At 36.4% G+C, this 72,089-nt stretch overlaps 1 protein-coding gene and 1 pseudogene across 1 annotated transcript; both read left to right on the top strand.

Moving 5' to 3' along the window:
- The first annotated feature begins 17,098 nt into the window (after positions 1-17,098).
- On the top strand, positions 17,099-48,709 carry LOC127681502 (vomeronasal type-2 receptor 116-like). Its single transcript, XM_052177808.1, has 6 exons — positions 17,099-17,304; positions 24,566-24,845; positions 25,235-26,038; positions 26,741-26,968; positions 27,333-27,456; positions 47,790-48,709. Exons 1-6 carry the CDS (start codon positions 17,099-17,101, stop codon positions 48,707-48,709), a joined length of 2,562 nt encoding a protein of 853 aa, XP_052033768.1.
- An 11,595-nt stretch (positions 48,710-60,304) lies between these two features.
- On the top strand, positions 60,305-68,537 carry LOC127686183 (vomeronasal type-2 receptor 116-like; annotated as a pseudogene).
- The last annotated feature ends 3,552 nt before the right edge of the window (positions 68,538-72,089 follow it).

Genomic DNA, 72,089 nt, shown 5'->3' with positions numbered 1-72,089 from the left:
TCTTCAGTTACAAAGAATAATTTTTTCATTTATATTTATTTATTCAATGTATTCTTTATTTACCTATCAAACGATTTCCCCTTTTCTGGGTCCCCACTCCCCGCAAGTCCCATAAGCCCTCTTCCCTCCCCCTGTTCCTCCATAAACTCCTTCCCACTTCCATGTTCTGGTATTCCCCTATACTGCTGCATTGAATCTTTCCAGAACCAGGAGCCACTCCTCTATTCTTTTTGGACATCATTTAATATGTGGATTATTACTTGGGTATTCCAAGTTTCTAGGTTATTGTCCACTTATCAGTGCGTGCATACCATGACTGATCTTTTGAGACTGCGTTACCTCACTTAGTATGATGTTCTCCAGCTCCATCCATTTGTCTATGAATTTCATGAATTCCTTGTTTCTAATGGCTGAATAGTACTCCAATGTGTAAATATACCACATTTTTTTGTATCCATTTCTCTGTTGAGGGACACCTGGGTTGTTTCCAGCTTCTGGCTACTACAAATAGGGCTGCTATGAACAGAGTGGAGCATGTGTCCTTATTAGATGCTGGGGAATCCTCTGGGTATATGCGCAGGAATTGTATAGCAGGTTCCTCTGGAAGTACCATGCCCAGTTTTCTGAGGAACCGCCAGACTGATTTTCAAAGTGGTTGCACCATCCTACAATCCCACCAGCAGTGGAGGAGTGTTCCTCTTTCTCCACATCCTCGCCAACACCTGCTGTCTCCTGAGTTTTTGACCTTAGCCATTCTGGTTAGTGTGAGGTGAAATCTCAGGTTGTTTTGATTTGCATTTCTCTACTGATTAATGATTTGAACATTTCTTTTTTTTTATTCGATATATTTTTTATTTGCATTTCAAATGATTTCGCCTTTTCTAGCACCCCACTCCCCAAAAGTCCCATAAGTACCCTTATCTCCCCCTGTCCTCCCACCCACCCCTTCCCACGTCACTGTTCTGGTTTTGCCAAATAATGCTTCACTGAGTCTTTCCAGAACAAGGGGCCACTCCTCCTTTCTTCTTGTACCTCACTTGATGTGTGGATTATATTTGGGTATTACAGTTTTCTAGGTTAATATCCACTTATTAGTGAGTGCATACCATGATTAACTTTTGAGTCTGGGTTACCTCACTTAGTATGATGTTCTCCAGCTCCATCCATTTGCCTAAGAATTTCATGAATTCATTGTTTCTAATGGCTGAATAGTACTCCATTGTATAGATATACCACATTTTTTGCATCCACTCTTCTGTTGAGGGATACCTGGGTTCTTTCCAGCATCTGGCAATTATAAACAGGGCTGCTATGAACATAGTAGAGCATGTATCCTTATTACATGGTGGGGAATCCTCTGGGTATATGCCCAGGAGTGGTATAGCAGGATCTTCTGGAAGTGAGGTGCCCAGTTTTCAGAGGAACCGCCAAACTGATTTCCAGAGTGGTTGTACCAATTTGCAACCCCACCAACAGTGAAGGAGTGTTCCTCTTTCTCCACATCCTCTCCAACACCTGCTGTCTCCTGAATTTTTAATCTTAGCCATTCTGACTGGTGTAAGGTGAAATCTCAGGGTTGTTTTGATTTGCATTTCCCTAATGACTAATGAAGTTGAACATTTTTTAAGATGCTTCTCCGCCATCCGAAGTTCTTCAGGTGAGAATTCTTTGGTTAACTCGGTACCCCATATTTAATACGGTTGTTTGGTTTTCTGGAGTCTAACTTCTTGAGTTCTTTATATATATTGGATATTAGCCCTCTATCTGATGCAGGATTGGTGAAGATCTTTTCCCAATTTGTTGGTTGCCGATTTGTCCTTTTGATGGTGTCCTTTGCCTTGCAGAAACTTTGTAATCTTATGAGGTCCCATTTGTCAATTCTTGATCTTAGAGCATACGCTATTGGTGTTCTGTTCAGAAACTTTCTCCCTGTACCGATGTCCTCAAGGGTCTTCCCAAGTTTCTTTTCTATTAGCTTCAGAGTGTCTGGCTTTATGTGGAGGTCCTTGATCCATTTGGATTTGAGCTTAGTACAAGGAGACAAGGATGGATCAATTCGCATTCTTCTTCATGCTGACCTCCAGTTGAACCAGCATCATTTGTTGAAAAGGCTATCTTTTTTCCATTGAAGGTTTTCACCCCCTTTGTCGAGGATCAAGTGGCCATAGGTGTGTGGGTTCATTTCTGATCTTCAATCCTGTTCCATTGATCCTCCTGCCTGTTACTGTACCAGTACCATGCAGTTTTTAACACTATTGCTCTGTAGTATTGCTTGAGGTCAGGGATACTGATTCCCTCCCAGAATTTCTTTTGTTGCTGAGAATAATTTTAGCTATCCTGGATTTTTTGTTATTCAAGTTGAATTTGTTAATTGCTCTTTCTAACTCTATGAAGAATTGAGTTGGGATTTTGATGGGTATTGCATTGAATCTGTATATTGCTTTTGGCAAAATGGCCATTTTTACTATATTGATCCTGCTGATCCATGAGCATGGGAGGTTTTCCCATTTTTTGAGGTCTTCTTCCATTTCCTTCTTCAGAGTCTTGAACTTCTTGTCATAAAGTTCGTTCACATGTTTGGTAAGAGTCACCCCAAGATACTTTATACTGTTTGTGGCTATTGTGAAGGGGGTCATTTCCCTAATTTCTTTCTCAGCATGCTTATCCTTTGAGTATAGGAAGGCCACTGATTTGCTTGAGTTGATTTTATAACCTGCCACTTTGCTGAAGTTGTTTATCAGCTGTAGGAGTTCTCTAGTTGAGTTTTTTGGGTCACTTAGGTAGACTATCATGTCATCTGCAAATGATGATAGATTGACTTCTTCCTTTCCAATTTGTATCACTTTGACCTCCTTATGTTGTCGAATTGCCCGAGCTAGTACCTCAAGTACAATATTGAAAAGATAAGGAGAGAGGGGGCAGCCCTGTCTAGTCCCTGATTTTAGTGGGATTGCTTCAAGTTTCTCTCCATTTAGTTTGATGCTGGCTACCGGTTTGCTGTACATTGCTTTTTACTATGTTTAGGTATGGGCCTTGAATTCCTGTTCTTTCCAAGACTTTAAGCATGAAAGGATGCTGAATTTTGTCAAATGCTTTTTCAGCATCCAATGAAATGACCATGTGTTTTTTTCTTTGCGTTTGTTTATGTAGTGGACTGCATTGATGGATTTCCGTATATTGAACCAACCCTGCATTCCCGGGATAAAGCCTACTTGATCATGGTGGATGATCGTTTTGATGTGTTCTTGGATTTGGTTGGCAAGAATTTTAATGAGTATTTTTGCATCGATGTTCATAAGAGAAATTGGTCTGAATTTCTCTTTCTTTGTTGGATCTTTGTGTGGTTTTGGTATCAGCGTAATTGTGGCTTCGTAGAAGGAATTGGGTAGTGTTCCTTCTGTTTCTATTTTTGTGAAATAGTTTGAAGAGTGTTGGTGTTAATTCTTCTTTGAATGTCTGATAGAATTCTGCACTGAAACCATCTGGGCCTGTGCTTTTTTTGGTTGGAAGACCTTCTATGACTCCTTCTATTTCTTTAGGTATTATGGGACTGTTTAGATGATCTATTTGGCCCTGATTTAATTTTGGTATTTGGTATCTGTCAAGGAAATTGTCCATTTTCTCTAGAGGAGGTCTGCCTTGTGTCCAATTATATGGTCGATTTTGGAGAAGGTACCATGAGGTGCTGAGAAAAAGGTATATTCTTTTGCTTTAGGGTGAAATGTTCTATAAATATCAGTCAAATCCAATTGGTCCAAAGCTTCAATTAGTTTTACTGTGTCCCTGTTTAGTTTCTGTTTTCCAGATCGGTCCATTGAGGAGAGTGGAGTGTTGAAGTCCCCCACAATTATTGTGTTAGGTGCAATGTGTGCTTTGAGCTTTCGTAAAGTTTCTTTTACGAATGAGTGTGCCCTTGCATTTGGCGCATAGATGTTCAGAATTGAAAGTTCTTCTTGGTGGATTTTTCCTTTGACCAGCAAGAAGTGTCCTTCTGTGTCTCTTTTGATGACTTTAGGTTGAAAATCAATTTTATCTGATATTAGAATGGCTACTCCTGCATGTTTCCTGTGACCATTGGCTTGTAAGATTGTCTTCCAGCCTTTTACTCGAATGTATTTTTTATCTTTGACACTGAGGTGTGTCTCCTGTATACAGCAAATTGTAGGGTCCTGTTTCCTTATCCAGTCTGTTAGTCTGTGTCTTTTTATTGGGGGAATTGAGACCATTGATGTTAAGAGATATTAGGGAATAGTGATTATTACTTCCTGTCAATTTGATGTTCTTTTTATATTTGAGTGGTTATCTTCTTTTGGGTTTGATGAAGGAAGGTAACTATCTTGCTTTTTCCAGGGTGTAGTTTCCCTCCTTGTATTGGAGTTTTCCTCCTATTATTCTTTGCAGAGCTGGGTTTGTGGAAAGATATTGTGTAAATTTGGTTTTGTCATGGAATATCTTGGTTTCTCTATCTATGGTGAATGAGAGTTTTGCTGGGCATAGTAGTCTTGGCTGACATTTGTGTTCTCTTAGAGTCTGCATTAGATCTGCCCAGGATCTTCTAGCTTTCATGGTCTCTGGTGAGAAGTCTGGTGTGATTCTGATAGGTCTTCCTTTATATGTTACTTGGCCTTTCTCTCTTACTGCCTTTAAAATTCTTTCTTTGTTTAGTGCATTTGGGGTTTTGATTATTATGTGATGGGAGGTATTTCTGCTCAGGTTCAGTCTGTTTGGAGTTCCATAGGCTTCTTGTATATTCATAGGCATCTCTCTCTTTAAGTTAGGAAAGTTTTCTTCCATAATTTTGTTGAAGATATTTGATGGTCCTTTCTGTTGTAAATCTTCACTCTCATCTATACCTATAATCCTTAGGTTTGATCTTCTCATTGTATCCTGGATTTCCTGGATGTTCTGGTATACAAGCTTTTTGCATTTTGCATTTTCTTTGACAGTTGAGTCAATGGTTTCTATGGTATCTTCGGCATCTGAGATTCTTTCTTCCATCTCTTGTATTATGTTGTTTATATTTGCATCTATGGCCCCTGATTTCTTCTCAAGGTTTTCTATCTCCATAGTTGTCTCCTTTTGTGATTTCTTATTTGTTTCTACTTCTGTTTTTAGACCCAGGATGATTTTGCTCAGTTCCATCATTTGTTTGTATTTTCCTGTAATTCTTTAAGAGATTTTTGTGTTTCCTCTTTCATGACTTCTGCATGTTGACTCAAGTTCCTCTGCATTTCTTTAAGTTGTTTTTTTTTTTTTTTTTTTTTTTTTTTTTTTTTTTTTTTTTTTTTTTTTTTTTTTTTTTTTTTGCCTTTCTTCTTTATTGGCTTCTATCTCTTGGGCCTTATTCTCCTGCATTTCTCTAAGTGATTTTTGTGTTTCCATTATATGGCTTTCTAGCTTATTCATGTTCCCCTGTATTTCTTTAATAGATTCAGTCATGTCCTTTTTGTGTTCTTCTAGCAGCATCATGAACAGTGATTTTAAATCCAAATCTTGTTTCTCTGGTGTGTTGGCATAACCAGGACTTGCTGATGTTGGAGAGTTTGGTTCAGTTGCTGCCATATTGCCTAGATTTCTTTTAGTAGCGTTCCTGCGTTTGCCCTTTGCCATCTTGTCCTCTGGAGCTAATTGGTCTTGTCTCTGGCTGGTGTTTCAGCCTGCTGAATGGCTCTAGGGCTATTTCTGCAACACTGGATGGCAGGGTTTCCCCTCTTGCAGATTGATGATGTGCTGTCCTCCTCTTGGGTGCCCATGCAGCCCTAGCGTTCTTTGCCCCAGATTGTGTCTTTGAACCAGATGGTGCCTGTTTGCTCCCTCAGGGAGTGCTGAGGCTGTATGCTGCAGGGACCTTTTCTGTGTGCTGATCACTCTGCTGGGCAGAGGAACTCCCAACCGGGTTGGTGCACACAAGGCTAGCCTAGCTGCTCAGGCCCTGAGTCTAGGCAAAAGCCTGGCAGGCCAATGTCTGAGCAAAGTTCTCCTCAGATGTGGGTGTTAATTGGGTCTGTCAGGTGGCTAGGATAGTGGCGTGCGTGTGCTCCCTGAGAGTGATGGGAGAGTCTGCTGGGCTAACAACCTCCTGGCCGGGTCAGCACACAGATGGCCCACCAAGCAGCCCAGGGCCTGGGGGCAGTCCAGGGCCTGACCCTCAGAGACCCCTGCCATGTCCGCCTCGGGCTATGCCTGTTAGCTGGTTTGGTTTTGCCTGCTAGGTCTCTCTGGCTTCCCTTAGGCAAAATGGTGGCTGCACGTGCGGCCCGGGCAAACAACCTCCTGGCCCGGTTTGCACCCCAGTGGCCCCCCGATCAGCCCAAGGCCTGGGTGCAGGCCAGCGCCCGTCGGGCTTAGACCCCCCGCGATGTTGGTCTTGGGTTATATTTGCGTACTCAGTCTGATTTCTCTGGCGACCGAGAACCAATATGGAGGCCTAGTAATTGATGGGCAGGAGGCAGAGTTCTGATGTGGCTTCTGTGTGGTGAAAGGCACCTTAAATCCGCCGCTGCTTGCAGCCTGGCTGGCCAGTGTAGGCCAGTGGTCGTGGGCGCAGGGTCTGCCTGGACCCTGTCTGCTTGGTTCTACTGCTGATGGCCCTTCCTCTGGACCAGCCGCTGCTGCTGCTGCTGCTGCCGCTGCCGGATTTGAACATTTCTTAAGGTGGTTCTCAGCCCTGCGAAGTTCTTCATGTGAAAAATCTTTGTGTAGCTCGGTACCCCACTTTTTAATGGGGTTATTTGGTTCTCTAGGTTCTACTTTCTTGAGTTCTCTGTATATATTAGATATTAGCCCTCTGTCAGATTTAGGGTTTGTGAAGATCCTTTCCCAATCTGTTGATTGACGTTTTGTCCTTTTGACAGTGTTCTTTGCCTTACAGAAACTTTGTAGTTTTATGAGGTCCCATTTGTCAATTCTTGATCTTAGAGCGTAAGCTATTGGTGTTCTATTCAGGAACTTTTCCCCTGTGCCCATGTCCTCAAGGGTCTTCCCCAGTTTCTTTTCTATTAGTTTCAGTGTGTCAGGTTTTATGTGGAGGTCTTTTATCCATTTGCAGTTGAGCTTAGTACAAGGAGATAAGAATGGATCGATTCACATTCTTCTCCATGCTGACCTCCAATTGAACCAGCACCGTTTGTTGAAAAGACTATCTTTTTTTCCACTGGATGCTTTCAGCTCCTTTGTTGAAGATCAAGTGACCATAGGTGTGTGAGTTCATTTCTGGGTTTTCAATCCTATTCCATTGATCCTCTTGCCTGATATAGTACCAATACCATGCTCTATTGTTTATCCCTATTGCTCTGTAGCAAAGTTTGAGGTCTGGGATACTGAACCCCCCTGAAGTTCTTTTACTCTTGAGAATAGTTTTAGCTATCCTTGGTTTTTTGTTATTCCAGATGAATTTGAGTATTGCTCTTTCTAGCTCTATGAAGAACTGGGTTGGGATTTTGATGGGGATTGCATTGAATCTGTAGATTGCCTTTGGCAATATGGTAATTTTAACTATATTAATCCTGCCAATGCATGAGCATGGAAGATTTTTCAATTTTCTGAGATTTTCTTCGATGTCCTCTTCTTCAGAGATCTGAAGTTCTTGTCATATAGGTCTTTCACTTGTTTGGTTAGAGTCACCCCAAGATAATTTATGCTGTTTGTGGCTATTGTGAAGGGGGTCATTTCCCTAATTTCTTTCTCAGTCTGCTTATCCTTTGAATATATAAAGGTTACTGATTTACTTGAGTTGATTTTGTAGCCAGCCACTTTGCTGAAGTTGTTTATCAGCTGTAGGAGTTCTCAAGTAGAGGTTTTTGGGTCACTTAAATATACTATCATATCATCTGCAAATAGTGATAGTTTGACTTCTTCCTTTCCAATTTGTATCCCTTTGACCTCCTTATGTTGTCTAATTTCTCAAGCTAGGACTTCAAGAACTATATTGAAAAGATTTGGAGAGAGGGGGCTGCCTTGTCTTGTCTCTGATTTTACTGGAATTGCTTCAAGTTTCTACCCATTTAGTTTGATATTGGCTATCGGTTTGCTGTATATTGCTTTTACTATGTTTAGATATGGGCCTTAAATTTCTGTCCTTTCCAAGACTTTTAGCATGAAATGATGGTGAATTTTATCAAATGCTTTTTCAGCATCCAATGAAATGATCATGTGTTTTTTTTTTCTTTGAGTTTGTTTATGTACTGGATTGCATTGATGGATTTCCTTATATTGAACCATACCTGCATCCCTGGGATGAAGCCTACTTGATCCTGGTGGATGATCATTTTGATGTGTTCTTGGATTCGGTGGGCAAGAATTTTATTGAGTAATTTCGCATCGATATTCATAAGGGAAATTGTCCTGAAATTCTCTTTCTTAGTTGGATATTTGTGTGGTTTTGGTATCAGCCTAATTGTAGCATTATAGAAGGAGTTGGGTAGTGTTCCTTCTGTTTCTATTTGATGGAATAGTTTGAAGGATATTGGTGTTAAGTCTTCTTTGAAGGTCTGATAGAATTCTTCACTGAAACCATCTGGTCCTGTGATTTTTTTTTGGTCGGAAGGCTATCTATGACCCCTTCTATTTCTTTAGGGGTTATGGGTCTGTTTAAATGATCTGTTTGATCCTGGTTTAATTTTGGTATTTGTTATCTGCTTAAGAAATTGTCCATTTCCTTTAGATTCTCCAGTTGTGTTGAGTACAGGCTTTTGTAGTAGGATCTAATGATTTTTTGAATTTCCTCAGTTTCTGTTGTAATATCTCCCTTTCATTTCTAATTTTGTTAATTTGGATACTTTCTCTGTGCCCTTTGGGTAGTCAGGCTAAGGGATTATCTATCTTGTTGATTTTTTCAAAGAACCAGCTCCTGGTTTTGTTGATTCTTTGTATGGCTCTCTTGGATTCTACTTGATTGATTTCAGCTCTGAGTTTGATGATTTCCTGTCTTCTCCTCCTCCTGGGTGAATTAGCTTCTTTTATTTTTTTTTTAATTTTTTTTAAATAAATCCCACATGCAGGCAACAGTTTTTTCTTTTTTTAATTTATTGATATATTTATTTACATTTCAAATGATTTTCCCTTTTCTGGACCCCCACTCCCCGAAAGTCCCATCAGTCCCCTTCCCTCCTCCTGTTTTCCCAACCAACCCTTCCCACTTTCCTGTACTGATTTTGCCCTATACTGCTTCACTGAGTCCAGAACAAGGGGCCACTCCACCGTTCTTCTTGTACCTCATTTGATATGATTATGTTTTGGGTATTCAAGTTTTCTAGGTTAATATCCACTTACTAGTGAGTGCATACCATGATTCATCTTTTGAGTCTGGGTTACCTTACTTAGTATGCTGTTCTCTAGCTCCATCCATTTGCCTAAGAATTTCATGAATTCATTGTTTCTAATGGCTGAATAGTACTCCATTGTGTATATATACCCCATTTTTTCATCCACTCTTCTGTTGAGGGATACCTGGGTTCTTTCCAATTTCTGGCTATTATAAATAGGGCTGCTATAAACATAGTGGAACATGTATCCTTATTACATGCTGGGGAATCTTTTGGGTATATGCCCAGGAGTGGTATAGCAGGATCTTCTGGAAGTAAGGTGCCCAGTTTTCAGAGGAACCGCCACACTGATTTCCAGAGTGGTTGTACCAATTTGCAACACCACCAGCAGTGGAGGAGTGTTCCTCTTTCTCCACATCCTCGCCAACACCGCTGTCTCCTGAATTTTTAATCTTAGCCATTCTGACTGGTGTAAGATGAAATCTCAGGGTTGTTTTGATTTGCATTTCCCTAATGACTAATGAAGGTGAGCATTTTTAAAGATGCTTCTCAGCCATCTGAAGTTCTTCAGGTGAAAATTCTGTGCTTAGCTCTGTACCCCATGGTCATTTCATTGGATGCTGAAAAAGCATTCGACAAAATTCAGTAACCTTTCATTCTTAAAGTCTTGGAAAGAACAGGAATTCAAGGCATATACCTAAACATAGTAAAAGTAATATACAGCAAACCGGTAGCCAGCATCAAATTAAATGGAGAGAAACTTGAAGCAATCCCACTAAAATCAAGGAAGTTCTTCAGGTGAGAATTCTTTGTTTAATTCTGTACCCCATTTTTTAATTAGATTGTTTGATTTTCTGGATGACATGATAGTCTACCTAAATGACCCAGAAAACTCCACTAGAGAACTCCTACAGCTGATAAACAACTACAGCAAAGTGGCAGGTTATAAAAACTCAAGCAAATCAGTGGCCTTCCTATACTCAAAGGATAAGCAGGCTGAGAAAGTAATTAGGGAAATGACCTCCTTCACAATAGCCACAAACCCTATAAAGTACCTTGGGGTAACTCTTACCAAACATGTAAAAGATCTGTATGACAAGAACTTCAAGACTCTGAAGAAAGAAATGGAAGAAGACCTGAAAATATGGGAAAACCTCCCATGCTCATGGATCGGCAGGATCAATATAGTTAAAATGGCCATTTTGCCAAAAGCAATATACAGATCCAATGCAATACCCATCAAAATCCCAACTCAATTCTTCACAGAGTTAGAAAGAGCAATTATCAAATTCATTTGGAACAACAAAAAAAAAAAAAACAAAAAAACAAAAAACAAAAAAAAAACAAGGATAGCTAAAACTATTCTCAGCAACAAAAGAAATTCAGGGGGAATCAGTATCCCTGACCTCAAGTAATACTACAGAGCAATAGTGTTAAAAACTGCATGGTATTGGTACAGTGACAGGCAGGCAGATCAATGGAACAGGATAAAAGATACAGAAATTCACCCACACACCTATGGCCACTTGATCCTCGACAAAGGGGCTGAAAACATCCAATGGAAAAAGATAGCCTTTTCAACAAATGGTGCTGGTTCAACTGGAGGTCAGCATGCAGAAGAATACGAATTGATCCATCCTTGTCTCCTTGTACTAAGCTCAAATCCAAAATGGATCAAGGACCTCCACATAAAGCCAGACACTCTGAAGCTAATAGAAAAGAAACTGGGGAAGACCCTTGAGGACATCGGTACAGGAAGAAAGTTTCTGAACAGAACACCAATAGCGTATGCTCTAAGATCAAGAATTGACAAATGGGACCTCATAAAATTACAAAGTTTCTGTAAGGCAAAGGACACCATCAAAAGGACAAATCGGCAACCAACAAATTGGGAAAAGATCTTCACCAATCCTACATCAGATAGAGGGCTAATATCCAAGATATATAAAGAACTCATGTAGCTTCTTTTTTTTTCCAGGGCTTTCAGTCTTCTAGTGTATGCTCTCTCAAATTTCTTTTTGGAGGCACTCAATGCTATGAATTTTCCTCTTAGCACTGCTTTCATTTTGTCCCATAGATTTGTGTATGTTGTGACTTCAATTTCATTCAATTCTAAAAAATCTTTGATTTCTTTCTTTATTTCTTCCTTTACCAAGGTATCATTGAGTAGAGTATTGTCCAGTTTCCATGTATATGTGGGCTTCTGTTATTTTCATTGTTATTAAATATCACTTTTACTCCATAGTGATCTGATAGGAGGGATAGGATTATTTCATTCTTCTTATATTTGTTGAGGTCTGTCTTGTGACCAACTATATGATCTATTTTGGAGAAAGTACCATGAGGTGCTGAGAAAAAGGTATATACTTTTGCTTTGGGATCAAAAGTTTTATATATATATATTAAATCCAATTGGTTCAAAGCTTCAATTAGTTTCACTGTCTCCCTGTTTAGTTTCTGTTTTCCTGATCGGTCCATTGAGGAAAGTGCAGTGTTGAAGTCACCCACAATTATTGTGTTAGTTGCAATGTGTGCTTTGAGCTTTAGTAAGGTTTCTTTTATGAATGAGGGCGCCCTTGTATTTGGAGCATTGATGTTCAGGATTGAGAGTTCTTCTTGTTGGATTTTTCCTTTGACCAGCAAGAAGTGACCTTCCATGTCTCTTTTGATGACTTTAGGTTGAAAGTCATTTTTATCTGACATTAGAATGGCAAATCCGGCTTGTTTCCTGAGACCATTTGCTTGTAGAATTATCTTCCAGCCTTTTACTCTAAGGTAGTTATTGTCTTTGACACTGAGGTGTGTTTCCTGTATGCAGCAAAATGTAGAGTCCTGTTTATGTAACCAGTCTGTTAGTCTATGTCTTTTTATTGGTGAATTGAGTCCATTGATTTTAAGAGATATTAAGGAATAGTGGTTATTGCTTCCCATCATTTTTGATGTTAGTTTTATACTTGTGTGGTTATCTTCTTTTGGGTTTCATGAAAGAAGCTTAATATCCTGCTTTTTCCAGGGTATAGTTTCCCTAGTTGTAATGGTGTTTTCCCCCTATTATCCTTTGTAGGGCTGGGTTTGTGGAAAGATATTGTGTAAATTTGGTTTTGTCATGGAATATCTTGTTTTCTTCATCTATAGTGATTGAGAGTTTTGCTGGCTATAGTAGTCTTGGCTGGCATTTGTGTTCTCTTAGAGTCTGCATGAGCTCCACCCAGGATCTTCTAGCTTTCATGGTCTCTGGTGAGAAATCTGGTGGAATTCTGATAGGTCTTCCTTTATATGCTACTTGCCCTTTTTCTCTTACTTCCCTAAGTATTCTCTCTTTGTTTAGTACATTTGGGGTTTTGATTATTATGTGACGGGAGGTATTTCTGTTCTGGTCCAGTCTGTTTGGAGTTCTGTATGCTTCTTGCATATTCATGTGCATCTCTCTCTTTAGGTTAGGGAAGTTTTCTTCAATAATTTTGTTGAAGATATTTGCTGGCCCTTTAAGTTGTAAATCTTCACTCTCATCAATGCCTATAATCCTTAGATTTGGCTTTCTCATTGTGTCCTGGATTTCCTGGATGTTTTGGGTTACAAGCTTTTTGCATTTTGCATTTTCTTTGACTTTTGAGTCCATGGTTTCTATGGTATCTTTGGCATCTGAGATGCTTTCTATCTCTTGTATTCTGTTGTTGATATTTGCATCTATGGTCCGTGATTTCTTCCCAAGGTTTTCTATCTCCAAAGTTGTCTCCCTTTGTGCTATCTTAGTTGTTTCTACTTCTGTTTTCAGATCGTGGAAGTTTTTGCTTAGTTCAGTCATTTGCTTGTTTGTGTTTTCCTCTAATACTTTGAGAGAATTTTGTGTTTCCTCTTTCATGACTTCTGCCTGTTGATCAAAGTACTCCTGTATTTTTTTAAGTGATTTTTGCATTTCCTCCTTATTGGCTACAAACTTCTGATCCATATTGTCCTGAATTTCTTTAAGTAATTTTTGTGTTTCCCTTGTAAGGGCTTCTAGCTTTTGATCATTTTTCTCCTGAATTTCTTTAAGAGATTTATTTATGTCCTTCATGTGTTCCTCTAACAGCATCCTTACCAGTGCTTTTAAATCCAACTCTTGTTTTTCTGGTGTGTTGGAGTATCCAGGACTTGCTATTGTTGGAGAATTGGGTTCAGATGCTGCCATAATGCCTTGTTTTCTGTTAGTAACTGTTCCTATGCCTGCCTTTAGCCATCTAGTTCTCACTGGTGTTAGATGGTCTTATTGTCACTGGCTGGTGCCACAACCTATTGTGACCTTTAGGGCTATTTCCGAGTTAGTGGATGACTGGGTTTCCTCTGGCACAGATTACTGATATGCTGCCTTCCTCTTTTGTGACTTTGGAGCCCTGCTTAGTCTTGCCTCAAGAAATGTTATACTTGGGTTGTCAAGGTGAACCAGGTGTTCTCAGACTGCTCTGTTATGGAGCAAAGATGGTGAGTCAGGGGGGTTCACTCCCTCTGTTGATTCGCACTTAGGATACAGGCCCCACGTCTGACTGGCTTGCAGATAAACTGCCTATGTTCTCAGGTCCTGAGCGCAGGCAGACTCCTGGATATTTGCACCCCCAGAGATCTTAAGATCAGGATAATACAGTACCTAGTGATGTTTTTCTGCCCTGGCAGGCCACAAAGATGGCCATGGGAATAGCTCCCTCTGCTGTTCTCTGCAAAGGATACAGACCCCATGACCTTCCAGCTGGGAGATCAACCACCTGTGTGCTCAGGTCCTGGGTGCAGGCAGACCTCTGGCCGTTTGCACCCCCAGAGATCTAAAGCTCGGGGTGATACAATACCTAGTGACACTCTTCTGCTCCAGCAGGCAGCGAATATGGCCGCAGGGATTCTCTCCCTGTGCTAGTCTCCAGGCAGGACACAGGCCCCATGCCTGGAAGTCTGGCAGATGAACCTCCTATGTGCTCAGTTCCTGAATGCAGGCAGACCCCTGGCAGTTTGCACCCCCAGAGATCTAAATCTCAGGGTGATACAGTACCTAGTGAAGCTCTTCTGCTCTGGCAGGCAGCGAATATGGCTGTGGGGATTCTCTCCCTGTGCTGGTCTCCATGCATGACACAGGCCCCACACCCGGAAGTCTGGCAGATGAACCACCTATGTGCTGAGTTCCTGAGCGCAGGCAGAGCCCTGGCAGTTTGCACCCCCAGAGATCTACAGCTCGGGGTGATACAGTACCTAGTGAAGCTCTTCTGCCCTGGCAGGCAGCGAATAATTTTAAACTAGAAGATTTTTCTTGGTATCTTAAATCTGTATAAGGCACATTGGTAGTCATAATAGAGATGGTACAAGCTTACATAAAACTACTCAGAACTCTTTAAGTCAATAATTTAGTATGTTTACAGAGGTGACAGTAAGAATTTATTAAGTTTTAGACACATCATAGTGATAATCTTATCCATTCTCTGAGCAGAGCATGCTTAGAAGCCTTGTTTTAAATTTAAAATACCTCAGCATATCTACTGACAAACAGTTCTCTCACTATTTGTATGGATATAACCTCTTCTATCAAATCTCACTTCTTAAACAAAAATGGAACATGTTAGTACCTCAGAAAATGATTCAGTAACTGAGATGCTTATCTTTCAAAATTGGGTACTTCACATGTTGAAAGCAATTTCATTGAATAGATAGTGGAGTATAATTGACACAAACATTACATAGGAATGACCAACTTCAGTATATACATGATAATATATACAAACACACAGAATGGAAACAGTTATGGTTGTTTTTTTTATACAAAATAAAGACCAAAAATGTAAGATGGAACACTATTGAGCATATATATGTTCAATGAATATTTGAGCTTCATTCTTCATTCAAGTAAAGTTCAGGGTAGATAAGACATAAGCTGTAGAAGAAAACCCAAAAGCTATTATGCAACTAACTCAGGATACATTTAAATATATGCAAATCTATTAAAATATGTGCATCATACAAATGAGTTTTCAGAACATATCTGGCAATCTTTTGTATTTAATTATTTGATTTTTATATGATTATTAACACAGAAATGCATGGGCCAAAGGGGAGATTATTGGAAACTACAAACTATGTATGTGAGACTGAAGGGACCATATTTAATACAAGTTCCTCAAGGCACAAGGATATATTGCATTAATTTGAACAGCCAGAAGTAGTAGATGACTAGAAGGAAACATAGTGCTCTGAACACAGCAGATCAGGCTGCAACTCCCAGGGACTGAGGTAGCAAACATAACATATTGCAAGACCAAGAGAGGTTACATATATATATATGAGGATGAGAAATGGACACACAATTCCCACATTGTTATTAGTGAATGCAGATTTTAGCTCTTGGAAAAGGAGACTTTTTTTTTTAAATTAGAGCACATTCCATGAGAACTTGACTATACTTCTTTGGAAAATCCATTGTCCCAAAATGATTTTGGCAGCAAAAAGTAATCTTGAAAGGTTTAAAAAATAAATGACATATAGTTGGATGGATAGTGAAGGTAGGAATAAAGAATAAAAAATGGTGTGATTATGATCAAAATGTCTTGTAAAACTAAAGACTATAAAAGAACTAAAATGCAGAATATAAAAGATTTTAACATATGACATACCTGTCCATGCAATATAATTCAATAATGATAAAAATCACCTAAAGCATATGAATGGCAACAAGCATATATTTTTCAAAATTCATTTTTATAAATTATATTCATAGTAAGCATGATCACTGATTACATGCCTAGCCACCTAAAATGAAGTTATATTATGTATTATAGGATGAACTTTGAGGATTTTTCTTGGCAGATATAATTTGTTCTGTGTAATATCTATGTATATCCACGAGAAAACATCCCATAATGGAAATCACCACAGATGATGAGTAATAAATAATGGTTATAACTGACTTTACATTGTAAGTCAAACTGAAAATAATCTGAGACATCTGTGCATTGTACTAATGCATTTTTATGGAAATCACTCTTGCATTTAAAAGACAGCATTTCTTATTCAACATCACAACTAAATTTAATACACTTGAGGGCATATTATAAAGTGCATAGTACACTCTGCACACTCTCTGCTTGTCATTTCATGTGCCCTTTAATGAACCAAAAAATAAAAAATAATTGCTTGCCTTAGATTTCTCATGTAATCAGCTTTTGTTAACAGCTATGAGTAAAACTAATTTAAAATGATGTATTCTTACATTGTCCTGATCTAATATAATTCAATCATAATTATAAATGCAAGATACATGAATCAGACAGAAAGCAACCACATAAAATTAATATCTGCAAGTGTTTAAGACACATAAATCTGTTGTTTACTTTTATTAATCTTTTTATTACTGAGACCAGTTGTGTTCATTTGAATTCATTGACATAATTCCTTGTAAAACTCATTGGAATAACATATGTAATAAAAGTCAACTATTACACTTGATTACAGAAAACTAGATTGATGAACTAGGCTTATGAGAAAATATTTCCAAATGGAATTAATTCTGAAACCTCATGTCTGTTTACATGAATGTAATCACAAGGGATGCAGAGAAGCATAATCATGACAAAAATTATTACCCCTATTTTCACCTGGACACAGGATCTCAGATGCAGAGCCGCAGGACAGAATGTGCTTCAGAATCCTCCAGAGGCAAACAGTGAACTGAAAAGTAAATTCTGTGAGAAGTACTTGTGTTCTTTTATAGTAGCTACAGTAATAAAAAGTGACACCTGGATGTGTTCATGAAAATTTGATATGTGATTTCTGCCTGCCTGGTGGTTCATGTTGCATTTTCCTCAGGCACTTATCTTGGTGACATGGCAAAGATGCTCTCTTTGACTGTTTTCTTCTTGGTTTTGAAGCTTTCCTTTCTTTTTTGCCATTTGAGTGACCCGATGTGCTTTTGGAGAATAAAGGACAATGAAAATTATCTAGGAGATAAAGAGACTGATTGTTTCTTTTCCATTTTTACAAGGGATGGTTATGTGAAGAATGATTACTTCAGTGAGAATCTAGACAAGCAGTAAGTGCATCATTAATTTATACATAAATGCACATAAAGCATTCTACAGATGCTGGATGATAAATAAGATCCTATGTGCCTTCTGGCTGTCCTGCTCTAGGACATGACTAAAATTTATTTTGTTTTACAGCTGGTCATTTTCCTAATTATGGTGTTTTTAAGGTGTAGCTTGCTTTTTGTCATTTTTTATCACCATCCAATTAGATGCTGAATGAATGAATCACACTATTGAATTTATTCTGAGAGAGATTCCCTTATTATGACAATTTCCATCATAGGGTTTCATGTGATAGTCCTGAGAAATGTAATAAAAACATTGGTTTTGATTTATTTCATAACGTCTAAGACAATGTGCTTTTTTATAGATTTGCTAATGTTTCTTCCATCTGCCTGGATTTCCAGTGCATGAACATCAAACTTCATTATATCTGGCCTGATTTTCAGTTACATTTATTGAAAAGATACACAGATCTAGGTCAAAGAATACATAGGTATAATTCCAAAATTAGTTTAAATCACAGAAATCTCAGAAGAAGTAGGAAATTTCAATAGAACGCTAGGTCGATATGATAAGGAAAGTGATGATTTAGTAGTAAAAAATAACTACTTGTAAAATGTAGCATTGAGAATATGATGCAGTAGTCCCAATAAACTGATGTAGATAAAAAAAGTTCAGGAGAAGTTGAACAGTTTAAATAAGAAAATCTTCTGAAATAAATGTGTTATTTCACCCATAACGTAGACTCATTGTAGGCAAGAATTGGCTCAGGTGTCAAAGAGAATGTGCTTGTAATTCACTTTTATTCATTTTATGTCCGACATTCTGAAAATTGAATCTCCTGAAACTTTCAATATACATACTTTCATGTTTTGCTGTATAAAATGAGAAAATTCTAGGGAGGTATTTTAATTCCTCCTTTTATGAGTAATAAAGAAAATAGCAAGATATTTATATCCTATCAAGACCCCTGAACTTCCATTTTAAAAATGAAAATAAATTATTAATGTAGACCTTGACTCATGAACACCTGCTGAGCTGCAAAATGTTATTAGGTTGTCATTATTATGTTTTATTTTATTCATTGCATATGTTCATTACATTGGATTGTTGTATCTAAGGTTCTATAAAGCCTTGTACATTACGTAACAAACATTTTTCCACAAGAGTGGCTTTTACTCTTCTTATATTGTATCTACATAACTAAAATTGCTGCATGGCTATTAAATGTTATTTTATCAGCAATGTTTTGATATTGCTATCATTATTATTAGCATACTATCAAAGTTGATAAAGCAAGTGAATATTTGGAAGTAAAATACTGGATTATTGCTCTACCTATATGATGACTAGTGTGAGGTAGACTTCGATGACTAAAGCTGTTGAACATTTCTTTAGGTGCTTCTGGTCCATTCCAGATTCCTCAGTTGAGAATTTTTTGTTGAGCTCTGTAGCCCATTTTTTACATAGTGTATTTGGTTGTCTGGATTCTAACTTATGGTCTTTGTATATATTGGTTATAAGCCCTCTATCAGATGTTCAGTTGGTAAACATCTTTTCCCAATCTGTAGGCTACTGTTTTGTCCTATTGACAGTATCCTTGCCTTATAGATTATTTTCAATTTTATGGGGTCCCTTTTGTCAATATTTGATCTTAGAACCTGATCCATTCGTGTTCTGGTCTGGAAGTTCTCCCCTGTGCAGATGTGTTGGAGGTCCTTTCCCACTTTCTCTTCTCTTAGTTTTAGTGTATCTTGTTTTATCTGGAAGTCCCACACATTTTAGTGTTGAAAGTGTTAATATTATTGAAATATATCATTTTCAAATCTAAATTTCAAATACTTTGATGTCAGTTGTGATAGACATATTCTAAATTTCTCTATTGCAAAGCAAGTATATTCCCCATGTAGTTTCTGTTTTTGTCTCTATCTTAGAGTTAATTGGTAGAAAAAACTCAAAAGGACATCATTATATGTATTTACTCCCTCTACTTCTTAAACATTGCTGTAGATTAGATATGAAGAGTACCCAATGCCCTTGTACAATACATTATTGATCTTAAGCTTGACAATGTTTGATATGTTGCTTTCAAGATGAAGATTAAGTTATTGGTTAGAGCATTACTGGGATAGGGATCCTGACTTTCCCTATATGTGTTTAACTGTTTCATCAAGCCATGATGTCAACTGATTGGTAACCATGGAAACCAAATAACTTATCTTTCAGTTTAAGTCTATATCTGAAAACTTTCCACTTAGAAACTGGCTAATTGGAGCATATTTTTATTAGTTCTTTGAGTGTCATACATTGTATTTTGATTATTTTGATCTTTTTCCTCAATTTTTGTGCAATCTCCCTTGCCTACTCAAGCAATTTTTGTATTTTATTTTCAACCTTTCAGAACTAATCAATTCTATCCATGTATTTTCAGATGTGAGTTTTTACGCAAGGCTCTGGCCACCATAGACACTAAGAAAAAGCTATATATCCCTTTCCTCTCAGGTAAACTTGAACCTAAGTGTGGGATTTTCTGTTGAATTCCACTTCAGTGATTGTGTTTAGTTTGTCTTGTCCTTGTATTCTTTTAGGGTATTGATTTTTTTTCTTTTTTTACTGCTTTGAGTTTTTGTGTGTACATTGTTTTCAATATCCAGAAGTTAACTATCACTTACAGTCAACACTCACTTTGATCTCTTAAAAGATTTACATTTTTTCCAATGATATCAGAAGTTTGGAAGGGAATAAAGTTTACACATCCCCTATAGTGCTAATCATTCCTTAGTATCTGGTTCTCCATATTACTTTATTGTTTTCACCAGGGAAATAATGACCTTCATGTGCATGAATAACGTATTTGTTATCCATAAATCAGTTGGTAGTAGTTAAAATCATTTCATTTTCCATAAAAATGATACATGGTAGCATCAATAGTTATCAAAAATATGGCTGATTTAAAAAAAATACTTTTAATGTCTTTTTCTTTTAAATTCCAAAGATATGCTTTCTTTTTCTCATGTGTTCTATCATTTTATTCTTTTTTAAAAAATACTTTTAATATTTTTATAACCTTCAGTCCTTATCCTCCTCATGGTCTCCCCTAAGATTACTCCTCATCCCAATTCTCCTCCCCCTTCTCCAAGAGGGTGTCCCCATCCCTTATCCCACCACACCCTGGCAGGTTTTCCCAATCTCTGGGCCTCAGGTCTTTCCAAGGTTAGGTGCAGCTTCTCTCACTTAGGCCAGAGCAGGCAATCCTGTGCTGAATATGTATCACGGGTCTTGGAACTGATAGTGTGTGCTGCCTCCTTCTTGGTTCAGTGTCTGAGAAATCTCAGGTGTCTAGCTAGGTTACTTGAGACTGCTGGTTCTTCAATGGGGTTGCCCTCATTCTTAGCTTCTTCCAATCATTCTCTAATTTATTTACCATGGATTACAGTTATTACAGTGAATAATTTATTTATTATTCAGACTTCAGTCCATTGGTTGGGTATAAGTATCTGCATTTGTCCCAGTCAGCTCTTTGTTGGGCCAGTTGAAAAGCAGCAATGCTAGGATCCTATCTGTAACCACACCATAGCATTTATAATAGTGGCAGACCTTGAAACTCATAAGTTGGATCCCAAATAATGCTGGTCACTGGACCTCTTTTCCCTAAGATTGTTTTCTTCATTTCTGTCCCAGCAGTGCTTTTAGACAGTAACAATATTAGTTCAGAGTTTTTGACTGTGGTATAGCAACCCCAACCCTGCACGTGATTCCCTGTCTTTCTCCTGGAGGTAGACTCTGCATATAAAATTAAAACTTTTATAGTATTAATAAGAGTTAGACCTGCTCCATATGATAATTATTATTTGATTCACATCTACAGAGTTATTTACAATTTCTCAGACAATAATTCAAATGGCATTCTTTGAACAATGGAGAAATAATTTACTGTTTTTCTTCCACAAGTATCATTAATTGTGTTAATTTATTTTTTAAAAGAACATTATTTGTTTAAGAATAGCAGAGAATGTATTGTCATCATATTTAATCCCTTCGAATAATTCTTCAAGCTTCCTTCACACTGATTTGTGCAATCTTAAAAAAAACACATCAAGTATAATTTGCATTGTAAATATGGTTTTATATTTATTACCTGCCATTATATGAGGTTTAATTATCAAGGGGATACAATTTCAAAGATTACTGATTCTCCCTCATTCAGTATTTGTCCTCTCAACATCTATCAAACATCTATATTAGTTCACATTTTAATCATATTCTATGTACATGTAGATATGGACTGTATTACTTTTCATGCATGTATATAGTGGCTATTTAAGAAATAATAAATTCTAATGATGGAACAGAACCTTCAGTCTGAAAATTCAGAATGTCCTTTCACTTTCATGCTTAGAAGACATTGTGTTGAATTAAACAGGAGATCATCATCAGATAAACTCCAGGCTTTCTACAGCTTAAAGTGAATTCTCACAACTGATAAGTAGACACGTGCCAAGCAGATGAGAACAAAACAAAAAAATATTATAAAAATATAAAGCCCTAAATATTTTATATAGAAACCACTGACTATAAAATTATTGTAAAATATACATGTTAATGTAAATTAAAATCTATGATATAAAAAATTAATCATTAAATTTCATTAAAGTTAATTTGATTTAAATGGTCCTTTATTCAATTTAAGTTTTCTTGATGTATCATTTATGATCTATTTGTTTAAGTATGAATGCATCTATATACTTATATAGATGTATAAGTTCAATACATAATACCCAGAATATTTCATTGGGAATCTTCAATGTTGTTTCCTTTGACTCTTATCTTTTCATAACTTCATACCTACCCTATTCCAAATCTACTTTTTGTTCCAAACCTGTACATTTGCATTTTTAATATAAATGAGAATATATGCTTCATACATTATTTTTTTTACTAAGCATACTATTTACCAAGGCTAACTAAATTACCAGCATAAATCAAATTTGTATTCTGGTCATTATTTAAATAAAATGTGTTTTTAGTACTATCTACTCAATTTGTGAATTTTGTTCCCTCAACTTCTGTAAGATCATTTCAAAATTACCTCCAATATGGGCCCACATCTTTGTATTCACTCATTAAAATGTATCATATAAAGAACAGTATTAAAATAGGATAAAAACTGTCAGAATATAAACAATTTTGAACAAACAGAAAAGGAGCCCCTGCAAATATAAAGGCATGAGCAACATAGTTATATTCAAAGAGAAAAATAAACATGCACATCTTTACATCAAGTAGTCCATTAAAAGAAAAGCTTGGAAGCTATAAAATATACACAGAAAACTATAAACTTAAAAAGTAAATTTCCTGACAAAAATGATAAGGCAAAGAATTTCCAAAATGTCACTGAGTTTATCTTCTGTTTTTCATCCAAATGAAAATGTATCACAGGTGAGTTTTTGTATCTCAAGTGTGGATAGAAGACATAGAATTGGGGTTTCTTCACTGTTATAGACATGGATGCATTTCTATTCTTCTCCTTGAAGCCATATATTTGGTCCAGTACCATTATTGAAGGCAGCTTTTTTTTAAATTTTGGTGCAGTTTTCTGGATGTTGTTATAGAAAATATTTGTGCATCCAAAGGGGTGTGTTTATTTCTAGGTCTCCAGTTGCATTCTCTGGATCGACACCCACCCTCCTTTTGGCCAATTTTATTAAGAGAGGTGTTAAGTACAAAGTGAGATCAGAAATGGTGACAGTGATTTAGTTATTTTATTACTTAGGGTTTTCTTTAGCTCTTCTTTTTTTAAATTCTAAACTGCAGTTGGTAAAGAAACATTTAAAATTACTTGGCATATCTGGATAAATCTAAAGTAAATAGAAACCAAGGCAAGTTATGTGATACCTAAGGATACACATGAAGTTAGAGGATCTCAGCTGTAACAGAGAAATATTATATTTATAACCAATCTTATATCACTCAATTTTGTACAACCTCAAATAGAAAATGAAAAGAGATGACTTGTGTGGTATGAAAAAACGTGTAAGAATTATATTACCTATGAATTCATTAAACTTTTGTAATTATTGAGAAAATCAAATATGGCTACCTATCCTTTATATATTTATGAAGGGTCATGACAATTTAAGTCATGATTCCGTAAAGAAGTATATCATTCTAGATAATTCTCATTTATTCTCCACAAATGTTAGGTATTAGAATTATGTATGAAAGTATTGGAATATTCAAAGTTGGCTCAGAAATATTTTTTTATTCATGTAGTACACATGTTCATACATGTTTCACCATGTTCAAAAAAATAAGAACTGTAGAAAAAATGTCACAATCCTATTAATATAAAATTTATATTTAAAAAGTTTATTAAAAATCAAAAGAAAAATGTACATGGTGTCTAATTTCAGAACACAGTTAAAGAAGTCAAAAGAAGTTAACAGCAAACTGTACATGCTTAATACATCTGTCTATATTAAATACAAAAGTTCAAAAGATGTAATATACTTCAGTTCACCTAATTTGATAAAACAACTTTAAAACTTAAATTATTTTGCAAGTCTTACATCCTAATACATATACATAGTAAGTAACTAGATAGCCTAATCAATGGATCACAAAACTGGACAGCCTAATCAATGGGTCACAAAATCCAAGAATTCTATGCTTAAAACACATTAAACTTTATTTAAGATTACCTAATTAAAACCCATATCCACTTATCAATGAATGTATACCATGTGTGTTCTTTTCTGATTTTGTCACCTCACTCAGGATGACATTCTTCAGTTCCACCAATTTTCCTAAGAATATCATGAATTCATTGTTTTTAATAGCTGAGTCGTATTCCATAGTGTAAATATACCATATTTTCTTTATCCATTCCTCTGTTGAAGGCTATCTGGGTTCTTTCCAGTTTCTGGCTATTATAAATAGGGCTGCACTCACTGATAAGGGGATATTAGCCCAGAAGCTTGGAATACCCAGGAAGCAATTCACATATCAAATGATGCCCAAGAAGAAGGAATGAGAGGCCCTGTCCTAGAACGTCTCAGTGCAACAGTATAGGGGAATACCAGGATAGATAAGTGGGAAGTAGTTGATTGGGGAACAGAGGGAGGGAAGAGGGCTTACGGGACTTTCTGGGAGGGGGGATCCTGGAAAGGGAAAATCATTTGAAATGTAAATAAAAAATATATTAAATAAAATATAAATAAAAAAGAACCCATATCCACCATAATTTGTGTGTTCTGTTTTCAGTGTGACACCTAAGACCATCCTCTTGATTTCCTCTGTTTATTTTGCCATTGAAGAAATAAATAGGAACATTCATATTTTACCCAACATTTCCCTACAAGTTAAGATTGAATGTAACTTAATACAGGATCATGTGAAAGGACGTTTGTTTTTGAAAAGAAAGGAAATTGTTCCTAATTACTACTGTAAAAATCAGAGAAGATATCTAATTGTACTTACTGGACCTCTATGGATGGCATCTTACAAATTTGGACCAGTCCTCTACTTCTCTAGAACGCCAGAGGTAAGTCATTAAGGGTTACATTTAATGAAATACTTACTATATTACAACAGTCTGATTTTCTGAATACCAAAAAATGACTAAAAGGCAGAGAATTCATTTACATCTATTCGGATCAATCAAGCACAAAATTTAGATATTTTCTTTGACAAACACAAAACTTTATTGCAAACTAGTGGGAAGACATGCTAATGTGAAATGTTTTGCCAGAAGACTTAGTCTATCTGTTCTTGTATAGCAATTCACAAGAAGTTGGATATGATTTTAATAATAAAATGAAGAATCCATACTTTATCACACTTCTAGCATGTGCTCTAGCACACGTAGAACTTAGAATGAGCACTATGCATTTCATCTTTTTCATACTGATGCTTATCGTCAATATGTTTCAGATTTACTATGGTTATTTTCGTTTTCTAAGTGATCAGGAACAGTTTCCTCATCTCTACCAGATGACTCCCAAGGACACATCTCTGTCACTAGCCATGGTGTCCCTAGTAGTTCACTTCGGATGGACCTGGGTAGGAGTGATCATTACAGATGATGACCATGGAATTGAATTCCTCTCTGAATTGAGAACAGGAATGGAAAGAAGCACTGTCTGCTTAGCATTTGTCACTATCATCTCATACGAGACATTTTCCTATGTTAACATGTATGATATATATTATCACCAAATCATAATGTCATCAGCAAAAGTTGTGATTGTCTATGGGGATAAAGAATCTCCTGTACAAATTAATTTCATAATATGGAAATTTAAAAACATTCAGAGACTCTGGGTCAGTGTTTCACAATTTGATATGATCACAATGATAGGAGATTTCATGCTTAACTCCTTGCATGGGACTATTATATTTTCACATCAGCAGTCTGAGATGTCTGGTTTTAAACAATTTATGCAGACAATGTACCCTTCTAACTACAGTAATGACATGTCTTTCGCTAAACTGTGGTGGACTTATTTTAAGTGTTCTTTGCCACCACCTAATTGTAAAAAACTGAAAAAATGTCCAACCAAAACTCTATTTACATGGTTTTTTGTGCCACCCCTTGGAATGTCTATGAGTGAAACATGTTACAACTTATACAATTCTGTGTATGCTGTGGCTCACTCACTCCATGAGATGGTTTTTCAACATGTAGACACATACTCAGAGAATGATGGAAAGGTACTAGAATATAACTCCTGGAAGGTAATGACTCTTAGACTAAATGGCATATATATCATAGGGATGACATCCATAAAGGCAATCTTTAGTGCAAAATCTATGTAAAGAAGTAAAATTTATCCTAAATATATGTCTTTCTGTTCTCTACCACTGCATAAGAGGCAAATCATGTTACTATCATAATTAATGATAAAACTAGCATTGGAACCCAAGTCAGCATTTATTTTTCTCATAATATGTCATCCGATATTTCAATCATATATGTATCTAATGACTTTATTATTTGAAACTTTTCTCATGAAATTAGTAAATGAAATTAAGAAAATAACATGTCTTTTATTTGATAAAATGTTTAATTAATGCAATGAATAAATCTGAAATAATTTTATGTTCTTTTGCCATATTTTGAACTATTGTGAATTTAGCATTCTTAATGAGCAAATAACACTGTTGGCAGAAAAAATGGATAATTTATTACTATTTTCAAATAAGAAAATTCATGTGGATATATGTTACCACACCAAATACAGTGGGAATGCAGTATTTGTAAAGCATAAGGAAACTACTTTACATGCATATAAATTAATTTTATTTTTTCAGTACTGGATACATCTAGTAATCCAGTATATATGGAATGTATAATAGATATGAATGATTTTCCAAGCTTTATAATTTCTGTAGTAATGTGTCTGCATAGCTGAAAGTAAAATGACAAATATGTTTTAGGTGTTCTCTTTTCTGAAGAACATAAAATTTGTAAATCCTCCTGGTGACCTGGTAAACGTGGATCAGAATAGAAAACTGGATGCAGAATATGACATTTTCTATATCATTGATATTTTAAAAAAATATGGACTAAAAATGAAAATAGGAAGGTTTTCTGGTCACTTTCCAAATGGACAGCAACTTTTTATGTCTAATGAAATGATTGAGTGGGCTACAGATATCAAGGAGGTAATTTGGTTTTAATTTTTCTGCTTTACATAAAGAAAAATTATCTACAATCTTATCTACTTTTGTTATAGCATAAAAATTTTAATGTTTCCTCATTTATTGATTTCCACTCTCCTAGATTCATTCATTCTCTCTCTCTCTCTCTCTCTCTCTCTCTCTCTCTCTCTCTCTCTCTCTCTCTCTCCCCATCTCACCATATGTTCCCCAAAATTTTATCTATAAAAAACAAAACAAGCTAATTTTGCTTTAGATTATGATACGTGTGACTAAAAGGTTTTTCAGTGGCTTTCTTTTGCAAATCACTGCAACTTTTACCACATACGTTAAACTTTTTTTTTTCTATTATGTATCTTATTTTCTTCAGATGCTACCCTCTGTATGCAGTATTCCTTGCAGAGCAGGACTCAGAAAATACTTTAAGGAAGGAACTGCTGTCTGCTGTTTTGATTGTTACCCCTGCCCAGAAAACGAAATTTCCAACATGACAGGTAAGGGTATATTTTCTCAAAGCAGTGATATATTGCTTATATCTCCCATATGCAACGAGTTCTTGAAAGGCACTATGGAAAGCAAATGATAATAAAAGTTCAAAAATTAACATCAGTAACACTGTGATTTGAAATACTGCCTTTTTTGAACTTCAGTTTTCTCTCATAATTCTAGAACAAACGATGATATTTCATCAGAGTAGTAAACATTAAGGCTTTTTTATAACTGTGTACTTCAAATTTATTAAAGAAATTGATGCTATGCATTTTTCTTTTTCAGAATTCACTGAGTTTTACAACAGTCACTAGATGTTACTTGACGTTGTATCATGTTTTAGAAGTATGTGTTTTTGAATTTTTTATGGTGGAGCAACTGTATATTTAAAAATTTGTATTTTCCAATTGCCCTCTGGTCCACAGATGAGTTTCAAGACCAGTAAATGGAACTATGAATAAAAGCTTTTGTTTTAAGATTAATATATTGTTTCTACAGAGATATTATACTTAAATAGTTACCAGTATTTACGTTTAGATTAGTGAAAGCTTTGAAAATATTTTTTCCAAATTGGAGTGCAATAAGAAGATGAAATATAAAATTACTTGCAGTTGCAGGGCTTAGAACTAGCCAAGCAAAGTTTAAGAAAAACTTTTAGCCAAGCAAAGTTTAAGAAAAATTCTGAAAGTTTAAGAAGCAGGCCAGTGTATAAATGATTGTAAATGGTTTACATGTGAGGATTATGAAGAGGAAGTACAAGCTGAAAAAAATTACACTAAAATATTAACCAAATTTCATGATACAACTCAGACACTACCGTAAAAAAATGAAACTGCTTAATTAGAATGATAATAAAAATAAATTAATAAAACTTATTAATTAAAATGATATTGTAGCACATGTTTCAAAATCAAATAATCGGTTGATTTTATTGACTTTTGCATTGCTCGGATATAGCATACAAAAATAAATTTTATTAAATTTGCCTTGCTCCGATATATTTTTCTTTTTTATTGTAAATCTCTCATAAAGAGCATCCAGGCACTCTAAACTTCCAGTTTCTCTACTCTTCTTGGCTTCCTCCCACATCCTTCTCTCAAAGAACCATTCTCCCTGTTTTATGTTTAAGTATGGGCCTCCAAAACAAGATAGTCTAACAGGACCAAAGGAGATACAATATGTCAAGCCAAGAGTAATCATACCAAGGATAGAAACAGCAACTCAATAGGTAGAAATGAATTTCAAGATACATGCTCTACTATGTTCATAGCAGCCATATTTATAATTGCCAGAAGTTGGAAAAAACCCAGGTATCCTTCAACAGAAGAGTGGATGCATAAAATGTGGTATATCTACACAATGGAGTACTATTCAGCCATTAGAAACAATGAATTCATGAAATTCTTAGGCAAATGGATGGAGCTAGAGAACATCATACTAAGTGAGGTAACCCAGACTCGAAAGGTGAATCATGGTATGCACTCACTAATAAGTGGATATTAACCTAGAAAACTGGAATACCCAAAACATAATCCACACATCAAATGAGGTACAAGAAGAAAGGAGGAGTGGCCCCTTGTTCTGGAAAGACTCAGTGAAGCAGTATTTGGCAAAACCAGAACGGGGAAGTGGGAAGTGGTGGGTGGGAGGATGGGGGCGAGAAGGGGTCTTATGGGACTTTTGGGGAGTGGGGGGCTAGAAAAGGGGAAATCATTTGAAATGTAAATTAAAAATATATCAAATAAAATAAAAAAGAAACAATGCTCATTTTACATGAAAATAAACATTTTTTTTCAAAAAAAAAAAAAAGAAAAAGAAAAGAAATGAATTTCAAGGACCTCCAAACAGAGATATACCTGGTCCCATTGTTATGAGTCCCACAGAAACTCAAGCTAAGAGCATCTCAAGCAAACCTACTCATGCTTCTTGCTAGACCCTTTGTTTTTTTCTGACACACATGTAAGAGTTCTGCATAGTGAAATGGTAGAATATTTGCGTGCATGAGCATGTGTGCATGTGCCTGTGTGTGTGTGTGTGCCTGTTTGTGTGTGTGTGTGTGTGTGTGTGTGTATGTGTGTGTGTGTGTACTGATCTGAATTCCCTCTGTATTTTTTCACTTTTCCCTACGGTATTTTCTGAAGAGGAGGACATGATGAAGATTTCTAATTTAGTCTCTCTCTGAATGCCTGGAATTCAGGTCTATATACCTACTCCTAACTGCTGTTAACAAATCTTCTCTACTGGTTCCAGGATAGCGAACAGAACTGAACTGATCTAACTACATAAATATGTATGTATGCATATGTGTGTGTGTGTGTGTAGCTATATTGTTTTATATATATATATATATATATATATATATATATATATATATATATACATATATATATTGTATATATGTACATATATATGTATATATATATATATATTGTTTTCTGAACTGTTATAGATACTGATATGATGCTATATATATTGTTATATACTGGTATTTATATATTGCTTATATGTCTATATAAATAATGCAACAATATCAATTAGGAATCATTACTTAATATTTTATTTTTCATTAAACTAATAAAATATATTTAAAATATACAACACACGAATGGCCTTTTTAATTATTCAAATTTATTTAACAGTTAAATGCTTCTTAAATGTACATGATATCGTCTGATGCTAAAATTAATAAGTATTCAACCAGATTTTAAAATCAGTTTGGAACTTTAAACATGAAAGAATTCAAAAAATATATCTTATGATGATCTCTATGAAAGGAATTTGTGACAAGTTCCTAATTAGGTAGAATGTGTTCCATCTCCAAGGGAGAATACTCAGTGTAAATGAGGCTTCACAGAACTAATGGTATAGTGTTTCTATTTTGTGAAATAGTTTGAATAGTATTGGTATTAGGTCTTCTTTGAAGGTCTGATAAAGTTCTGCACTAAAAAATGGTTTATTTGATCCTGATTTAACTTTGGTATTTGGTATCTAGAAAACTTCCCATTTCATTCAGATTTTCCAGTTTTGTAGCCTATGTTCACCAAAAATTTTGATGATTTTTTTGATTTTCCTGTTTCTGTTGTCATATCTCACTTTTCATTTCATATTTCGTTATTTTAGATACTGTCTCTGTGCCCAATGGTTAGTCTGGCTAAGGGTTTATCAATCTTGTTGATTTTCTCAAAGACCAGTTCCAGGGTTTGGTTGATTCTTTGTATAGTTCTTTTTGTTTCTACTTGGTTGATTTCAGCCCTGAGTTTGATAATGCCCTGCCTTCTACTTACCTCTTGGGTGTATTTGCTTCTTTTTGTTCTAGAGCTTTCAGACATGCCCTTAAGGTGGTAGTTTATGCACTCTCTAGTTTCTTTTGGAGGCACTGAGAGCTGATTTTTCCACCAAGCATTGCATTCATTGTGTCTCACAAGTTAAGGTATGTTGTGTCTTCCTTTTCATTAAATTGTAAAAAGTCTTTAATTTCTTTATTTCGCCCTTGACAAAGTTATTATTGAGTCGGGAATTGTTCAGTTTTGATGTATATGTGGGCAATTTCATGTTTAAGTTGTGATTGAAAATGAGCCTTAATCCATGGTGATATGATAGGATGCATGGAATAATTTCGATTTTCTCCTATCTGTTGAGGCCTGTTTTGTGACTGATTATATGACGAATTTTGGAGAAGGTACCATGAGGTACTGAGAAGAAGGTATATTCTTTTTTTTTTTTTTTTTTTTAGGATGAAGTGTTCTATACAAATCCATTTGGTCCTTAACTTCTGTTTCACTGATTCTTTATTTAGTTTTGTTTCCATAATCTGTCCACTGTTGGGGGTAGGGTGTTGAAGTCTCCCACTATTATGAAGTCTCCCACTATTATTTTGTAAAGTGCAATGTGTGGTTTGAGCTTTAGTAAAGTTCCTTTTATGAATGTGGGTGCCCTTGCCTTTGGAGCATAGAAGTTCAGAATCAAGAATTCTTCTTAGTAGATTTTTCCTTTGATGATTATGAAGTGTCCTTCCTTATCCTATTTGATAACTTTTGGTTGAAAGTTGCTTTTATTCAATATTAGAATGGCTACTCGAGCTTGTTTCCTGGGACCATTTGCTTGGAAAATTGTTTTCCTGCCCATTACTCTGACATAGCATCTACCTTTGACACCGAGATGCATTTCTTGTACTCAGAAAAAATGTTTCATCCTGTGTATATATCCAGTCTGTTAACCTACATTATTTTATTAGTAAACTGAATTCATTGATGTCAACAGATATTAAGGAATAGTGATTGTTGGTTCTTATTATTTTTGATGTTAGTTTTACTTTTTTTTTAACTATCTTCTTTTGGGTTTGTTGAAAGACTATTACTTTTTTGCTCTTCTAGGTTATAGTTTTCCTCATTGTGTTTGAGATTTTCCATCTATTATCCTTTGTAGGGTTGAATTTGCAGAAGGATAATGTGCAAATTTGTTTTTGTCAAGGAATATCTCATTTTCTCCACCTATTGTATTTGAGGATTTTGCTGGGTATAGTAGCAAGAGCTGGCATTTTTGCTCTCTTAGTGTCTGTATAACATGTGCCCAGGATCTTCAAGCTTTAATAGTCTCTGATGGGATGTCTGGAGCAATTCTGATGGGTCTGCTTCTATATGTTAGTTGACATAATTCCCTTATTGTTTTTAATATTCTTTCATTGTTTTGTTCATTTGTTGTTTTGACTACTATGTGACAGGAGAAATTTCTTTTCTGGTTCCATCTATTTAGAGTTCTGTAGGCCACTTACATGTTTATAATTATCTCTTCTTTAGGTTACGGAAGTTTTTATGTAATTTTGTTGAAGATATTTAGTGCCCCTTTAAGTTGGGAATCTTCACTCTCTTCATTATCTATTAACTTTAGGTTTGGTCTTCTCATTTTGTCCTGGATTTCCTGCATGTAGTAGGTTAGGAATATTTTGCATTTCAAAATTTCTTTGACTGTTTTGTTAATGTTTTCTATGCTATCTTCTGCACCTCAGATTCTCTCTTCACTCTCTTATATTCTGTTGGTGGTGCTTGTGTCTATAACTCCTGATTTCTTTCCTAGGTGTTCTATCTCCTGGGTTGTCTCTCTCTGTGATTTTTTTCATTTTTCTTTTTTTCACTTTTAGATCCTGGATGGTTTCCTTCAATTCCTTCACCTGTTGGTTGTGCTTTTTCTGTAATTGTTTAAGATATTATTGTGTTTCCTCTTTAAGGGCTTCAAGCAGTTTACCTTTGTTCTCCTGTATTTCTTTAACTAATTTGCTTTTGTCTTTCTTAAAGACCTCTATGATCATAATGATATAAGATTTTAAATCAGAGTTTTGCTTTTCTGGTGTGTTGAGGTATCCAGGTTTCACTGTGGTGAAAGAATTGGGTTCTGAACCAAGTAGCCTTGGTTTCTCTTGCTTATGTTCTTGCTCTTTCCCTTCACATTCTGGTTATCTCTGGTATTAAGCTGGCCTTGCTGTCTATGACTGTGGCTTGTTCCTCCTGCAAGCCTGTGTGTCAGAACTCCTGGGAGACCAGTTTGCTCTGGGAGGAATTTGTATATGAAAATCTCTGGTACAGGGTCAGCTTTGGAATACATCCTAATCAAAGGCTGTTCCTTGGTTCCTGTGTCCTGATGGCTCAAGGAATGTCCCTCTTAGACAAGGAATTTGAGCAGAAGGAGTGCTTATACCTGAGATCACAGGAGAACCAAGACTCCTAGAAGACCAGTTCTCTCTAGAAAGTATTAGGTTGTGGGAGTACTTCTGCACAGGATCAGCTCTAGGTGCAGATGGAACCTGGAAGAATTCTGTCCCAGTCTACTCCTCAGTTCCTGTGTCTTGAAGGTTCTGGGAAAGTCCCTCTGAGCAGATGTGGTAGTCTTAACTGTGCTAACAGGTGTGTCTGCTCCCCTGGGAGACCAGCTTTCACCTGGCAGTATTTAGTTAAGGAGACTGTGGCACAGGATAAGCTCTGGGTGAAGACAGAAACCAGAAACCAGAAACCAGAAACCAGAAACCAGAAACCAGAAACCAGAAACCAGAAACCAGAAACCAGAAACCAGAAACCAGAAACCAGAAACCAGAAACCAGAAACCAGAAACCAGAAACCAGAAACCAGAAACCAGAAACCAGAAACCAGAAACCAGTGGTTTTCCCAGAGAGTATCCAATCAGTTTCTAGGCATTCAAGACTTCTTCAAGTTTTTTTTTATTCGATTTATTTTTTATTTACATTTAAAATGATTTCCCGTTTTCTAGCCCCCCACTCCTAGTAAGTCCCATAATCCCCCTTCCCTCCCCCTGTTCTCCCACCCACTCCTTCCTACTTCCCTGTTCTGGTTTTACCCTATACCGCTTCACTGAGTCTTTCCAGAACAAGGGGCCACTCCTTCATTCTTCTTGTACCTCATTTGATGTGTGGATTATGTTTTGGATATTCCAGGTTTCTAGGTTAATATCCATGTATTAGTGAGTGCATACCATGATTGATCTTTTGAGACTGGGTTACCTCACTTAGTATGATGTTCTCCAGCTCTATCCATTTGCCTAAGAATTTCATGAATTCATTGTTTCTAAGGCTGAATAGTACTCCATTGTGTAGATATACCACATTTTTTTTTGCATCAACTCTTCTGTTGAGGGATACCTGGGTTCTTTCCAGCTTCTGGCTATTATAAATAGGGCTGCTATGAACATAGTGGAACATATATCCTTTTTACATGATGGGGAATACTCTGGGTATATGCCCTGTAGTAGTAAAGCAGGATCTTCTGGAAGTGAGTGCCCAGTTTTCTGAGGAACCTCCAGACTGATTTCCAAAGTGGTTGTACCAATTTGCAACCCCACCAGCAGTGGAGGAGTGTTCCTCTTTCTCCACATCCTCTCCAACACCTGCTGTCTTCTGAATTTTTAATCTTAGCCATTCTGACTGGTGTAAGGTGAAATCTCAGGGTTGTTTTGATTTTCATTTCCCTAATGACTAATGAACTTGAGCATTTTTTAAGATCAAGTTTTGATATAAACATTTCCCACTCTGAGAAGTTGTGTTAAATTCTGTGATCTCAAACTCTTCAGGCTTGGACTCACTGTATGCTGCCATCTACTGGAGCAGAGCATCAGCCATTCCTTAACTTTTTTGTTTTGTTTTGTTTTTTTATATTTTTATTTTCTATGTTTGTTGACATTCCAAATGATTTCCCCTTTCCCAGATCCCCCCTCCCCATATGTCCCATAAACCTTCTTCTCTCCACCCATTCTCTAATCACCTCCCTCTTTTTTCTCTTTCCTTATATTCCTCTCCAACACTAGATCAATCCTTTCTGGGATCAGGACCTTCTCCATACTTCTTCATGGGAGTCATTTTTTATGCTATTTGTGCCTTTGGTATTCACAGCTTCTGGGCTAATTAATATCCACTTATCAGAGATTGCATTTCATGTGTATTCTTTTGTGATTGGGTTATCTCACTTAGGATGATATTTTCCAGATCAAACCATTTGCCTAAAAATTTTGTGAATTCATTGTTTCTAATTGCTGAGTAGTATTCCATTGTGCAAATATACCACATGTTCTGTATCCATTCCTCCTTTGAGGGGCATCTGGGTTCTTTCTAGCTTCTGACTATTATAAATAAGGCTGCTATGAACATAATAGAGCATGTGTCTTTATTGCATGCCAGGAAATCCTTTGGGTATATGCCCAGGAGAGGTATAGCAGTGTCCTCTGGAAGTGTCATGTCCAGTTTTCTGAGGAACCGCCAGACTGATTTCCAAAGTAGTTATACCATCTTACAGCCACAGCAGCAGTGGAGGAGTGTTCCTCTTTCTCTACATCCTTGCCAACACCTGCTGTCTCCTGAGTTTTTGACCTTATCCATTCTGACTAGTGTAAGGTGAATCTCAGGGTTGTTTTGATTTGCATTTCCCTAATGACTAATGATGTTGAGCACTTATTAAGGTGCCTCTTGGCCATCCAAAATTCTTCAGGTGAAAATTCTTTGTTTAGATAAGTACCCCATTTTTTAATAGGGTTATTTGGTTCTCTGGGGTCTAACTTCTTGTGTTCTTTGTATATATATTCGATAAGGGCCCTCTATCAGATGTAGGGTTGGCGAATATCCTTTCCCAATTTGTTGGTTGCCGTTTTGTCCTTTTAACAGTGTCCTTAGCCTTACAGAAACTTTGTAATTTCATGATGTTCCATTTGTCAATTCTTGATCTTAGAGCATAAGCTATTGGTGATCTGTTCAGGGACTTTTCCCCTGTGCCCATGCCCTCAAGGGTTTTCCCCAGTTTCTTTTTTATTAGTTTCAGTGTGTCACAAAACCAGGAGCTGCTTTTTTGAGAAAATCAACAAGATAGATAAATCCTTAGCCAGACTAACCAAAGGGCACAAAGACAGTATACAGATTAACCAACTTAGAAATGAAAAGGGAGATATAACAACAGAAACTGAGGAAATTCAAAAAAATCATTAGATCCTACTACAAAAGCCTATACTCAACACAACTGTAGAATCTGGACAGGAAATGGAGGAAATGGACAGTTTCCTAGACAGATATATGACACCAAAACTAAATCAGGACCAAATGGATCATCTAAACAGTCCCATAAGACCTGAGGAAATAAAAAGGGTCATAGAAAGTCTCCCCCCCCCAAAAAAAAGACCAGATTGCTTCAGTGCAGAATTCTATCAGACCTTCATAGAAGACCTAACACCAATACTCTTCAAAATATTCCACAAAATAGAAACAGAAGGAACTCTACCCAACTCGTTCTATGAAGCCACAATTATGCTGATACCAAAACCACACAAAGATCCAACAAAGAAAGAGAATTTCAGGCCAACTTCCCTCATGAGTATTGATGCAAAAATACTTAACAAAATTCTTGCCAACTGAATCCAAGAACACATCAAAACGATCATCCACCATGATCAAGTAGGCTTTATCCCAGGAATGTAGGGATAGTTCAATATAAGGAAATCCATCAATGCAATTCACTACATAAACAAACTCAAAGAAATAAAACCACATGATCACTTCTTTAGATGCTGAAAAATCATTTGACAAAATTCAGCATCCTTTCATGCTAAAGGCTTTGAAAGAACAGGAATTCAAGGCCCATACCTAAACATAGTTTCATCAATATACAGCAAACCTGTAGCCAACATCAAACTAAATGGAGAGAAACTTGAAGCAATCCCACTAAAATCAGGGACTAGATAAGGCTGTCTCTATCTCCATATCTATTCAATATAGTACTTGAAGTTCTACCTAGAGCAATTAGACAACATAAGGAGATCAAAGGGATACAAACTGGAAAGAAGAAGTCAAACTATCACTATTTGCATATGATACGATAGTATACTTAAGTGACCCATAAAACTCTACAAGAGAACTCCTACAGCTGACAAACCACTTCAGCAAAGTGGATTGTTATAAAATCAACTCTAGCAAATCAGTAGTCTTCCTATACTCAAAGGAAACACAGACTGAAAAAGAAGTTAGGGAAATGGCTCCCTTCACAATAGCCACAAACAATATAAAGTATTCTGGTATGACTCTAACCAAACAAATATGAAGAAGAACAAGTATGAGAAGAACTTCGGGTCTCTGAAGAAGGATTTTGAAGAAGACCTCAGAAAATGGAAAAATCGTCCATGCTCATGGATTGGCAATCCACTACATAAACAAACTCAAGAAAAAAAAAACATATGATCATCTCATTAGATGCTGAAAAAGCATTTGACAAAATTCAGCATACTTTCATGCTAAAAGTCTTGGAATGAACAGGAATTCAAGGCCCTTAGCTAAACATCATTAAAGCAATATACAGCAAACCTGTAGCCAAGTTCTAGCTAGAGCAATTAGACAACATAAGGAGGTCAAGGGGATACAAATTGGAAAGTAAGAAGTCAAATTATCACTATTTGCAGATGACACGATAGTCTATTTAAGTGGCTTGAAAACCTCTACCAGAGAACTCCTACAGCTGATAAACAACTTCAGCAAAGTGGCTGGTTATAAAATCAACTCAAGAAAATCAGTTGCCTTCCTATATCCAAAGGATAAGCAGGTTGAGAAAGAAGTTAGGGAAATGACACCCTTCACAATATCCACAAACAATACAAAGTATCTTGGTGTGACTCTAACCAAACAGGTGAAAGATCTATGTGACAAGAACTTCAGATCTCTGAAGAAGGAAATCGAAGAAGACCTAAGAAAATGGAAAAGTCTGCCATGCTCGTGGATTAGCAGGATTAATATAGTTAAAATTTCCATCTTGCCACAAGCAATCTACAGCCTCAATGCAATCTCCATCAAAATCCCAATTCAGTTCTTCACAGAGTTAGGAAAAGCAATTCTCAAATTCATCTGGAATAACAAAAAACCCAGGAAAGCTAAAACTATTCTCAACAACAAAAGAAATTCTGGGAGAATCAGTATCCCTGACTTCAAGCAATACTACAGAGCAATAGTGTTAAAAACTGCATGGTATTGGCACAGTAACAGACAAGTGGACCAATGGAATAGAATTGAAGACCCAGAAATGAATCCACACACCTATGGTCACTTGATCTTCGACAAAGGAGCCGAAAACATGCAGTGGAAAAAAGATAGCCTTTTTCTTAACTTTTAAAAGAAATGTTAAGTACAAATTGGGATTGATGCCCTACCCTATTTGTATGGTCATAACATGGAGGACAGGAATATTCAGTCCTCCATGTTATGACCATACAAATAGGGTAGGGCATCAATTCCTTCTAGTGGAATGGATTTTAACATAAATCAGTCATTGCTTGGTCATTTCAACAAGTTATGAGCTACTGTTCCTCCAGTACCCTTTGCAACCTGGACAGATTTTAGGTGAAGGGTTTAGGGGATGGTGTAATGTCTATGTTTAAATTTGCATAGCGTGTAAAATAAGGATTCTTGCACATACCAACTGTACCTTTCCTTGTTCAATAACTAGAGCTAAACTTGTCATCAGCAATGGAGTCACAGTATCAGGTTTCAGATAATTATCTTCAGACCTAGCACCAACATGCTTTGTTTATAGATTTTCTTGTCACCTGGTCAACCAAAACCTCAACCCAGCTTAACCCAGCAAATTACTTTCCTGGTTGACAAAGATCACACATTTAACCTCTGTATTCTCCATTAGTAGAAGTTTTCACTATGGCCATCTTCATAGGTTGTACATTCAAAAATATTTCTATTGTACTACATTTCCACATGCTCAACCTAATACTTTCAAATGTCTGGTATTTACTCTCCACCCTCATTTCTCAACCCATAACTGACCACTTGATCTTCTGTTTTCTTCTGCCCTCAATAACAAATATATCATGCACTTTTAAATCACTGTTACTCTGTTAAACATCTTGAGGGATGCTTTCCTTCCAGAAGTTCTTTCATGATCAGGAATTTTTTTTTTACTATCTTCTTTGGTTATTTTCTTCTTCTTTTTTCTTTTTGTGTGATGTTACAATTTGTTTTTAAGGTTCTATAAAGAATTGTGTTAGCATTTTGATGGGAATGGCATAATTGTGTTGAATCTATAGGTTGCTTTTGTCAACATGACCTATTTTACTCTTAATCCTACCAATCCATGAGCATGGGAGATCTTCCCATCTTCTGATATTTCATTCTATTTCTTTCTTCAGAGACTTTTAAGTCCTTGTTGGATAAGTCGTTCTCTTGATTTGTTAGTTTTTTATTTCTATTTTAAGTGGGTATCATAGATTGTATTGTTGCCATAATTTCTTTCTCATCTGACTTACGCTTTATTTAAAACAGGACTCTTATAATTTTTTGAGGTAATATTTTATCGAACCACTTTGCTGAAGGTGTTTTTTCAGCTGAAATATTTCTGTTTTGGAATTTCTGGAGTCACTAATGTATATTATCATATTATTTGTGGATAGACACACCTTAACTTATTCCATTCCAGTTTGTATCATCATCTTCTATAGTTATATTGCTGTAGCTAAAAATTCAAGTACTATGTTGACAAGATAGGAAGAGATGCAGGCGACTAGTTTTTTTTTCTATATTCTTTGTTTACATTCCAAATGCTTTCCCCTTTCCCAGTTCCCCTCTCCCCATATGTCCCATAAGCCCTCTTCTCTGCACCCATTCCCCATTCATCCCTCTCCCATTTGTCTGTTCTGGTACTCGCCTACAATGCTGGATCAAGCATTTCCATGACCATGGCCCTCTCCTTCCTTCTTCTTGGGAATCTTTTTTATTCGATATACTTTTTATTTACATTTCCAATGATTTTGCCTTTCCTGGCTCCCCACTCTGAAAGTCCCATAAGCCCTCTTCCCTTCCCCAGATTCACCATCCACAACTTCCCACTTCATTGTTCTGGTATTACCCTATATTGCTGCACTGAACCTTTCCAGAACCAGGGGCCACTCCTCCGTTCTTCTCGGACATCATTTGATATGTTGATTATGTCTTGGGTATTCCACATTTCTAGGAGAATATCCGCTTATCAGTGAGTGCATGCCATGATTGATCTTTTGAGACTGGGTTAATTCACTTGGTATGATGTTCTCCAGCTCCTTCCATTTGTCTAAGAATTTTATGAATTCATTGTATCTAATGGCTGAATAGTACTCCATTGTGTATATATACCACATTTTTTGTATCCATTCCTCTGTTGAGGGACATCTGGGTTCTTTTCAGCTTCTGGCTATTATAAATAGGGCTGCTATGAACATAGTGGAGCATGTATCCTTATTACATGCTGGGGAATCCTCTGGGTATATGCCCAGGAGTGGTATAGCAGGGTCCTCTGGAATTGAAGTGCCCAGTTTTCTGAGGAACCACCAGACTGATTTCCAGAGATATTGTACCAATTTGCAACCCCACCAGCAGTGGAGGAGTGTTCCTCTTTTTCCACATCCTTGCCAACACCTGCCGTCTCCTGAGTTTTTAAACTTAGCCATTCTGACAGGTGTGAGGTTAAATCTCAGAGTTGTTTTGATTTGCATTTCCCTAATGATTAATGATGTTAAACATTTTAAGGTGCTTCTCAGCCATCCGAAGTTCTTCAGGTGAAAATTCTTTGTTTAGATCTGTACCCCATTTTTAATAAGGTTATTTGGATCTCTGGGATCTACCTCCTTGAGTTCTTTGTATATATTGGATATTAGTCCTCTGTTAGATGTAGGGTTGGTGAAGATCTTTTCCCAATTTGTGGGTTGCCGATTTGTCCTTTTTATGATGTCCTTTGCTTTATAGAAACTTTGTAATTTTATGAGGTCCCATTGGTCAATTCTTGATCTTAGAGCATAAATGATTGGTGTTTTGTTCAGGAAATTTCCCCCTGTCCCGATGTCCTCAAGGGTCTTCACCAGTTACTTTTCTATTAATTTCAGTGTGTCTGGCTTTACGTGGAGGTCCTTGATCCACTTGGAGTCGAGCTTAGTACTAGGCTAGAATGATAGATCAATTTGTATTCTTCTGCATGCTGACCTCCAGTTGAACCAGCACCATTTGTTGAAAAGGCTATCTTTTTTCCACTGGATATTTTCAGCTCCTTTGTCGAAGATCAAGTGACCATAGGTGTGTGGGTTCATTTCTGGATCTTCAACTCCTATTCCATTGATCTGTCTGCCTGTCACTGTACCAGTACCATGCAGTTTTTAACATTATTGGTCTGTAGTTTTGTGTGAGGTCCAGGATACTGATTCCCCAAGAATTTCTTTTGATGTTGAGAATAGTTTTAGCTATCCTGGGTTTTTTGTTATTCCAGATGAATTTGTGAAGTGCTCTTTCTAACTCTATGAAGAACTGAGTTGGGATTTTGATGGGTATTGTGTTGAATCTGTATATTGCTTTTGGCAAGATTGCCATTTTAACTATATTAATACTGCCAATCCATGAATATGACAGATTTTTCCATTTTCTGAAGACTTCTTCCATTTCCTTCTTCAGAGACTTGAAGTTCTTGTCATACAGAGTTTTCACTTGTTTGGTCAGAGTCACAGCAAGGTACTTTATACTGTTTGTGGCTATTGTGAAGGGTGTCATTTCCCTAATTTCTTTCTCAGCCTGTTTATCCTTTGAGTATAGAAAGGCTACTGATTTGCTTGAGTTGATTTTATAATCTGCCACTTTACTGAAGTTGTTTATAAGCTGTAGGAGTTCTCTGGTGGAGTTTTTTGGGGTCACTTAAGTATACTATCATATCATCTGCAAATAGTGATAGTTTGACTTCTTCCTTTCCAATTTGTATCCCTTTGACCTCCTTTTGCTGTCTAATTGCCATAGCTAGTAACTCAAGTACAATATTGAAAAGATATGGAGAGAGGGGGCAGCCTTGTCTAGTCCCTGATTTTAGTGTGATTGCTTCAAGTTTCTCTCCATTTAGTTTGATGTTGGCTACTGGTTTGCTGTATATTGCTTTTACTGTATTTAGGTATGCGCTTTGAATTCCTGTTCTTTCCAGGAATTCAAAATCCAGATGCTGAATTTTGTCAAATGCTTTTTCAGCATCCAATAAAATGACCATTTGGTTTTTTTCTTTGAGTTTGTTTATGTAGTGGATTGCATTGATGAATTTCTGTATATTGAAACATCACTGCATCCCTGGGATGAAGCCTAATTGACCATGGTGAATGATCTTTTGAAGTGTTCTTGTATTGCGTTGGCAAGAATTTTATTTAGTATTTTTGCATCAATGTTCATAAGTGAAACTGGTCTGAAGTTCTCTTTCTTTGATGGATCTTTGTGTGGTTTTGGTATCAGCATAATTGTGGCTTCATAGATGGGGTTGGGTAGTGTTCCTTCTGTTTCTATTTTGTGGAATAGTTTGAAGAGTATTGGTGTTAGGTCTTCTTTGAAGGTCTGATAGAATTCTGTACTGAAACTATCTGGTTCTGTGCTTTTTTTGGTTGGAAGACTTTCTATGACCCCTTCTATTTCTTTAGGGGTTATGGGACTGTTTGATTGTGATTTAATTTTGGTATTTGGTATCTGTCAAGGAAATTGTCCATTTCCTCCAGATTCTCCAGTTGTGTTGAGTATAGGCATTTATAGTAGGATCTGATGATTTTTTGAATTTCCTCAGTTTCTGTTGTTATAGCCCCCTTTTCATTTCTAATTTTGTTAATTTGTATACTTTCTCTGTGCCCTTTGGTCAGTCTGGCTAAGGGTCTATCTATCTTGCTGATTTTCTCAAAGAACAAGCTCCTGGTTTTGTTGATTCTTTGTATAGTTCTCTTTGTTTCCACTTGATTGATTTCAGCCCTGAATTTGATGATTTCCTGACTTCTACTCCTCCTGGGTGAATTAGCTTCTTTTTGTTCCAGAGCTTTCATGCGTGCCTTTAACCTGCTAATGTATGCTCTCTCCATTTTCTTTTTGGAGGCACCCAGGGCTATGAGTTTTCCTCTTGGCACTGCTTTCATTGTGTTCCATATTTTTGGGTATGTTGTGCATTCATTTTCGTTAAATTCTAAAAAGTCTTTGATTTCTTTCTTTATTTCTTCTTTGGCCAATAACACTGAGTAGAGTGTTATTCAGCCTCTATGTGTATGTGGGCTTTTTGTTGTTTTTGTTGCTATTGAAGACCACTCAGTCCATAGTGATCCTATAGGAGGCATGGGATTAGCTTAATCTTCTTTTATTTGTTGAGGTCTGTCTTGTGACCAATTATATGGTTGATTTTGGAGAAGGTACCATGAGGTGTTGAGACAAAGGTATATTCTTTTGCTTTAGGATGAAATGTTCTATAAATATCTGTCAATCCAATTGGTCCAAAGCTTCCATTAGTTTTACTGTGTCCCTGTTTAGTTTCTGTTTTCCTGATCAGTCCACTGAGGAGAGTGGAATGTTGAAGTCATCCACAATTATTGTGTTAGGTGCAATATGTGCTTTGAGCTTTAGTAAAGTTTCTTTTATGAATGAAAGTACCCTTGAATTTGGAGCATAGATGTTCAGAATTGATAGCTCTTCTTGGTGCATTTTTCCTTTGACCAGCAAGAAGTGTGTCTCTTTTGATGACTTTAGGTTGAAAGTCAATTTTATCTGATATTAGAATGGCTACTCTGGCTTGTTTCCTGAGATCATTTGCTTGTAAAATTGTCTTCTATCATTTTACTCTAAGGTAGTTTATGTTTTGACACTGAGGTGTGTTTCCTGTATGCAGCAAAATGTAGGGTCTTGTTTCCTTCCCCAGTCCTCAACTCCACTTGGAGTTGAGCTTAGTACAAGGATAGAAAAATGGATCAATTCGTATTCTTCTGCATGCTGACCTCCAGTTGAACCAGCACCATTTGCTGAAAAGGCAATCTTTTTCCCACTGGATGTTTTCAGCTTCTTTGTCGAAGATCAAGTGACCATAGGTGTATGGCTTCATTTCTGTCTCTTCAATCCTATTCCATTGATCCACTTGTTGTCTTATCACTGATTTTATTAAGATCTCTTTAAGATCTATCCACTTAATGTGGTGATGTCTCTGCCTCTGTGTATTTTGATTTTATTTTGCGTGCACACCTTGTTCCTCATCACTCCAAGAATATAATCATGAAGGTGTGTTGGATTTTGGCGAAAAGTTTTCAGTATCTAATGAATTAATCTCTAAAACTTTTTTCAGCTTTTTATACTGTGAATAACGTTGATGGATTTTTCAATATGCAACATCTCTGACTTTAATGCCACTTTATCATGGTGGATGATATTTTTAATTTGTTATTTTGATTCTCTAAAAACAAAACTCACAACAGTTTTTGAGCTGAGACTTTTATCATAAATGGCCGTAACAGAACTTGGCCTGAAATTCTCTTCATTTGCGGAGTAATTCTGTAGTTTAGATACCCTGGTTATTATGACCTAATAAAAATAATTTGGCAGTGGTAGTGTTTCATTTTTTCTTTTTTTTTTCTTTTTTTCTTTCTATTATATATATATATAATGTGTGTGTGTGTGTATATATGTGTATATATATATATATATATATATATATATATATATATATATATATATATATATATATATATAATGTGTGTATACACACACACACACACACACACACACACACACACACATTTTAAATGCTATCCCCTTTCCAGATTTCTCCTCTGGAACAACCTAACTCATACCCCCTCTTTTTGGCTCTATGAGGGTGCTTCCCCAACCCCCAAACCACTCCTGCCTTGCTGCCATCATATTCCCCCATACTAGTGTGTTGAACCCTCTCAGGCCCAAGGGCTGCTCCTCCCACTTATGCCCAATAAGGCCATTCTCTGCGACATATGTGGCGAGAGCCATGGTTTTCTCCATGAGTACTCTGGTGGTAGTCTAGCCACAAGAAGCTCCAGGAGTTATGGCCAAGTAATACTGTTGCTCCCCTTAAAGAACTGTAAGCCCCTCAGCTCCTTCATTCCCTTTTCCAACTTCATGATCAGGGAAACAACACTCAGTCCAATAGTTGGCTGGTAGCTCCTGCCTTTACATTTGCCAGGCTCTGGTAGAGCCTCTCAGGAGACAGCCATATCAGGCTCCTGTAAGCAAGCAATTTCTGATATCCTGAATAGCGCCCAGGTTTGTTGACTGTATATGGGATGTATCCCTACATGATATGGTCTTTGGATGGCATTTCCTCTTGTCTTTGCTCTACAATTTATCTCTACAATTCTTCCTGTGAATATTTTGCTCCCCCTGCTACGAAGCAATAAAGCATGCACACTTTGGTCTTCCTACTTCTCGAGCTTCCCATGGTCTATGAATTGTATCATGGGTATTCTGAGCTTTTAGGCTAATATCCACTTATCAATGAGTAACTACCATTTTTCTTTTATGAATGAGTTACTTCACTCAGGGAAATAATTTCATGTTCCACTCCTTTTCCTGAGAATTTCATGATGTCATTGTTTTTAATAGCTGACTTGTACTAAATTTCATAAATGTACCACATTTTTTGTATCCATTCCTTTGTTGAGAGACGTCTGGGTTGTTTTTTGCTTCTGGCTATTATAAATAATGCTGCTATGAACATAGTGGACCATTTGTCCTTATTACATGTTGGTGAGTCTTCTTGGTATTTGCCAAAGAGTGTTATAGTTGGGTCTTCAAGTAGGACTATGTTCAATTTTCTGAGGAACCATTAGACTGATTTCCAGATAGTAGTATCAGCTTGCAATCCCAGCAATGACAGAATGTTCTTCTTTCTTCACATTCTTGCTAGTATATGGTGCCACCTGAGGTTTTGATCTTAGTCATTCTGACTGTTGTGATGTGGAATCTCAGAGTTGTTTTGATTTGCAAGTTTTTGATGACATAAAATATTGAACATTTCTTTATGTGCCTCTCAGCCATTTCAGGTTTCATTAGTTTGGAATTTTCTGTTTAGCTCTGTTTTCCATTTTTCAATAGGGTTATTTGTTTCTCTGAAGTGAAAGTTTTGAGTTCTTTGTATATATTGGATATTAGCCCTCTATCGGATATAGGATTGGTAGAGATCTTATCCCAATATGTTGGTTAGTGTTTTGTCCTATTGAGAGTGTGTTGTTTTTGTTGTTGTTGTTGTTGTAGTTGTTGTAGTTGTTGTTGTTGTTTTTGCCTTACAGAAGCTTTGAAATTTTATGAGGTCCCATTTGTTGATTCTTGATCTTAGCATATAAGTCATTGGTGTTCTGTATAGGAAATTTTCCCCTGTGACAGTATTTCTTTTGTTTCAACTTTGTGGAATACATCAAAGAGAACTGATACTTACTTTACAATAAATGTCTGGTAGATTTCTGTGCTAAAACCATCTGGGCCCGGGATTTACATTGTTGGGAAACATTTACTGACCACTTCTATTACCTTAGGGATTATATGAAATTTTAAATTCTTTGCTAGCCTCCATTTAACTTTAGTAACATGTATCTACATAAATGATCATCAATTACATATTGATCATACAATTTCGAGTAGTATCGTCTTTTGAAGTAAGACTCAGTGATTCATTGACATGCTTCAAGTTCTACTGAGCAGCATGGATGAAATGCAGTTAGTGTTGGGTAGTAATTCATGGTAGTAATTCAGTGGTTTAGTTTGATCTTCAAATAGAATTATTTTCATTTTTCTGAGGAACCACTAGATTGATTTCCAGAGCGGTTGCACCAGTTTGCAATCCCACCAGAAATCGAGAAGTCTTCCTCTTTTTCCTCATTCTTGCCAGCATTTGCTGTCATTTGAGCTTTTGATTTTTAACCATTATGATTAATGTGAGATAGATTCTCAGGATTATTTTGATTTGCATTTCCCTGATGACTAAGGACATTGGACATTTCTGTCAGTGTGTCTAAACCATTCAAGATTACTGTGTTGGGAAATGTTTGCTCTGCTATGTACCCCATTTTTTAAATTTGGTTATTTGGTTCTTTGGAGTTTAGTTTCTTGAGTTCTTTATATATTTTGGATGTTAGCCCTATGTCAGAATTAGGGTTAATACAATGTTTTTGCCAATCAGTAGGTTTTCAGTTTTTCCTATTGATGGTCTCTTTTGCCTTACAGAATCTTTTCAATTTCATGATATCCCATTTATCAATTCTTGATGCTACATTCTGAGCTATTTATGTACTGTTCAGGAATTTTTCCCTTGTGCAAATGAATTTAAGGTTATTTCCCACTTTCAATTCTATTAAATTCAGTGTGTCTGGTATTAGGTTGAGATACTTGATCCACTTGGACTTGAGCTATGTGTCAGACAATAAATATAGATGTATTTTAATTCTCCTGTATAGAAACCACCAATTAGACCAGTAGCACTTACTGAAGAGGATTTCTTTTTTTCCACTGTATTTTTAAGCTTCTTTGTCACATATCAAATATATTTAGGTATGTGGGTTTATGATGCATCTGTAGAACTTAACTCCAAAACTCCAAGATTTTATTGAATATGATTTTCTCTAATGATGTCTCTTTCAATGTATGGTAAAGACTATAATTATTTGTATGCATAAGAACAAATGTGTAGAAAAGAGTTTGGGATTATAATGTTTTGGTAAAATGTTGACTGATGGAGTGGTAGAGTATATATGTCAAAATATGTGCTTGAGACCATATGTATAACCACACTCTTTGCTTAAACATTTCCTTCTAAGTTCTTCTTTTGAATAGTATACACAAATATAAATGAAAATTGTATGGTCCTATTAGTGATCAATTCTAGGCATAATATTGTGGACAAATAAAATTGAAAATTAAGATCATATCTTATAATGCTTCCATATTTAAGTTTGCATTTATCACAAGTTATAAGCCTAATTAGGTTTAGGTTATCATGTGATTATTCTAGAAAAATTAAATCTGATAATACTTCCCTTCCTACACTAGACATGGATCAATGTGTGAAGTGTCCAGAGGATGAGTATGCCAACACAGATCAAACTATCTGCCTCAAGAAAGTTGTGACATTTCTGGATTATGAAGACCCCTTGGGGATGTCTCTGACTGGAGTGGCTCTGTGCTTCTCTCTTCTCACAGTTGTTGTACTCTGTGTATTCTTGAAACACCGAGACACTCCCATAGTCAAGGCCAATAATGAAACTCTCAGCTATGTCCTACTCATCTCCCTCATATTTTGTTTTATCTGTTCCTTGCTCTATATTGGTCATCAGAGTATGGCCAGATGCATCCTGCAGCAGACCATATTTGCCATTGTGTTCACTGTGGCTGCCTCTACTGTCTTAGCCAAGACAATTACTGTAGTACTAGCATTTAAGATCACTGTTCCAGGAAGAAGACTGAGGTGGCTGTTGCTTTCAGGGACACCTAATTACATCATTCCAATATGCACCCTGATCCAAATGATTCTCTGTGGAATCTGGCTGGGAACTTCTCCTCCATTTGTTGATGCTGATCTACACGGGGAACATGGACACATCATCATTTATTGCAACAAAGGTTCAGTGATTGCCTACTTCTGTGTCCTGGGATATATGGGCTCTCTTGCTCTAGCAAGTTTTATTGTAGCGTTCCTGGCCAGGAATCTGCCTGACACATTCAATGAAGCCAAGCTCCTGACATTCAGCATGCTCGTGTTCTGTAGTGTCTGGATCACCTTCCTCCCTGTCTACCACAGCACTAAGGGCAAGGCTCTGGTTGCTGTGGAAGTCTTCTGTATCTTAGCCTCAGGTGCAGGGATATTTCTTTGCATATTTTTGCCTAAGTGCTACATTATTTTGTTGCGACCACAGATAAATACTTTTAATGTGCTTAGGAAAATACATGCAAAAACTATAAATATTAATTGAGTACAATTTTTTCTTTAGTACACTAACTGTATCTCCATTATCACTACAATGCTTACTATGCATTGTATCTCTATGTGCGTTTCTCCCATTAAAACATGTAGAAAACAAACTGGATAATAAATGTCTAAAATATGATTTGGATCATTTCTATTGGATCATACTGCATAATCATGTTTTTATCATTGAATATTCTTATATCTTAAAATTGTTACTTTTGCATACAAATTATTTCATTTGATACCTATTGTCCAGTGGTAATTTTGTGTTATTAGATTCCAAGAAAAAATGATTAAACTGTAGATTGTATATACAGATAGCACTTAATAAGAAAAACTTATATATTGATCCAGAACTCTAAGAAAATCTATAAAGCATAATTAAATAATTTTCTATATGGTGTTATTCTTGGAATTGGGATGATAAGAATAACAAGGAAGGAGCTAATGAGGATGCTTGAACCTCACCCTGACTAAGAATCCAAACAAATTTTGGATGTAGATGGAGGAACAAATTGGTTGGGAGAGGGAATGGGATGGAGATTGCAGAGATCAGGTGTAGAGTCAGCTAGGGAGAGAGAATCAAGTAAGTGAACAAAACTCAGCAATAGGAGGCAAAGAAGGCATCTCAATGATGTGTCAGAGATCTGGGATTGGGGAGTCTCCAATGGGTATAGTAGAGTGATTCTAGCTGAGATCCTGACAGTATGCAATTAAGAGCCTGAAATGGCATCCTCCAGTAGACAATAAGGCCTCCAAGTGGACATCAACTAAACAAACTTCTACTCATATTTTTTTTTCCTAAAGACCACATAGAAGTACAGGGACAATGATCAAGCAGAAATTGAGGAAATAAATAACCAATAACTGGGCCCCTTTAAAAGATATCCCATGGGCAAGAACCGATCTCTGAAATGACATAAACTATTCTACTATGATTGCAGTCAGAAACCTAGCATAATTATCTTCTGAGATTCTCAACTCAGCAACTAACAGAATCAAATAAACATAACCATAGCTAAACATCGGACACAACTCAGGATGTCCTCTGCAAGAATTTTGAGAAGGATTGAGAGACTAAAATGACTCATGGCCTCCAGAACTAAAAAAAAACAAAAGCCAAAAATCAAAAAACAAACAAACAAAAAACTAACATGTAGCCTTGGGAGCTCCAGAGATGAACTATCGGCTAATGATCATACATGGGCAGGCTCTAAGATGCCTGCACAAATGTAGCAGAAGTGTCGCTTGGAATTCATGTGGGTCTGCAACCACCTGGATCAGGGGTTGTCCCTGACTCTGTTACTAGCTTGTGCAACCTGTTTCCCTGGCTGGGCTCCTTCTCCATCCTCATTGGGGGAAGTTGTGCATAGCCCTTCAGTGACTTGATGTCTCAGTATGAGTTGGTACCCTGGTTATTGGGCAGGGGTTATTCTCACTTCTCAGAAATGAAGGGGAGGGGACAAAATGGAGAAGAGCCAAGTGAGGTGCATATTCAGAGGGAAGGCTATGAGCAGGATATACATTTAATGAATATATTAGTGGAAAGATGAATGATTTACCTGAAATTATATTCCCAAGAAGACATTATAAAAATTTCAATTCAAGCAAAGAAGGAAAACCCAATAAAGAATGTTCCGAGGCTTAAAATGAGATATCATCACATCCTTTGTTTATGTATTTTTTAGATCTCCTTACCTAATAATAATCTAATAAATCACTTGCTTGAAAGTTCTTGAAACAAAGAATATTGGTGTTGTGCCATTATTACTCTTTTCTGTTTAAATATGAAAACTTCCTTACTTGAAAAAAAATTTATGACTTATATTCTAATGCTTTATAAAGCCTCATTACTGAGGATGCAAATGGAAGTATAATATTTCTGTTTTTTTCTTTTGCTATGTGATAGTAGTACAATGTGCCTTTCAAAGTAATTATGTTTAAGTCTGAGACTTGGTTTCCATCAAACTTAGTCACAAAATTTGATTAATATGATACACAGAAGTCAACTGAGAAAGCAAAATGATTTATTGTACTAAATGTGACAGACTAGGTGATCCACCTTAAAGAGAATAGCTAAAAAAAATCCTCTCACCATCAAGACTTAGGTAAATAGTTTGAATAGGATGCAGAAGACATTAATAGCCAGTGCCTAAGGAAAGCTGTCAAATGAAAGCATGATAATATTATACTGCACTTGAAGCTCTGATTACTAAATAAAATCTATAAAAGACTAAACTGTTGTAATTCTAGTTTATACTCACCAGATCTTCTTTGGAACCTCCAAGCACACTATAAGCTATAGGCAGTAAAAAATTCCTATGGAAGGAAAACTCATTATTTTTCAGTATGTTTTTTTGTTTATGGTAAGATCTTCCTTTCTAGTAAATTGCCCTAACCCTATTCAAAGTTTGGTATCACTTACTGAACATAGTGAGTTTCCAAAGAGCAACACCAAGAAGTTTGCAAAAGGGTGAGTTGAAATGCAGCAAGTTTTATGTGGAAATTAGGAATAGGTGATATTGTAGTATTATAATAGTTGAAATAATAAAAAAGAAAGAAGTTTAAAATATTGTCTAGTCTGCTATTCCTCTTTCATTAATGTTTTAAAGGTGATTATTTACAGTGTTAAATTTAAGGTACTATAGTTTTATTAAATTTTGAGCTAAAATGACAGGGTGTATTATAGGAATTCTTAAGGTCACATATTCTAGATTTTCAATTATGATTAGAAAGACATGAATGTTCATAGATGTTCAGAATAGTGTTAGAACAAAAGGAATGATGATCACATTTTAAACTCATCACTAATTTTGCTCATATTTTAAAAGAAATTGGATGGTTAAAAACTATGGTGTGGACTGAAACCATAGTATCATATTAACCTAGAAAACTGGACTACCCAAAAATCCACACATCAAATGAGGTACAAGAAGAATGGAGGAATGGCCCCTTGTTCTGGAAAGACTCAGTGTAGCAATATAGGGCAAAACCAGAACAGGAAAGTGGGAAGGAGTGGGTAGGAGAACAGGGGAAGGAAGGGGGCTTATGGGGCTTTCAGGGAGTGGGCGGCCAGAAAAGGAGAAATCACTTGAAATGTAAATAAAAAAATATATCGAATAAAAAAAAACTAAAAAAAAAAAAAAAGAAATATCTAGACTTCCAATATTCTATAAGCATATTGTGACATTCTCCTGGACAAGATATGTGTTGGCCATACATTGTTGCAAGGATATAAGAGTAAATAATCTACAATTAATGATGAGCTAGAAAATTAATGGAAGAAATCCCTTTAAGGAAACTCATGGGTTTTCTTAAAGGAAGTTGTGACAGAAATAACTATTTGTGAAATTACAGACATGGGGATATCACATTAGAGATAATAATTCTTTAAGAAAACTTGTTGGGAAATGCATAAATACATTAGACATTATAAGAAAGATTTAAATGTTTAGTACTCCCACTTTGCAGTACAGTTGAATAAAGTAAAGAATAGCGATTTGGCCTTCCAATTGTTTCCATATACTCTTGAGTTTTGTTGAATTACAAAAATTTCCTTGGGGAAATTCAACATAAATATGTGTTGTACAGAGATAGGGAACCCACCAAAAATAAAATAAGTACAGGTATCAGCTAAGTGCAATTTGGTGAAACAACCAGTATTTTGTGGTTCCTTACCAGAATATGGTTGAGACATTATTTACAGGGGCAGAAGTAACTCACTTAAGAGCCGAACTTCATGGGTGAAGCAACACAAAGCTAGAGATCTGGAGTATACTTACTGCACAAATCTCAAGATTTTGACAAGGTTAGAGATAAAGTGTTCATTAAAAAAAAATCTGATATAAAGATCTTCTAGGCATCTTTGTATGTTTCTCCTCCCAGGAATGTGGCATGGTTTCCTAGTCTTCATTGCACCTCTTCTTCACTGAGAAGTTTCTTGCATCTAATAATTTTTCACTTGTTTTTTTTCTGAGGGATAAGTTTGAATGTCACATTAAACTCTTTTTTGTTTTGTTTTGTTTTGTTTTGTTTTTTCCGAGACAGGGTTTCTATGTATAGCCCTGACTGTCCTGGAACACATTCTGTAGACCAGCCTAGCCTTGAACTCAGAAATCTGTCTGCCTCTGCCTTCCAGAGTGCTGGGATTACATGTGTGTGCCACCAACACCCAGCTAAATTAAACTCTTATACAATATTCTACCCCTTCCTCTGTCTCTCCTATTTCTTATTCCTCCTCTTCTTCAATATTCCCTGAGTCATGGATGGAGTAATTTCAGATAAACATGAATCGTTAAGAAATAGACTATCATGACCCAGTAACAAACACTTGGTTTCAGAGTCTTCACCAATGGTTATGCATTGAGGTTGAAAATCACTGACACTTAAGTGTACGTAAAAGCAGTTTCATGGGGTTATTACAAAAAACTAGAATAACCACAGAAGTAGCTTCCATAGCTACAGGACTTTTCTCTTGTTTACCGCAAAACTCCCTCATGGTCAATGTGCATGGAATTCTATTGGAAGAGAGTTGTTCTTAACCATATTAACTGGACAATTATTGCACAAGTAGGAAAAACCTGCTTATTATTATTATTGATGTTTAGCATATTGGCTTATTAAAGCAAGAATGTTGGAGAGAGTTCACAAGCAACATTCATGTTCATCCACTAACTCATGTCGAAGCAAGCCAGTAAAATCATTTTCAATCTAGTCACCACTTAATTTCTTCATGACTTAATAGTCAAAGTATGTAACTGCAGGGCATTTAGGCATATGGTGTGCTGGTTATCTACGCAAACTGCTCTTAAAGGGGCCAAAAGTTTTTTTTTTTTTTTAACATCTTTGATAAGAGAGCTGATGGCTGTTTTTTCCTAGAGAAAATTCTATGATTGTGTTTATTGGGTTCAACAAATAACAAGGTGCTTTGTAAAAATGTCTTTGACCCATTTATGCGTTTCTCATATCATGTAAATGAGAATCATTTCTCATATCAGTGCATGAGAATCACTTTTCTATCTTCTGTATTTTATTGTTGAATATTGTCTTTATAGTTCCTATTTGTATTCCCCAACTTTTATTTTCACCTATTCCGTTAATTTGTGCTTCATGTATAGATTCTCTATAGGCATATATTTTTTGCAACTTACTTTTAACAAGGATTTAACCTCTCCTCTAGACAACTAACCAGCAGAGGTAGTAGAAGACAAAAGTTATAAGGATATGGGGGAAGTTTACCTCTTTATCAATAGTTCTTTGTAGGCAAGCTCCACCTTCATTCTCAGCAGTTCAGTCTCATAGCAAATACCAAAAATGACTCAGGAGTTATAGACCAGTCCTCTAGGCAGGCAGATATCAGGTGCAAAGCACAGCTATAGTTCAATCCTGAAGAAACTCTGAGGCTCAAGAAGTAGCAACAAATTGTGAGACAAGCAAACTAAACCAATGCTCATTGCTAGGCTTCAACTGTCTGTGAAGACATACTTAAACTTCATCATCATGGGATCTCTCATGATGATTCAATATCATTATCAAAACATTCTTTTACCTGAATCTGCTTCAGGAAAACATTCATTTTCATGTCTATTCCAGCAAAACATATTTTCACCTGAATCTGGTTCAGGAAATCATCCCCTCATGTCAGCTTTAGCAAGACATTTTACATCTGTGTCCCCAACAATAATCATTTCATAGAACTAAACGTCCAAAGGAACTAGGAGTTTCCACTTCACTTCTCTTCCCCTTATTAGATCTTATAGACTTTATTGCTTCCCTTCAATTGTCTGTTTGCTTTTTAATCTTCTACAAATATTTATTAATTTCTTCCAATTGTTGGTGTTTTCATGGCTTTATTTAGGAACTTATTATTTTTCTTTAAATGTTTGCATTTTCTCACACTTTAAGGGATTTAATCATGTCCTTTATAAAGACCACTATAATGTATACTTTTAATGTTCATACATATTCTTAGTTTTAAAGCCTTTTTCTTGTATTTTAACTATGTTGGAAGATCAGGACCCATTGTGTTAGAATAGTTGGCTCTGGTAGTGGTATATTGCCCTGGGTGTTACTGTCTGGCCTCTTAAACTGACATGAAATATGCTTTGGGGTTATTATATGTAGTTGTCTACACACTTATTTATGAGTTTGTCTTGGTTGAATTGGAGTTTTGTTCTTCGGCTTAGATTCTCTTTGGATTAGGTGGCTTGCTGAGTTTTGCCTGGTTTCCTGGTCAGCTAAGGGGTTGTGTTCATGGGCAAGACTTGATAATGTTGGTGGCTGGTAAATGAGAGTCCAAGTGTGGTGATCTATCAAATCCACAGGAGGCTTGGATAGTATGGAAATCAAGCTTGTTAAGGTTTTGTCTTTTATCATCGACTATAATCCCTATGGTAAAGTCTCAAATATTGGATTCTGTACATAGGCCCTGTGACCCAACACCAATTTCTTTCTTATTGATGAATAAAGATTACCACAGAAAATAACTGGTGTAGAAGAGACATGGATGGAGTTTAGGTATGTCATGCTTGGGGTCAGAGGCAGGAGGAAGAATGAGATCTGCAATGGGATAGGTAAGCCATAAAATCCTGACCTTATGGGCTGGCCAATTAGAATTGAGAGAAACCCAGATGAAACAGTAAGTTGTAGGTAACAATTTGGAGTTATAGATAGGGAAATAGATTCTAACAGCATGGAGGTTATGTAGCTACCAAAGTCTTATGCTGAGTAAGACTTATTAAGAAGTCTTACTTATTAAGTCTTACTTGTTAAGTCTTACTTACTTATTAAGAAGTCTGTGTGTGTTTTTACCCAGGAACTCAATAATATAAGGTGGTATAGAAACCTTGTGCTTGGGTTTAAATACTTTTTACAACAGAAGCTGCCCTTACTAATTTGTTGCAAGATTAAGGTAGACCCTTAGAGCTATGTAGGATGAAATAATCACAGTAGGAATGGTCTACAGAGATCCTACCTGGTCTTCTGGCAGGTGTGGCCTCTGGAAGAGAAAGTGATATCATTCTTGAAGTTTTAAAATATAGCCATTTTATAATACTTGATTTTTTTTTGTTTTTGTTGCATCCCCAGTCCCCTTTCCCATAGTTCCTCATCCCATTCATACCTCTTAGAGGATTGTCTCCCTTACCAGACCTGCCTCATTCCTAGGGCCTAAAGTTTCTAGAAGATTATATGCATGTTTTCCCACTGAAACCAGAAAAGGAAGACCTATGCTCCATATGTGCAAGGGGCCTCTGACTGACCTGAGTATGCTGCTGGTTTGTGGCTAAGTCTTTTGGAGCTCCCTGAGATTTGGGTTAGTTTAGCCTGATGGCCGTCCTATGGGGTTGCTCTCCCAGATAGCTTCTTCAATCCTTCCTCTAAGTCACATATAGGAGTCCTTGATTTCAGTACAATGAATGCATATAAGTGTATAAGCCTCTTTTGCAATCAGCTGCAGATAGGTCTTCTCAGAGGACTGTCATGACATGCCAGACTCCTGTATATAAGCACATTATAGCATCAGTAATAGGATGAGGCCTTGGTGCCTGCTTTCCCATGAAATGGATCCAAAATTGGTCTTTTCATCAGTCTCTTCTTTATTTTTTTGCTGCAGTTCTTTTACACAGGAAAAATTCTGGGTAGGAAATTTTATTGGGTGTTAGTAACCCTGTCACTCCACTATCTACTGAAGGTGGACACTTTGAATTCCCTCTCCCCAATGATGGCCATTTTTGCTAAGTTATACCTGAATAAGTCCTGATAGTTTCTCACCTCCTAGATCACTGGTACCTTCTAGAGTAACTCCCACTTCTGCCCTCCCCCCAGACTTCTTATTTTTCATATTATTTTGCCTGTGAATTGCTCTCCTGACTCCCTTCTCTGATTCTGTTCCCCCTTTCATGTGTCCCTTCCTTCTCTCATCCAGGTCCCTCCCAAATTCTGCATCCTGTGATTGTCTCCTTATTCTTTCTAAGCTGAATTGAAACATCCCCATTTAGTCATTTCAGCTTGATGCACTTGTTATGATCTGCGGGTTGTTTCCTATGTATGCTATACATTTTGGCTAATATCCAATGAAGAGTGATTACATTCCATATGTGCTCATTTGTTACCTCACTCAGGATGACATTTTCTAGTTTCATCCATTTGCCTGCAAAGTCATAATGTCCTCATTTATAATAGCTAATTAGTACTCCATTGTGTACATAAACCACATTTTCTGTATACATTTGTTGTTTGAGGGTCATCTGGGTTGTTTCCAGGCTGACATGAATTCGGTGGAGCACATGTCCCTGTGATATGGTGCAACATATTTTGCATATATGCCCAAGAGCAGTTTATCTGTCTTCATGCAGAACTATTTCAAATTCTCAGAGGAACCACCAGATTGATTTCCAAATTGGTTGTGCAATTCCCTCAGCAATGGATAAGTGTCCGTCTTTCTCTACATTCTTGCCACTGTGTGTTGTCATTTGATTTTTGTTCTTAGCTATTCTGATTAGTTGAGGTGGAATCTCAGGATCATTTTGATTTCCTTCCATTTTCCTTAAGACTAAGTATTTTGAATGTATCTTTAGTTGCTTCCACACCATTCAAAATTACTCTGTTATGAAATCTTTGTTTAGCTCTACATCCACTTTATAATTGGGTTCTTTGGTTCTTTGTAAGTTACTTTCATGAGTTCTTTATACATTTTGGATATTAGCCTCCAGTCAGATGGAGAGTAAGTGAAGATTTTCATTCCAAACAGTAGGTTGTCAAAATACACATTGATGATATATTTTGTTTACAGAAGCTTTCATGCATGCTTCCTGAGTTCCCATTTTTCAATTCTAGATCATAGAACCTAAGCTGCTGGTGTTCTACTCAGGAAATTTCCTCCTGGGCAAATGAGTTCAAGGATCTTTACAAAATTTCTCTTCTATTACATTCAGTGTATCTGCTTTTGGGTTAAGGTATCTGAGTTACTTTGACTTGAGCTTTGTGCAAGTAGATTAATATGGACCTATTTTTATTCTCCTATATACACACTACCAGTTAGTCCAGCACCATTTATTGAAGATACTTTCTTTTCCCAGTATATATATATATATATATATTTGGAATATTTGTTAAAGACCTAGTGTCTATAGGTACATGTGTTCACTTCTGGGTTTTCCATATATTCCATTGAAAAAACTGTCTGTCTCTATACTAATAACATGCAGTTTTTAATCACCCTTAATCTGTAGTATAGCCTGATGTTAGCGATGGTGGTTACTCCTGGATACTGTTTTATTTTTGAGAATTGTTTTGGCTTCTTTGTTCTTATAGCTTTTCTCTGTGTCTTCTTGAAACACCAAGATACTCCCATTGTCAAGGCCAATAATGAAACTCTCAGCTATATCCTACTCATCTCCATCATATTTTGTTTTATGTGTTTTTTTGCACTGCATTGATTGTCCAGGTATGGTAGGATGGATCATGAAGCAGATCACATTTGTCATTGTGTTCACTGTGACTGCTTCTACTGTCTAAGCCAAGACAATTACTGTAGTACTAGCAACTAAGATCACTGTTCCAGAAAGAAGACTGAGGTGGCTACTGCTTTCAGGGTTACCTAATCACATCATTCCAATATGCACCCTGATCCACATGATTCTCTGTGGAATCTGGCTGGAAACTTCTCTTCCATTTGTTGATGCTAATCTGCACAAGGTACATAGACACATCATCATTGCTTGCAACAAAGGTTCAGTGATTTCCTTCTACTCTGCCCTCTGATACATGGGTTCCTTGCTTTAGCAAGTTCCACTGTAGCTTTCCTAGCCAGGAATCTGTCTGACACTTTCAGTGAAGCCAAGCTCCTGACATTCAGCATGTTCGTGTTCTGTGGTGTCAACTTCTTCCCTGTCTACCACAGCACTAAGGGAAAGTCTATGGTTGCTGTGTAGTTTTTCTCTACCTTAGCGTCAAGTGCAGGGATGCTTCTTTGCATATTTGTCCCAAAATTCTACATTATTTTGTTGAGGCCACAAATAAGTTCTTTTAATGAGTTTAGGAAAATACATGCTAAAGCTAAAAATATCAATTGAATTTGACTGCTGATAGAAAATCCAACATATCCACATGTTCTCCATATTGTTTCTTTCCATTATAATATTATGTGGTTTTCTACCATTAAAAAGTTAGAAAGGAAGCTGGACAATAAAGATCAAACATATGAAAAGAACATCAGTCTAATGGATGAAAATATGCTATCTGATACTTTTACACTTTTAATGATGGCATGTTTTTATCATTGGAATATGTAATATCTGAAAATTATTACTTGTCTGTAGACATTATTTCATTTAAGACCTATTTTCTTTTTGTTTATAGGTCTTTTTTTTTAATTCGATATATTTTTTATTTACATTTCAAGTGATTTCCCCGTTTCTAGCCTCCCCACTCCCTGAAAGTCCCGTAAGCTCCCTTCTTTCCCCCTGCCTCCCACCCACCCCTTCCCAATTCCCCACTCTGGTTTTGCTAAATACTGCTTAACTTAGTCTTTCCAGAACAAGGGGCCACTCCTCCTTTCTTCTTGTACCTCATTTGGTATGTGGATTATGTTTTGGGTATTCCAGTTTTCTAGGTTAATATCCACTTATTAGTGAGTGCATACAATGAATCACCTTTTGAGACTGGGTTACCTCAATTAGTATGATGTTCTCTAGCTCCATCTTTTTGCCTAAGAATTTCATGAATTCATTGTTTCTAATGGCTTAATAGTACTCCATTGTGTAGATATACCACATTTTTTGCATCCACTCTTCTGTTGAGGGATACCTGGGTTCTTTCCAGCATCTGGCAATTATAAATAGGGCTGCTATGAACATAGTAGAGCATGTATCCTTATTACATGGTGGGGAATCCTCTGGGTATATGCCCAGGAGTGGTATAGCAGGATCTTCTGGAAGTGAGGTGCCCAGTTTTCAGAGGAACCACCAGACTGATTTCCAGAGTGGTTGTACCAATTTGTAACCCGACCAGCAGTGGAGGAGTGTCTCTCTTTCTCCACACCCTCTCCAACACCTGCTGTCTCCTGAATTTTTAATCTTAGCCATTCTGACTGGTATAAGATGAAATCTCAGGGTTGTTTTGATTTGCATTTCCCTAATGACTAATGAAGTTGAGCGTTTTTTAAGATGCTTCTCCGCCATCCGAAGTTCTTCAGGTTAGAATTCCTTGTTTAACTCTGTACCCCATTTTTAATAGGGTTGATTAGTTTTCTGGAGTCTAACTTCTTGAGTTCTTTATATATATTGGATATTAGCCCTCTATCTGATGTAGGATTGCTGAAGATCTTTTCCCAATTTGTTGGTTACCGATTTGTCCTCTTGATGGTGTCCTTTGCCTACAGAAACTTTGTAATTTTATGAGGTCCCATTTGTCAATTCTTGCTCTTAGAGCATACCCTATTCCCTGATACCAACTTATGTCTTAGCATTTTACTGCTGTGAACAGACACCATGAACAAGGCAAGCCTTATAAAGGATGATATTTAATTGGGGCTGGTTAAAATCTCAGAGATTCAATCTATTATCATCAAACATGGGAGCATGTCAGCATCTAGTTAGGCATGGTAAAGGCAGACCTAAGATTTCTGCATCTTCATTTGAATGCTGCTATTGGACGATTGGCATCCAGGTAGCTAGGATGAGTGTTTTTTCCCATGCACCCAGTGAAACACTTACTCCATCAAGACAATACCTACTCCACTGGGTCCACGTCTTCTAATAGTGCCACTCTCTGGGCAGAGAAAATTCAAACCATCACAGTATCTGTAGAAATTTGAATCAAATATAATCTAAGACCAGTTATTTGGTACACAGTGAGTGTTGAGATAGAACCAATTAGTACAATTTAAGGTACATTGTGAAATGTAAAGAGCTCCTTCCAAAAGATGTAGTTATAAACAATCTTATATCATTCAATTTTGTACAGCCTCACATATAAAATGAAAAGGGATGAACTTTGTTGAAGGATAGAGGAAGAGTAGGAATTATTATAGTATTTCTATTACCTATGAATTCATTAGTCTTTTGTAAATTGCCAACAGAAACATATTTGGCTACCTATTTTTTATAATCTTATAAGGCCATGACAGTTCCTCATGCTGTTTCTGTAAAGAAGTATAATATTCTAGATAGCAGATAACTCATTTATTTTCCACACATGTTATGTGTTATAAGATTAAAGCATAGGCAGGTTCAATATTGTATAGGAAATCTTTCCTTTTCAATAGCTATAAAATACGTTTTTCATCATGATCAAGAAAACAAAATAGAACAGTAGAAAAGTTAAAAATGACAGGAATTTGTAAATCTACATTGTGATTTTAAGACTTGTTAAATTTTTTTAAAGGTGCACATCCTAATTCATCAAAATAGGAATTGTGTAATCATTTCAATGGGTCACATAAGTCCAAGAATTCATTGCTTAAAACATTGAATTTTATGTAATATTACAGTAATTAGAACACATACTTTCATGATTAGTGTGCTTTGTTTGCAGGGTGACACCCAAGACTATCCAGTTGATTTCCTCTGTATATTTTGCCATTGAAGAAATTAATAGGAGCATTTATATTTTACCAAATATTTCCCTACTAGTTAAGATTGAATGTAACTTAATGATGGATCATGTGAAAAGAGGTTTGTCCTTGAAAAGAAAGGAAATTATTCCTAATTACTACTGTAAAAATCAGAGAAGATATTTAATAGTACTTACGGGACCTGTGTGGAAACTGTCTACCAAAATCGGACGATTCCTATACATCTCTGGAACTCCAGAGGTAAGTCAGGGTGGGTTACTTTTAATGAAATACTATTTTACCACGGTCTGTGTTTTTGTGTACAAAGACAGATTAAAAGTCAAAGGATTCATTTATATCTGCTCTGATCTTTCAAACATAAATACTTAGATATGTTCTGTGCCAAAAAACACCTTTATGGTAAATGTGATTGAGAGACAGCAGTAAAGAAGAACGTTTACCTGAACACTTAGTTTACCTGTAGTTGTTAGGTGAATCACAAGAATTTGGATATGACTTTAATAGTAACACAAAGAAATCTCACTTTTTGAATGTACTTTAGCAAACTTAGATCTTAGTCTAAGTCCTCTCCGTTCCATCTTCTTCATGTTGCTGCTTATGGGTGTATTTCAGCTTTACTGTGGTCATTTTCATCTTCTTCTAAGTGACAATGAACAGTTTCCTCACCTATCTCAGATATCACCCAAGGACACATCTCTACCATTAGCCATGGTATCCCTAGTGGTTACTTCCAATGGAACTGGGTAGGACTGATAGTTACAGATGATGACCATTCAATTCAATTCCTTTCTGAATTGAGAGGAGAAATTCAAAAAACATTGTCTGTTTAGCATTTGTAACTATTATCACAAAGGACAGGATATTATATCTTAAAATGATTCAAAAGTACTATCAACAAATCATAATGTCATCAGCACAGGTTGTAATCATCTATGGAGATAAAGAATCTTACATACAATATATCTTCATACTATGGAAATCTAAAGACATTCAGAGACTCTGGGTCAGTGTGTCAGAACTTGATTTGATTACAATTAAAGGAGATTTCATGCATAACTCCTTGCCTGGGACTCTAATTTTTTCATATCAGCATTCTGAGTTGTCTGGTTTTAAACGATTTATACAGACAGTACATCCTAAAAACTACAGTAATGACATTTCTTTTGCTAAACTATGGTGGACATACTTTAAATGTTCTTTGCCACCATCTACTTGTACAAAACTGAGGATTTGTCCAATCAAAACAGTATTTAAGTGGTTACTCAGGTCACCAATTGGAATGTCCATGAGTGATACATGTTATAACTTATACAATGCTGTGTATGCTGTGGCCCATTCACTCCATGAGATACTTCTGCAGCGTGTAGAAACACAATCACTGAATCCTGGAAAGGAACTGGAATTGGACTCCTGGAAGGTAAAGTGTCTTATACTGAATGTATATGATAAAAATGACATTGTTAAAGGGAATCATGAAGTCAAAAACAATGTAAAGAAGAACCTCTATCTGTGGATGGGTGGGAGAACACCCTCATAGAGGCAAAGAAGAGGGAAAAGGGAAGATATAGGAGGGGGGTTGTGGAGGGGTAATCAGGAAAGGAGATATCGTTTGAGATATAAATGATTGGAATGATTAATATTAAAAACCAATATCATATTTATTTCTTATTTTATTATTTTTATTAGATACTTGCTTTATTTACATTTCAAATGTTATCCCCTTTCCTCATTACCCCTCCAAAATCCCCTATCCCATCCCCCATACCCCTGCTTACCAATGCTTCCTCCTACGTTCCTGACCTGGTATTCTACTACACTGGGGCATCGCTCTTTTACATGGCCAATGGTCTCTTCTCTCATTGTTGTCTGAAAAGGCCATTCTCTGCTACTATGTAGCTGAAGCCATGGTTCCCTTCTTGTGTCCTCTTTGGTTGGTTGTTTAGGCTCTGGGAGCTCTGAGTGTACTGGTTGGTACACATATTTTTAATAAATTCTATAAATATAAAAAATGAAAAATTCTCATGAAACTATTAAATGGAAGTAAGGAAATGACTTTTTTATGATAAAAAATGTTGCTGATTGCAAATAATTTTCAAGTACTTTTGCCTTATTTTGACCTAATAAGGGTTTAAATTCACTAACTTATTATCAAATAACACTGTAGGTAGAAAAAAATTAGAAAACATATCTCTATTCTCCAAACATAAATTCAGGTGTGCATGTATTTGTGAATCACATCCAGTGGGAAAATGTTGTTTGTAAAGCATAATGAAACTTTACATGTAACCAGAACTTATTTTCTTTGTTAGTAATGAATACTTCTAATAAACATGGATTTTTAAAGTAGATAATTGACATTGCAGATATTCCAAACTTTATAATTTATGTAATAATGTGAACACATAGTTGAAACTAAAATAACAAATGTGTTTCAGATGTTCTCTTTTCTGAAGAACATACAATTTGTAAATCCTGCTGGAGACCTGGTAAACATGAACCAAAATATAATATTGAATACAGAATATGATATTTTCTATATCATGGATTTTCTAAAACAGTATGGACTTAAAATAAAAATAGGAAGTTTTTCTGGTCACTTTACAAATGGTCAACAACTATGTATGTCTGATGAAATGATCAAGTGGGCTACAAATATTGATCAGGTAATTTGTAATTTAGTTTTACTTTTAATACTTGGTATGTAGTACAATTAATTAAAAATCTTGTCCATTTTTGTTTTGGCAAAGCATAATATATAATATTCTAATGTCTAATATTTATTCAGGTATTGACTGTCTAGTTTTCTAAATTTATTCTCTCTCTCTCTCTCTCTCTCTCTCTCTCTTTCTCTCTCTCTCTCTCTCTCTCTGTGTGTGTGTGTGTGTGTTTGTGTGTGTGTGTGTGTGTGTGCGTGTCTGTATCAATTGAGTGCATTAGTCTTTTGTTATGCTAAATACTGCTTGCTCCCATAGACCTCACACAGACCCAAGTGGCAATATGGACCTTGCCTCCCATGTCATCTCTGATCAGTGAATCAATATCTTTACAGCCAATGGCTGGTCACAAGAGACATAGACCTAGGGTTTAGGTTTATAAGGCTTGTGGTTGTAGGAGCACTGGGAGAGGAGAGAGAGACACAGAGAGAAGCAGAGAGAGTGGAGAGAGAGAGAGGGAGAGAGAGGAGAGAGAGAGAGAGAGAGAGAGAGAGAGAGAGAGAGAGAGAGAGAGAGAGAGAGAGAGAGAGAGAGAGAGAGAGAGAGAGAGAGAGAGAGAGAGAGAGAGAGAGAGAGAGAGAGAGAGAGAGAGAAAGGTAGAGGACATGAGTTAGAAGTAAAGAAAGCATGGGCATTAGGGCTGGCCTATTGGAGTTAAGAGCATCCCAAATGAAACACAATATGTAATAACCTGTAGTTATAGAGAGCAAATAAGATTCTAATACCATAGAGGATAGATATATATGATATAAATCCAGTTCTAGTATAGGAAAAGGTCTATTGTAAATATAAAGTGTGTCTTTTATCCAGGAACTAAATGGTTCAAGGTGGGGTAGAAACCCTAGATTGAGATTAAATATTTTCTCCACCAGTCACTCTCTCTTGGTCTCTGTCTTTGATTGGATTTTTTCTCTCTCTCTATCTAATAGGTATTTCATATTATATAAGTCATGATGTATTTATAAAAGTTTTATCTTTAAAGAGGAAAACAATGTAATTTTACTTTGTAATATGATACATGTTTGTAAAAGGAGGTTTTCAGTGGCTTTCTTTTGTGAATCATTGCATCATTTGCCACTTATGTTGAACTGTTTATTTCTATAATCTGTCTGATTCTCCTCAGAATCTGCCCTCCTTATGTAGTGTGCCTTGCAGACCAGGACTCAGAAAATCCCCTCAGGAAGGGAAGGCTATTTGCTGTTTTGATTGTAAACCCTGCCCAGAAAATGAAATTTCCAACATGACAAGTATGGATACATCTTTTCAAAATAATATGATTGTTTATTTCTCCCATATTTACATAGTTTTCATAAGTCCTTTGGGGAAAGTCAAAGATAAATATCATTTCAAAGTAAAAAAAAAAACATAGTAGCACTGGAGTTTGAAATCATAAACTCAGTCTCTTGAACTATATCTTGTCTGATAATTCTTTGAATCAAAGAAAACAATATTTCTTTACAGTATTAAAGATTACTGAATTATTTTATGTTTACATGTTTCAAGTATATTAAAGATGTAGATGCTATGCATGATGTATATCAGTTGATCCATAGTAGAGGCTGGATGTATGGCAGTTTCGTTCTTTGGTTTCTATTTCTTCTAGAATTTTCAGAGGATGTGTTGGCTGAGTGTTGCCTGCTTTCCCTGTCAGCTCAGAGAGTGTGTTCAGGGGCATGTCTTGAGTGTTGGTAGTTGGAAGAATGGTGACAAGGTGTGATGGTCTGAGAGATCAACTGGGGGTGGGAGGCATGGACAGAAGCTGAGGTGAAGTTTCCCTTGTAATTCTGTTGCAATACTAGTGGAGAGCCTGAGAACTATGTCTGAGGTAATAGTGATAGGAAGATGTGTCTACTGTTCTTCCTATCAGTTGCAACTCACTTTAGCTCCTTTGATCCTTTCCATTACACTTCCATAGGAGTCCCAGACCTCAAAACGATAGTTGGCTTAAGTATCACTATTTAGGGATTATATGATAGCAACATAAACAACCCTCAAAATTCTACCAGAGAACTTCAGCACCTGATAAACATCTTCGAAAAAGTGGCTGAATATAAAATTATCTCAAATATATCTATAGCCTTCCATTACACAAATGATAAACAGGAGAAAAATTAGGGATATAAAACCCTTTGCAATAGCCACAAATAATATAAAATTTATTGGTACACCTCTAACCAAGCAAGTGAAAGACTTGTATAATAAAAATTTCAAGTACTTGAAGAAAGAAATTGAAGACCACAGATGATAGAAAGATCTCCCATGCTCATGGATCAATAGGATTAATAGAGTAAAAATGGCAGTCCTAATAAATAAATCTACATATTCAATGCAATTCACATTAAAATTTTGACACAACTCTTTACAGACATGGAAAGAACAATACTCAATTTCATATGTAAAAACAATAAAAGCTAGGATAGAAATTCCAATTGTCACCAATAAAAGGAATTCTGGGAAAATCACCATCCATGATATCAAGCTGATCTATAGAGTGATAGTGACAAAAACTATACGGCATTGGTACAGAGACAGACAGTTGATCAAGGGAATATAATTGAAGACCCAGAAATAAGCTCACACACCTATGGATATTATGGAGATAATTGGAGATTATGGAGATAATTGTAAATAGTTCTACCTGAAGACCCAAATATACCTCTACTGAGCATATACCCAAAAGATGCTCCACCACATGGACATGCCCTTTTCAATGTTCATAGCAGCCATATATATATATATATATATATATTAGCTAGAACCTAGAAACAACCCAGATATACCTCATCTACAGTATGGATAAAGAAAACATAGTTCATTTACACAGTGAATTACTATTCAGCTATTAAAAATGAGGATATCACAAACTTTGCAGGCAAATAGATGGAATTAGAAAAGATCCTGAGTGAGGTAACCCAAACTCAGAAGAACAGTCATGGTATGCACTCACGGATAAGTGGATATTAGCCAAAAAGCACAGAGTACCCATGATAAAATTCACAGACCACTTGATATTAAATAAGAAGGTATAGCCAAATGAGGATGTTTCAGTCCCACTTAGAGTGGTGAAAAATTAATAATGGGAAGCAGATGGAGGTGGGGAACTAAGTGGGAAAGATGAAGGGGAAGTGAAAACAGAGACAGGACCAGGTATTAGGAAAGACAGGAGAGAAGTCTATAAAGTCAGTAGAATGAATGAAAATATGCAACTGAGGAGAGTGGGGCCATGCAGAAACTGTAGAAACTCTCCCAGACCTGAGATGTGAGAAGTTTCCAGGAATCAATGGATATGATCTTATCTGGAATGCAAAAGAGTAGGGAGATGGAACTTAAGTAGACCACCTCATGTATATGCACAGGGTCCTAGGAAAGGAATGGGTCTAAAATTTTGACCCATAATTGTTCCTGTCTAAAAGAAATGCAGGTTAAAAATTGAACAGAGACTGAAGGAAAGGTTATTTAGTGACTTGCCCAACTTGAAATATATTCCCTGTCAGGCACCAATCCCTGACAATATTATGGAAGCAATGTTGTACTTGCAGACAAGAACCTAGCATGGATATTTTCTAAGAGGCTATACCAGCAGATGACTGAAAAAGATTAATTTAATATTTTTTTCTATGCTAGATATGGATCAATGTGTGAAATGCCCAGAGGATGAATATATGACCACCGGACAAACTAACTGTCTTAAAAATGTTGTAAGCTTTCTGGATTATGAAGAACCCTTGGGAATGGCTCTGGCTGGCTTGACTGTGTTCTTCTCTTCTCTTACAGCTATTGTACTCTGTGTCTTCTTGAAACACCGAGACACTCCCATAGTCAAGGCCAATAATGAAACTCTCAGCTATGTCCTACTCATCTCCCTCATATTTTGTTTTATCTCTTCCTTGCTCTACATTGGTCATCCCAGTATGGCCAGCTGCATCCTGCAGCAGACCATATTTTCTGTTGTGTTCACTGTGGCAGTCTCTACTGTATTGGCAAAGACAATTACTGTAGTACTGGCATTCAAAAATATTGTTCCAGGAAGAAAGATGAGATGGCTGCTGGTGTCAGGGACACCTAATTACATCATTCCAATATGTACCATGATCCAAATGATTCTCTGTGGAATTTGGCTGGGAATTTCTCCTCCATTTGTTGATGCTGATGTAAACATGGTTTATGGCCACATAATCATTGTTTGCAACAAAGGTTCAGTGATTGCCTTCTACAGTGTCCTAGGATACATGGGCTCTCTTGCTCTAGCAAGTTTTATTGTAGCTTTCCTGGACAGGAATCTGCCTGACACATTCAATGAAGCCAAGCTCCTGACATTCAGCATGCTAGTGTTCTGCAGTGTCTGGATCACCTTTCTTCCTGTTTACCACAGCACTAAGGGCAAGGCTGCAGTTGCTGTGGAGATCTTCTGTATCTTGGCCTCCAGTGCAGGGATACTTCTATGCATATTTTTGCCAAAGTGCTACATTATTTTGTTGAGACCAAAAATAAATTATTTTCATAAGTTTAGGAAAATATATGTGAAATCTAAAAATATCAACTGAATTTCACTGCTTATTTAGTAATCAAACATATCTACATAATCTCCACACTGCTTTCTATGTATTACATCATTATGTCAGTTTTTAGTATTAGAAAATATAGAAAACAAGCTGTAAAATGAAGATCTAAGCTATAACCTGAAGTCAGTCTATTGGATAAAACAATATAATCAGGTACTTTTATACTTTTAATGCTGGTATGTTTCTATCATTGAAACATGTGATATATGAAAAATTGTTATTTGGTGGTACAATTTATTTCATTTCATATGTATTTTACAGTACAACTTGTGTGTTATTTTAGATTACAGAAAAAAGTGCATTGGCATGTAGATTGCATAGATAGCATTAAATAATGGAAAGTTATATATTGACCTATAACTGCAAAGAAATCTATAAAACATAATTAAATAATTTGTACATGAGGTATTCTAGTACTTGAGATTATAAAAATAACAAGGAAGGCTCAAAGGAGAATGCTTGAATCTCACTCAGACTAAGAAATAGAATAATTTTTATATATGGATGGAGAGAGGGAATTGGGTGAGAGAGGGAATGGTATGGTGGCCAGGGGGATGAGGTTTAAGAAGAGCCAGGGTGAAAGGATCAGGTAAGTAAACAAAAGATGAAAGTAGGAGTGAAAAGAGACATCTCAATGATGTGCCAGAGACCTGGAGTGAGATAGGCTCCAAAGTGTCTAGGAGGATGATTCCAGCCCAGATTCCTGGCAATAGGGGATTTGGAACCTGAAATGGCTAACTCCTGAAGACAAGCAGGATTCCCAGTGGAGGGATAAGGACCCAGCCTCACAATATTTAACCCATAATTTGTCCTCCAGACTACATTGAAGTGAAGGCACAATGATGGTGCAGAGAATGAAGCAGTAGCTAACCAACAACTGTATCCACTTAAGACTCATCCCATTAGTAAGGATCAATCTGTGAAACTGCTTAAGCTACTCTAAAATGCTCTCAGTCAGGAGCCTAGTATAATTATAATATGAGTTGCTCCACTAAGTAGCTGAAAGAAACAGATGCACAGAACCATGAGTAAACATTGGACACAGATAAAGAACTTATCTGAAAGAATGGGGGAAGGATTGAGAGATCCAAATGGGTTATGACCTCCAGAAGAAGTCCAACAAAGACAACTAACCTGGACACTGGGGAGCTCCCAGAGATGAACTATCAGCCAGTGACCATACATGGGCTGGACCTAAGCTGCCTGCATAAAAGTAGCAAAAGTGCAGCTTGGAATTTATGTAGGTCTATGAACACCTGGAACAGGGGCAGTCCCTGACTTTGTAACCTTCCTGTAGGACCTGTTTCTGTGATTGGATGACTTATCTGGCCCCAGTGGAAGATGTGCCTAGTTGTTCAGTGATTTGATTTCTCAGTGTGGGTTGGCAGCTTTGCCAGGGGGCAGTTCTCATCTAGTAAAGAAGAGAAAGGGGGAAAATGGGGAGGAGCCATGTTAAGTGAGTAATAGGAGGGGAGGCTTTGAGCAGGATGTAAATTGAATAAATACATTAAAGGAAAAAATGAATAATACACCTGAAGAAAGCGTGACTATTAAAATTCAAGTAAAGAAGGAAAAATCAATAAAGAATATTCCTGAACCTAAAAACAGATATCATAATGTGTGCTTATGTTCTTTAAAATCTTCTAATGTAATAATAATCTAATATACAACTAACTTCAAATTTCTTGAAAAAATCATAATGTTACAACATTACAGTTTCTTTTTTTTAATATGAAGAATTACAAACATGAAGATATTTCCTGACTTATACTTTAATGTGGTAGAAAACCTTATGGCTGCTGATGTAAAAATGGCCTATAATATATCAGTGTGTTGTTATTTTCCTAAGTGGTTATAGTATAATATACTTTTCTAAATAATTAAGTTTATATATAAAACATAGATTTCCAAAAAACTTAGTCATAAAAACTTATTCATATGTTTTTATATATAAATTGACTTTACACAGAAGTCAATTGAGAAATGAAAATGGTTTATTTACTGAGAATAACAGACTAGGTGTTCCAACTTACATAAAAAAGCTAACAAAATCCACTCACCATCAAGGCTTAGAAAAATTCTTGGAATGGGAAGCAAAGGAAATTAAGTGACTAAGTGACAAAGGAGAGTTATAAAATTCTATCTTTATAATAATATGATGTTGCAATTAAAATTCTGATTATTAAGCAAAATCTGCACAAGATTAAAAAGTGAAAATCCTAGCATACACTTACGAGATTTTTTTTATGATCCCCCACCCCCAAGCATGCTATAAGCTATAGGCAGTAAAGAATGCCTATGGAAGGAAAACTTGTTTTTTTTGTTTGTCTTGTTTTGCTTTGAGTACATTGTTTATGGTAGGAACCTACTTTCCAGCGTATTGCCCTAAACCTATGCACAGTTTGACATCATTAACTGAACATAGTAATTTACCAAAAAAATGAAGCTTTGTTGGTTCCTGGTGAAAATGAATTCATTATTCCATTTCCATTAGCACTGTGATTCAATGGATTTTATGTGGAATTTGTGTGGAAACTTCTTCTTTTATTAATGCTGATGTACACAATGAACATGGCCAGATCATCTTTGTTTGGAACAAAAGTTCAATAGTTTCTTCAACTTTACCCAGGAATACTTGGGCTCTCTTTCCCTAGCAAAATTCATTCTAGCTTTTCTATACAGGAACCTAACACATTCAGTGAAAGTCAGTTCATGACATTCATGCTGGTGTTCTGCTGTGTTTGTAGACAACCTTCCTAGTTGTCTACAAAGGTTCCAGAGGTAAAGTTCAGGTTGGACTTGGAGGTATCCTGTATCTTGGTTTAAACTGCAGGGCTGTTGTTCTTTGAATCTTTGCCCCAAAAGTGCCACATTGTGTTGTCATTCTCTGTCTTTAAATATTTGAAGTTTTCATTGTAGAATTGTAGGAGGAGGAGCTGATAGCTAAGGTATGGTTCCCCAATTGGTTCTTGATAGGGTCAACAAAGATGGTAGAAAACAATGGCTGGGTGAATGATCAGGTGGGATTTCTGGGCCAGACAGGAATTTAAGGAGTCAAAGAGGATTTGGAGTCAGACCAAACTGTGGAGCAGATAGGAAGCAGGAAACTTGTAAATCTTTCTGGGGACCAATAATTTGTAACCTCTTCAGGCGGCTGAGGAGGCTAAGGATGATGGGGCAGGATATTCTTAGCCCAGTTGTTAGCTATCTGGTTAGTTTTGAAATATAAAAATGTCTAGTGTTTTCCATCCACTGTGCTAAAGGGAGCAGGTGAGATGGTTAAGCAAGGAGAAACGGGCAGCACTTTCAGGAATACTGGTGGCAGCTGTTCTCAGAGCATAGTCAGGATCTAAGGAAAGTGTTAGCTATTTATGGTGGGTGACTAGACAGCAGGAGGCTGAGTGTTCCCAGAGCCTAGCAAGAGCGAGTATACATTTTTTTTCTAAATTACATGCAACAAACTACACCAAGCATATTCACAAGACTTTGGAGATCTTACTCATTAGACATTTTGTCCAAATATGAAGTTTCTTC

This window comes from Apodemus sylvaticus, chromosome 1, assembly GCF_947179515.1.
Source record: "Apodemus sylvaticus chromosome 1, mApoSyl1.1, whole genome shotgun sequence".
Lineage (NCBI taxonomy): Eukaryota > Metazoa > Chordata > Mammalia > Rodentia > Muridae > Apodemus > Apodemus sylvaticus.
This window is presented reverse-complemented; position numbering and strand designations above follow the sequence as displayed.

Bases quoted from the DNA above. Each gene is read 5' to 3' on its own strand.
- LOC127681502 (XM_052177808.1), top strand. From the start codon at position 17,099: ATGGCAAAGATGCTCTCTTTGACTGTTTTCTTCTTGGTTTTGAAGCTT. The intron at 17,305-24,565 runs GTAAGTGCATCA...TTCTGTTTTCAG, and splicing joins AGTGAGAATCTAGACAAGCA to TGTGACACCTAAGACCATCC. The intron at 27,457-47,789 runs GTAAGGGTATAT...TTCCTACACTAG, and splicing joins CGAAATTTCCAACATGACAG to ACATGGATCAATGTGTGAAG.